Raw genomic sequence first — 66,392 nt, 5'->3', positions numbered from 1 at the left:
AGAAAGGAGAAAAGAAGACAAGAAAAAAGAAAAGAGAAAAGAAGAGAAAAGGAGAGAAAAGAAGAGAAAAGGAGAGAAAAGAGAAAAGAAGAGAAAACAGAAAAGGGAAAGAAGAGAAACGAGAAATGAGAATGAAGAGAAACGAAGAGAAAAGAGAAAAGAAGAGAAAAGAGAAAAGACAAGAGAAGAAGAGAAAGAGAAGAGAAAAGAAGAAAAAAGAGAAGAGACGAAAGAAGACAAATGAGAAAAGAGAAAAGAGAAAAGAAGGGAAAAGAGAAAAGAAGAGGAAAGAGAAAAGGGAAAAGAGAAAATAAGAGAAAAGAGAAAAGAAAAGAAAACAGAAAAGAGAAAAGAAGAGAAACGAGAAAAGAGAAAAGAAGAGAAAAAAGAGAAATGAAGAGAAATGAGAAAAGAAGAGAACCGAAGAGAAAAGAGAAAAGAAGGGAAAAGAGAAAAGAAGAGAAAAAAGAGAAAAGGGAAATGAGAAAAGAGAAAAGAGAAAAGTGAAAACAAGAGAAATGAAGAGAAAAGAGAAAAGAGAAAAGGAGAGAAAAGAAGAGAAACAGAAAAGAGAAAAGAAACGAAATGAAGAAAGAGGAAAGAAGAGAAAAGAAGAGAAAAGAGAAAAGAAGAGGAAAGAGAAAAGTGAAAAGGGAAAAGTGAAAAGAGAAATGAAGATGAAAAAGAAAAGAGAAAAAGAAAAGGGAAAAGAGAAAAGAAGAGAAAAGAAGAGAAAAGTGAAAAGAGAAAAGAAGAGAAAAGAAAAAGAGAAAAGAAGAGAAAGGGAAAAGAGAAAGGAAGAGAAAAAAGAGGAAAAAAAAGAAACACGAAGAGAAAACAGAAAAGACAAAAGAAGAGAAAGGAGAAATTAGAAACGAAGAGAAATGAAGAGAGAAGAGAAAAGAAGAGAAAAGGGAAAAGAGAAAAGACAAGAGAAGAAGAGAAAAGAGAAAAGAAGATAAAAGAGAAAAGAAGAGAAAAGATAAAGAGAAATGAAGGGAATGGAGAGAAAAGTTAAAAGAGAAAAGAAGAGAAAAGGGAAAAGAAAAATGCAGAGAAACGAAGATTAAAGAGAAAAGAGAAAAGAAGAGAAAATAAGAGAAAAGAGAAAAGAAGAGGAAAGAGAAAAGAAGAGAAAAGGGAAAAGAGAAAAGAAGAGAAAAGTGCAAAGAAGAGAAAAGAAGAGAAAAGAAAAAGAGAAAAGAAAGAGAAAAGGGAAAAGAAGAGAAATGAAGAGAAAAGAAGAGAACGGAGAAAGAAGAGCAAGGAAGAGAAAAGAGAAAAGAAGAGAAAAGAGAAAAGACAAGAGAAGAAGAGAAAAGAGCAAAGAACAGAAAAGAAGAGAAAATGGAGAAGAAAAGAAAAGAGAAAAGAACAGAAAAGAAGAGGAAATGTAGAAGAAGAGAAAAGAGAAAAGAGAAAGGAGAAAAGAAGACCAAGAAAAGAGAAAAGAGAAAAGGAGAGAAAAGACAAAAAAGAGAAAGAGAAGAGAGAAGAAGAGAAAAGAGAAGAGAGGAAAGAAGACAAAAGAGAAAAGAGAAAAGAAGAGGAAAGAGAAAATGAAAAGGGAAAAGAGAAAAGAAGAGAAAAGAGAAAAGAAGAGAAAAGGGAAAAGAGAAAAGAAGAGAAAACAGAAAAGGGAAAGAAGAGAAACGAGAAATGAGAATGAAGAGAAACGAAGAGAAAAGAGAAAAGAAGAGAAAAGAGAAAAGACAAGAGAAGAAGAGAAAGAGAAGAGTAAAGAAGAAAAAAGAGAAGAGACGAAAGAAGACAAATGAGAAAAGAGAAAAGAGAAAAGAAGGGAAAAGAGAAAAGAAGAGGAAAGAGAAAAGGGAAAAGAGAAAATAAGTGAAAAGAGAAAAGAAAAGAAAACAGAAAAGAGAAAAGAAGAGAAACGAGAAAAGAGAAAAGAAGAGAAAAAAAGAGAACCGAAGAGAAATGAGAAAAGAAGAGAACCGAAGAGAAAAGAGAAAAGAAGGGAAAAGAGAAAAGAAGAGAAAAAAGAGAAAAGGGAAATGAGAAAAGAGAAAAGAGAAAAGTGAAAACAAGAGAAATGAAGAGAAAAGAGAAAAGGAGAGAAAAGAAGAGAAACAGAAAAGAGAAAAGAAAAGAAACGAAGAAAGAGGAAAGAAGAGGAAAGAAGAGAAAAGAGAAAAGAAGAGGAAAGAGAAAAGTGAAAAGAGAAAAGAGAAAAGAGAAAAGAGAAATGAAGATGAAAAAGAAAAGAGAAAAAGAAAAGGGAAAAGAGAAAAGAAGAGAATAATTTGAAAAGAGAAAAGAAGACAAAAGAGAAAAGAAGAGAAAAGAAAAAGAGAAAAGAAGAGAAAGGGAAAGGAGAAAGGAAGAGAAAAAAGAGGGAAAAAAAAGAAACATGAAGAGAAAACAGAAAAGACAAAAGAAGAGAAAGGAGAAATTAGAAACGAAGAGAAATGAAGAGAGAAGAGAAAAGAAGAGAAAAGGGAAAAGAGAAAAGACAAGAGAAGAAGAGAAAAGAGAAAAGAAGATAAAAGAGAAAAGAAGAGAAAAGATAAAGAGAAATGAAGGGAATGGAGAGAAAAGTTAAAAGAGAAAAGACGAGAAAAGGGAAAAGAAAAATGTAGAGAAACGAAGATTAAAGAGAAAAGAGAAAAGAAGAGAAAATAAGAGAAAAGAGAAAAGAAGAGGAAAGAGAAAAGAAGAGAAAAGGGAAAAGAGAAAAGAAGAGAAAAGTGCAAAGAAGAGAAAAGAAGAGTAAAGAAAAAGAGAAAAGAAAGAGAAAAGGGAAAAGAAGAGAAATGAAGAGAAAAGAAGAGAACGGAGAAAGAAGAGCAAGGAAGAGAAAAGAGAAAAGAAGAGAAAAGAAGAGGAAATGGAGAAGAAGAGAAAAGAGAAAAGAGAAAGGAGAAAAGAAGACCAAGAAAAGAGAAAAGAGAAAAGGAGAGAAAAGGAGAGAAAAGAGAAAAGAAGAGAATAGAAGAGAAAAGGGAAATGAGAAAAGAGAAAAGAGAAAACAAGAGAAATGAAGAGAAAAGAGAAAAGGAGAGAAAAGAGAAAAGAAGAGAAAATAAGAGAAAAGAGAAAATAAGAGAAAAGAGAAAAGAAGAGGAAAGAGAAAAGGGAAAAGAGAAAATAAGAGAAAAGAGAAAAGAAGAGAAAAGAAGAGAAAGAGAAGAGAAAAGAAGAAAAAAGAGAAGAGACAAAAGAAGACAAATGAGAAAAGAGAAAAGAGAAAAGAAGAGAAAAGAGAAAAGAAGAGGAAAGAGAAAAGGGAAAAGAGAAAATAAGAGAAAAGAGAAAAGAAGAGAAAAGAGAAAAGAAGAGAAAAGAGAAAAGACAAGAGAAGAAGAGAAAAGAGAAAAGAAGAGAAAATAAGAGAAAAGAGAAAAGACCAGAGAAGAAGAGAAAAGGAGAGAAAAGAGAAAAGAAGAGAATAGAAGAGAAAAGGGAAATGTGAAAAGAGAAAAGAGAAAATAAGAGAAATGAAGAGAAAAGAGAAAAGGAGAGAAAAGAGAAAATAGAGAAAAGAGAAGAGAAAAGAAGAGAAAAGAGAAGAGAGAAAAGCAGACAAAAGAGAAAAGAGAAAAGAGAAAAGAGAGAAGAAGACAAAAAAAGAGAAAAGAGAAATGAGAAAGGAGAAAAGAAGACAAAAAAAAGAGAAAAGAGAAAAGAAGAGAAAGAGAAAGAAAAGAGAAAAGAAGAGATAAGAGAAAAGAAGAGAAAGGGAAAAGAGAAAGGAAGAGAAAAGAAAAAAGAGAAACAGAGAAACGAAGAGAAAACAGAAAAGAGAAAAGTAGAGAAACGAGAAATTAGAAACGAAGAGAAACGAAGAGAGAAGAGAAAAGAGAAAAGAAGAGAAAAGGGAAAAGAGAAAAGACAAGAGAAGAAGAGAAAAGAGAAAAGAGAGAAGTAGAGAAGTTGGGAAAGAGAAAAGAAGAGAAAAGAGGAAAGAAGAGAAAAGAAGAGAAAAGGGAAAAGAAAGGAAAAGAAGAGAAAAGAGAAAAGAGAAAGGAGAAAAGAAGACAAGAAAAAAGAAAAGAGAAAAGAAGAGAAAAGGAGAGAAAAGGGAAAAGAAAGGAAAAGAAGAGAAAAGAGAAAAGAGAAAGGAGAAAAGAAGACAAGAAAAAAGAAAAGAGAAAAGAAGAGAAAAGGAGAGAAAAGAAGAGAAAAGGAGAGAAAAGAGAAAAGAAGAAAAAACAGAAAAGGGAAAGAAGAGAAACGAGAAATGAGAATGAAGAGAAAAGAGAAAAGAAGAGAAAAGAGAAGAAGAGAAAGAGAAGAGAAAAGAAGAAAAAAGAGAAGAGACAAAAGAAGACAAATGAGAAAAGAGAAAAGAGAAAAGAAGAGAAAAGAGAAAAGCGAAAAGAGAAAATAAGAGAAAAGAGAAAAGAAGAGAAAACAGAAAAGAGAAAGGAAGAGAAACGAGAAAAGAGAAAAGAAGAGAAAAAAAGAGAACCGAAGAGAAATGAGAAAAGAAGAGAACCGAAGAGAAAAGAGAAAAGAAGGGAAAAGAGAAAAGAAGAGAAAAAAGAGAAAAGGGAAATGAGAAAAGAGAAAAGAGAAAAGTGAAAACAAGAGAAATGAAGAGAAAAGAGAAAAGGAGAGAAAAGAAGAGAAACAGAAAAGAGAAAAGAAAAGAAACGAAGAAAGAGGAAAGAAGAGAAAAGGAGAGAAAAGAGAAAAGAAGAGGAAAGAGAAAAGTGAAAAGAGAAATGAAGATGAAAAAGAAAAGAGAAAAAGAAAAGGGAAAAGAGAAAAGAAGAGAATAATTTGAAAAGAGAAAAGAAGACAAAAGAGAAACGAAGAGAAAAGAGAAAAGAAGAGAAAAGAGAAAAGACAAGAGAAGAAGAGAAAGAGAAGAGAAAAGAAGAAAAAAGAGAAGAGACGAGAGAAGACAAATGAGAAAAGAGAAAAGAGAAAAGAAGGGAAAAGAGAAAAGAAGAGGAAAGAGAAAAGGGAAAAGAGAAAATAAGAGAAAAGAGAAAAGAAAAGAAAACAGAAAAGAGAAAAGAAGAGAAACCAGAAAAGAGAAAAGAAGAGAAAAAAAGAGAAACGAAGAGAAATGAGAAAAGAAGAGAACCGAAGAGAAAAGAGAAAAGAAGGGAAAAGAGAAAAGAAGAGAAAAAAGAGAAAAGGGAAATGAGAAAAGAGAAAAGAGAAAAGTGAAAACAAGAGAAATGAAGAGAAAAGAGAAAAGGAGAGAAAAGAAGAGAAACAGAAAAGAGAAAAGAAAAGAAACGAAGAAAGAGGAAAGAAGAGGAAAGAAGAGAAAAGAGAAAAGAAGAGGAAAGAGAAAAGTGAAAAGAGAAAAGAGAAAAGAGAAAAGAGAAATGAAGATGAAAAAGAAAAGAGAAAAAGAAAAGGGAAAAGAGAAAAGAAGAGAATAATTTGAAAAGAGAAAAGAAGACAAAAGAGAAAAGAAGAGAAAAGAAAAAGAGAAAAGAAGAGAAAGGGAAAGGAGAAAGGAAGAGAAAAAAGAGGGAAAAAAAAGAAACATGAAGAGAAAACAGAAAAGACAAAAGAAGAGAAAGGAGAAATTAGAAACGAAGAGAAATGAAGAGAGAAGAGAAAAGAAGAGAAAAGGGAAAAGAGAAAAGACAAGAGAAGAAGAGAAAAGAGAAAAGAAGATAAAAGAGAAAAGAAGAGAAAAGATAAAGAGAAATGAAGGGAATGGAGAGAAAAGTTAAAAGAGAAAAGACGAGAAAAGGGAAAAGAAAAATGTAGAGAAACGAAGATTAAAGTGAAAAGAGAAAAGAAGAGAAAATAAGAGAAAAGAGAAAAGAAGAGGAAAGAGAAAAGAAGAGAAAAGAGAAAAGAGAAAAGAAGAGAAAAGTGCAAAGAAGAGAAAAGAAGAGTAAAGAAAAAGAGAAAAGAAAGAGAAAAGGGAAAAGAAGAGAAATGAAGAGAAAAGAAGAGAACGGAGAAAGAAGAGCAAGGAAGAGAAAAGAGAAAAGAAGAGAAAAGAGAAAAGACAAGAGAAGAAGAGAAAAGAGCAAAGAACAGAAAAGAAGAGAAAATGGAGAAGAAGAGAAAAGAGAAAAGAGAAAGGAGAAAAGAAGACCAAGAGAAGAGAAAAGAGAAAAGGAGAGAAAAGGAGAGAAAAGATAAAAGAAGAGAAAAAAGAGAAACGGGAAATGAGAAAAGTGAAAAGAAAAAAACAAGAGAAATGAAGAGAAAAGAGAAAAGGAGAGAAAAGACAAAAAAGAGAAAGAGAAGAGAAAAGAAGAGAAAAGAGAAGAGAGGAAAGAAGACAAAAGAGAAAAGAGAAAAGAAGAGGAAAGAGAAAATGAAAAGGGAAAAGAGAAAAGAAGAGAAAAGAGAAAAGAAGAGAAAAGGGAAAAGAGAAAAGAAGAGAAAACAGAAAAGGGAAAGAAGAGAAACGAGAAATGAGAATGAAGAGAAACGAAGAGAAAAGAGAAAAGAAGAGAAAAGAGAAAAGACAAGAGAAGAAGAGAAAGAGAAGAGAAAAGAAGAAAAAAGAGAAGAGACGAGAGAAGACAAATGAGAAAAGAGAAAAGAGAAAAGAAGGGAAAAGAGAAAAGAAGAGGAAAGAGAAAAGGGAAAAGAGAAAATAAGAGAAAAGAGAAAAGAAAAGAAAACAGAAAAGAGAAAAGAAGAGAAACCAGAAAAGAGAAAAGAAGAGAAAAAAAGAGAACCGAAGAGAAATGAGAAAAGAAGAGAACCGAAGAGAAAAGAGAAAAGAAGGGAAAAGAGAAAAGAAGAGAAAAAAGAGAAAAGAGAAATGAGAAAAGAGAAAAGAGAAAAGTGAAAACAAGAGAAATGAAGAGAAAAGAGAAAAGAGAAAAGGAGAGAAAAGAAGAGAAACAGAAAAGAGAAAAGAAACGAAATGAAGAAAGAGGAAAGAAGAGAAAAGAATAGAAAAGAGAAAAGAAGAGGAAAGAGAAAAGTGAAAAAAGAAAAGTGAAAAGAGAAATGAAGATGAAAAAGAAAAGAGAAAAAGAAAAGGGAAAAGAGAAAAGAAGAGAAAAGGAGAGAAAAGAGAAAAGAAGAGATAAGAGAAAAGAAGAGAAAGGGAAAAGAGAAAGGAAGAGATAAGAAAAAAGAGAAAAACAGAGAAACGAAGAGAAAACAGAAAAGAGAAAGGAAGAGAAACGAGAAATTAGAAATGAAGAGAAACGAAGAGAGAAGAGAAAAGAGAAAAGACAAGAGAAGAAGAGAAAAGAGAAAAGGGGAAAGAGAAAAGAAGAGAAAAGAGCAAAGAAGAGAAAAGAAGAGAAAAGGGAAAAGAAGGGAAAAGAAGAGAAAAGAGAAAAGAGAAAGGAGAAAAGAAGACAAGAAAAAAGAAAAGAGAAAAGAAGAGAAAAGGAGAGAAAAGAAGAGAAAAGGAGAGAAAAGAGAAAAGAAGAGAAAACAGAAAAGGGAAAGAAGAGAAACGAGAAATGAGAATGAAGAGAAACGAAGAGAAAAGAGAAAAGAAGAGAAAAGAGAAAAGACAAGAGAAGAAGAGAAAGAGAAGAGAAAAGAAGAAAAAAGAGAAGAGACGAAAGAAGACAAATGAGAAAAGAGAAAAGAGAAAAGAAGGGAAAAGAGAAAAGAAGAGGAAAGAGAAAAGGGAAAAGAGAAAATAAGAGAAAAGGGAAAAGAAAAGAAAACAGAAAAGAGAAAAGAAGAGAAACGAGAAAAGAGAAAAGAAGAGAAAAAAGAGAAACGAAGAGAAATGAGAAAAGAAGAGAACCGAAGAGAAAAGAGAAAAGAAGGGAAAAGAGAAAAGAAGAGAAAAAAGAGAAAAGGGAAATGAGAAAAGAGAAAAGAGAAAAGTGAAAACAAGAGAAATGAAGAGAAAAGAGAAAAGAGAAAAGGAGAGAAAAGAAGAGAAACAGAAAAGAGAAAAGAAACGAAATGAAGAAAGAGGAAAGAAGAGAAAAGAAGAGAAAAGAGAAAAGAAGAGGAAAGAGAAAAGTGAAAAGGGAAAAGTGAAAAGAGAAATGAAGATGAAAAAGAAAAGAGAAAAAGAAAAGGGAAAAGAGAAAAGAAGAGAAAAGAGAAAAGAAGAGAAAAGTGAAAAGAGAAAAGAAGAGAAAAGAAAAAGAGAAAAGAAGAGAAAGGGAAAAGAGAAAGGAAGAGAAAAAAGAGGAAAAAAAAGAAACACGAAGAGAAAACAGAAAAGACAAAAGAAGAGAAAGGAGAAATTAGAAACGAAGAGAAATGAAGAGAGAAGAGAAAAGAAGAGAAAAGGGAAAAGAGAAAAGACAAGAGAAGAAGAGAAAAGAGAAAAGAAGATAAAAGAGAAAAGAAGAGAAAAGATAAAGAGAAATGAAGGGAATGGAGAGAAAAGTTAAAAGAGAAAAGAAGAGAAAAGGGAAAAGAAAAATGCAGAGAAACGAAGATTAAAGAGAAAAGAGAAAAGAAGAGAAAATAAGAGAAAAGAGAAAAGAAGAGGAAAGAGAAAAGAAGAGAAAAGGGAAAAGAGAAAAGAAGAGAAAAGTGCAAAGAAGAGAAAAGAAGAGAAAAGAAAAAGAGAAAAGAAAGAGAAAAGGGAAAAGAAGAGAAATGAAGAGAAAAGAAGAGAACGGAGAAAGAAGAGCAAGGAAGAGAAAAGAGAAAAGAAGAGAAAAGAGAAAAGACAAGAGAAGAAGAGAAAAGAGCAAAGAACAGAAAAGAAGAGAAAATGGAGAAGAAAAGAAAAGAGAAAAGAACAGAAAAGAAGAGGAAATGGAGAAGAAGAGAAAAGAGAAAAGAGAAAGGAGAAAAGAAGACCAAGAAAAGAGAAAAGAGAAAAGGAGAGAAAAGACAAAAAAGAGAAAGAGAAGAGAGAAGAAGAGAAAAGAGAAGAGAGGAAAGAAGACAAAAGAGAAAAGAGAAAAGAAGAGGAAAGAGAAAATGAAAAGGGAAAAGAGAAAAGAAGAGAAAAGAGAAAAGAAGAGAAAAGGGAAAAGAGAAAAGAAGAGAAAACAGAAAAGGGAAAGAAGAGAAACGAGAAAAGAGAATGAAGAGAAACGAAGAGAAAAGAGAAAAGAAGAGAAAAGAGAAAAGACAAGAGAAGAAGAGAAAGAGAAGAGAAAAGAAGAAAAAAGAGAAGAGACGAAAGAAGACAAATGAGAAAAGAGAAAAGAGAAAAGAAGGGAAAAGAGAAAAGAAGAGGAAAGAGAAAAGGGAAAAGAGAAAATAAGAGAAAAGAGAAAAGAAAAGAAAACAGAAAAGAGAAAAGAAGAGAAACGAGAAAAGAGAAAAGAAGAGAAAAAAAGAGAACCGAAGAGAAATGAGAAAAGAAGAGAACCGAAGAGAAAAGAGAAAAGAAGGGAAAAGAGAAAAGAAGAGAAAAAAGAGAAAAGGGAAATGAGAAAAGAGAAAAGAGAAAAGTGAAAACAAGAGAAATGAAGAGAAAAGAGAAAAGGAGAGAAAAGAAGAGAAACAGAAAAGAGAAAAGAAAAGAAACGAAGAAAGAGGAAAGAAGAGGAAAGAAGAGAAAAGAGAAAAGAAGAGGAAAGAGAAAAGTGAAAAGAGAAAAGAGAAATGAAGATGAAAAAGAAAAGAGAAAAAGAAAAGGGAAAAGAGAAAAGAAGAGAATAATTTGAAAAGAGAAAAGAAGACAAAAGAGAAAAGAAGAGAAAAGAAAAAGAGAAAAGAAGAGAAAGGGAAAGGAGAAAGGAAGAGAAAAAAGAGGGAAAAAAAAGAAACATGAAGAGAAAACAGAAAAGACAAAAGAAGAGAAAGGAGAAATTAGAAACGAAGAGAAATGAAGAGAGAAGAGAAAAGAAGAGAAAAGGGAAAAGAGAAAAGACAAGAGAAGAAGAGAAAAGAGAAAAGAAGATAAAAGAGAAAAGAAGAGAAAAGATAAAGAGAAATGAAGGGAATGGAGAGAAAAGTTAAAAGAGAAAAGACGAGAAAAGGGAAAAGAAAAATGTAGAGAAACGAAGATTAAAGTGAAAAGAGAAAAGAAGAGAAAATAAGAGAAAAGAGAAAAGAAGAGGAAAGAGAAAAGAAGAGAAAAGAGAAAAGAGAAAAGAAGAGAAAAGTGCAAAGAAGAGAAAAGAAGAGTAAAGAAAAAGAGAAAAGAAAGAGAAAAGGGAAAAGAAGAGAAATGAAGAGAAAAGAAGAGAACGGAGAAAGAAGAGCAAGGAAGAGAAAAGAGAAAAGAAGAGAAAAGAAGAGGAAATGGAGAAGAAGAGAAAAGAGAAAGGAGAAAAGAAGACCAAGAAAAGAGAAAAGAGAAAAGGAGAGAAAAGGAGAGAAAAGAGAAAAGAAGAGAATAGAAGAGAAAAGGGAAATGAGAAAAGAGAAAAGAGAAAACAAGAGAAATGAAGAGAAAAGAGAAAAGGAGAGAAAAGAGAAAAGAAGAGAAAATAAGAGAAAAGAGAAAAGAAGAGGAAAGAGAAAAGGGAAAAGAGAAAATAAGAGAAAAGAGAAAAGAAGAGAAAAGAGAAAAGAAGAGAAAAGAAGAAAAAAGAGAAGAGACAAAAGAAGACAAATGAGAAAAGAGAAAAGAGAAAAGAAGAGAAAAGAGAAAAGACAAGAGAAGAAGAGAAAGAGAAGAGAAAAGAAGAAAAAAGAGAAGAGACAAAAGAAGACAAATGAGAAAAGAGAAAAGAGAAAAGAAGAGAAAAGAGAAAAGAAGAGGAAAGAGAAAAGGGAAAAGAGAAAATAAGAGAAAAGAGAAAAGAAGAGAAAAGAGAAAAGACAAGAGAAGAAGAGAAAAGAGAAAAGAATAGAAAAGAAGAGAAAAGAGAAAAGACCAGAGAAGAAGAGAAAAGGAGAGAAAAGAGAAAAGAAGAGAATAGAAGAGAAAAGGGAAATGTGAAAAGAGAAAAGAGAAAATAAGAGAAATGAAGAGAAAAGAGAAAAGGAGAGAAAAGAGAAAATAGAGAAAAGAGAAGAGAAAAGAAGAGAAAAGAGAAGAGAGAAAAGCAGACAAAAGAGAAAAGAGAAAAGAGAGAAGAAGACAAAAAAAGAGAAAAGAGAAATGAGAAAGGAGAAAAGAAGACAAAAAAAAGAGAAAAGAGAAAAGAAGAGAAAGAGAGAGAAAAGAGAAAAGAAGAGATAAGAGAAAAGAAGAGAAAGGGAAAAGAGAAAGGAAGAGAAAAGAAAAAAGAGAAAAACAGAGAAACGAAGAGAAAACAGAAAAGAGAAAAGTAGAGAAACGAGAAATTAGAAACGAAGAGAAACGAAGAGAGAAGAGAAAAGAGAAAAGAAGAGAAAAGGGAAAAGAGAAAAGACAAGAGAAGAAGAGAAAAGAGAAAAGAGAGAAGTAGAGAAATTGGGAAAGAGAAAAGAAGAGAAAAGAGGAAAGAAGAGAAAAGAAGAGAAAAGGGAAAAGAAAGGAAAAGAAGAGAAAAGAGAAAAGAGAAAGGAGAAAAGAAGACAAGAAAAAAGAAAAGAGAAAAGAAGAAAAAACAGAAAAGGGAAAGAAGAGAAACGAGAAATGAGAATGAAGAGAAAAGAGAAAAGAAGAGAAAAGAGAAAAGACAAGAGAAGAAGAGAAAGAGAAGAGAAAAGAAGAAAAAAGAGAAGAGACAAAAGAAGACAAATGAGAAAAGAGAAAAGAGAAAAGAAGAGAAAAGAGAAAAGGGAAAAGAGAAAATAAGAGAAAAGAGAAAAGAAGAGAAAACAGAAAAGAGAAAGGAAGAGAAACGAGAAAAGAGAAAAGAAGAGAAAAAAAGAGAACCGAAGAGAAATGAGAAAAGAAGAGAACCGAAGAGAAAAGAGAAAAGAAGGGAAAAGAGAAAAGAAGAGAAAAAAGAGAAAAGGGAAATGAGAAAAGAGAAAAGAGAAAAGTGAAAACAAGAGAAATGAAGAGAAAAGAGAAAAGGAGAGAAAAGAAGAGAAACAGAAAAGAGAAAAGAAAAGAAACGAAGAAAGAGGAAAGAAGAGAAAAGGAGAGAAAAGAGAAAAGAAGAGGAAAGAGAAAAGTGAAAAGAGAAAAGAGAAAAGAGAAATGAAGATGAAAAAGAAAAGAGAAAAAGAAAAGGGAAAAGAGAAAAGAAGAGAATAATTTGAAAAGAGAAAAGAAGACAAAAGAGAAAAGCAGAGAAAAGAAAAAGAGAAAAGAAGAGAAAGGGAAAGGAGAAAGGAAGAGAAAAAAGAGGGGAAAAAAAGAAACATGAAGAGAAAACAGAAAAGACAAAAGAAGAGAAAGGAGAAATTAGAAACGAAGAGAAATGAAGAGAGAAGAGAAAAGAAGAGAAAAGGGAAAAGAGAAAAGACAAGAGAAGAAGAGAAAAGAGAAAAGAAGATAAAAGAGAAAAGAAGAGAAAAGATAAAGAGAAATGAAGGGAATGGAGAGAAAAGTTAAAAGAGAAAAGACGAGAAAAGGGAAAAGAAAAATGTAGAGAAACGAAGATTAAAGAGAAAAGAGAAAAGAAGAGGAAAGAGAAAAGAAGAGAAAAGGGAAAAGAGAAAAGAAGAGAAAAGTGCAAAGAAGAGAAAAGAAGAGTAAAGAAAAAGAGAAAAGAAAGAGAAAAGGGAAAAGAAGAGAAATGAAGAGAAAAGAAGAGAACGGAGAAAGAAGAGCAAGGAAGAGAAAAGAGAAAAGAAGAGAAAAGAGAAAAGACAAGAGAAGAAGAGAAAAGAGAAAAGAAGAGAAAAGAGAAAAGACAAGAGAAGAAGAGAAAAGAGCAAAGAACAGAAAAGAAGAGGAAATGGAGAAGAAGAGAAAAGAGAAAAGAGAAAGGAGAAAAGAAGACCAAGAAAAGAGAAAAGAGAAAAGGAGAGAAAAGGAGAGAAAAGAGAAAAGAAGAGAAAAAAGAGAAACGGGAAATGAGAAAAGTGAAAAGAAAAAAACAAGAGAAATGAAGAGAAGAGAGAAAAGGAGAGAAAAGACAAAAAAGAGAAAGAGAAGAGAAAAGAAGAGAAAAGAGAAGAGAGGAAAGAAGACAAAAGAGAAAAGAGAAAAGAAGAGGAAAGAGAAAATGAAAAGGGAAAAGAGAAAAGAAGAGAAAAGAGAAAAGAAGAGAAAAGGGAAAAGAGAAAAGAAGAGAAAACAGAAAAGGGAAAGAAGAGAAACGAGAAATGAGAATGAAGAGAAACAAAGAGAAAAGAGAAAAGAAGAGAAAAGAGAAAAGACAAGAGAAGAAGAGAAAGAGAAGAGAAAAGAAGAAAAAAGAGAAGAGACGAAAGAAGACAAATGAGAAAAGAGAAAAGAGAAAAGAAGGGAAAAGAGAAAAGAAGAGGAAAGAGAAAAGGGAAAAGAGAAAATAAGAGAAAAGAGAAAAGAAAAGAAAACAGAAAAGAGAAAAGAAGAGAAATGAGAAAAGAGAAAAGAAGAGAAAAAAAGAGAACCGAAGAGAAATGAGAAAAGAAGAGAACCGAAGAGAAAAGAGAAAAGAAGGGAAAAGAGAAAAGAAGAGAAAAAAGAGAAAAGGGAAATGAGAAAAGAGAAAAGAGAAAAGTGAAAACAAGAGAAATGAAGAGAAAAGAGAAAAGAGAAAAGGAGAGAAAAGAAGAGAAACAGAAAAGAGAAAAGAAAAGAAACGAAGAAAGAAGAAAGAAGAGAAAAGAAGAGAAAAGAGAAAAGAAGAGGAAAGAGAAAAGTGAAAAGAGAAAAGAGAAAAGAGAAATGAAGATGAAAAAGAAAAGAGTAAAAGAAAAGGGAAAAGAGAAAAGAGGAGAAAAGAGAAAAGAAGAGAAAGGAAAAAGAGAAAAGAAGAGAAAGGGAAAAGAGAAAGGAAGAGAAAAAAGAGGGAAAAAAAGAAACACGAAGAGAAAACAGAAAAGACAAAAGAAGAGAAAGGAGAAATTAGAAACGAAGAGAAATGAAGAGAGAAGAGAAAAGAAGAGAAAAGGGAAAAGAGAAAAGACAAGAGAAGAAAAGAGAAAAGAAGATAAAAGAGAAAAGAAGAGAAAAGATGAAGAGAAATGAAGGGAATGGAGAGAAAAGTTAAAAGAGAAAAGAAGAGAAAAGGGAAAAGAAAAATGCAGAGAAACAAAGATTAAAGAGAAAAGAGAAAAGAAGAGAAAATAAGAGAAAAGAGAAAAAAAGAGGAAAGAGAAAAGAAGAGAAAAGGGAAAAGAGAAAAGAAGAGAAAAGTGCAAAGAAGAGAAATGAAGAGAAAAGAAAAAGAGAAAAGAAAGAGAAAAGGGAAAAGAAGAGAAATGAAGAGAAAAGAAGAGAACGGAGAAAGAAGAGCAAGGAAGAGAAAAGAGAAAAGAAGAGAAAAGAGAAAAGACAAGAGAAGAAGAGAAAAGAGCAAAGAACAGAAAAGAAGAGAAAATGGAGAAGAAGAGAAAAGAGCAAAGAACAGAAAAGAAGAGGAAATGGAGACGAAGAGAAAAGAGAAAAGAGAAAGGAGAAAAGAAGACCAAGAAAAGAGAAAAGAGAAAAGGAGAGAAAAGATAAAAGAAGAGAAAAAAGAGAAACGGGAAATGAGAAAAGTGAAAAGAAAAAAACAAGAGAAATGAAGAGAAAAGAGAAAAGGAGAGAAAAGACAAAAAAGAGAAAGAGAAGAGAAAAGAAGAGAAAAGAGAAGAGAGGAAAGAAGACAAAAGAGAAAAGAGAAAAGAAGAGGAAAGAGAAAATGAAAAGGGAAAAGAGAAAAGAAGAGAAAAGAGAAAAGAAGAGAAAAGGGAAAAGAGAAAAGAAGAGAAAACAGAAAAGGGAAAGAAGAGAAACGAGAAATGAGAATGAAGAGAAACGAAGAGAAAAGAGAAAAGAAGAGAAAAGAGAAAAGACAAGAGAAGAAGAGAAAGAGAAGAGAAAAGAAGAAAAAAGAGAAGAGACGAGAGAAGACAAATGAGAAAAGAGAAAAGAGAAAAGAAGGGAAAAGAGAAAAGAAGAGGAAAGAGAAAAGGGAAAAGAGAAAATAAGAGAAAAGAGAAAAGAAAAGAAAACAGAAAAGAGAAAAGAAGAGAAACCAGAAAAGAGAAAAGAAGAGAAAAAAAGAGAACCGAAGAGAAATGAGAAAAGAAGAGAACCGAAGAGAAAAGAGAAAAGAAGGGAAAAGAGAAAAGAAGAGAAAAAAGAGAAAAGGAAAATGAGAAAAGAGAAAAGAGAAAAGTGAAAACAAGAGAAATGAAGAGAAAAGAGAAAAGAGAAAAGGAGAGAAATGAAGAGAAACAGAAAATAGAAAAGAAAAGAAACGAAGAAAGAGGAAAGAAGAGAAAAGAATAGAAAAGAGAAAAGAAGAGGAAAGAGAAAAGTGAAAAAAGAAAAGAGAAAAGAGAAATGAAGATGAAAAAGAAAAGAGAAAAAGAAAAGGGAAAAGAGAAAAGAAGAGAAAAGAGAAAAGAAGAGAAAAGTGAAAAGAGAAAAGAAGAGAAAAGAAAAAGAGAAAAGAAGAGAAAGGGAAAAGAGAAAGGAAGAGAAAAAAGAGGAAAAAAAAGAAACACGAAGAGAAAACAGAAAAGAGAAAGGAGAAATTAGAAACGAAGAGAAATGAAGAGAGAAGAGAAAAGAAGAGAAAAGGGAAAAGAGAAAAGACAAGAGAAGAAGAGAAAAGAGAAAAGAAGATAAAAGAGAAAAGAAGAGAAAAGATAAAGAGAAATGAAGGGAATGGAGAGAAAAGTTAAAAGAGAAAAGAAGAGAAAAGGGAAAAGAAAAATGCAGAGAAACGAAGATTAAAGAGAAAAGAGAAAAGAAGAGAAAATGAGAGAAAAGAGAAAAGAAGAGGAAAGAGAAAAGGGAAAAGAGAAAAGAAGAGAAAAGGGAAAAGAAGAGAAAAGAGAAAAGAGAAAGGAGAAAAGAAGACAAGAAAAAAGAAAAGAGAAAAGAAGAGAAAAGGAGAGAAAAGAAGAGAAAAGGAGAGAAAAGAGAAAAGAAGAGAAACCAGAAAAGGGAAAGAAGAGAAACGAGAAATGAGAATGAAAAGAAACGAAAAGAAAAGAGAAAAGAAGAGAAAAGAGAAAAGACAAGAGAAGAAGAGAAAGAGAAGAGAAAAGAAGAAAAAAGAGAAGAGACAAAAGAAGACAAATGAGAAAAGAGAAAAGAGAAAAGAAGAGAAAAGAGAAAAGATGAGGAAAGAGAAAAGGGAAAAGAGAAAATAAGAGAAAAGAGAAAAGAAGAGAAAAGAGAAAAGACAAGAGAAGAAGAGAAAAGAGAAAAGAAGAGAAAAGAAGAGAAAAGAGAAAAGACCAGAGAAGAAGAGAAAAGGAGAGAAAAGAGAAAAGAAGAGAAAAGGGAAATGAGAAAAGAGAAAAGAGAAAATAAGAGAAATGAAGAGAAAAGAGAAAAGGAGAGAAAAGAGAAAATAGCGAAAAGAGAAGAGAAAAGAAGAGAAAAGAGAAGAGAGAAAAGCAGACAAAAGAGAAAAGAGAAAAGAGAAAGGAGAAAAGAGGACAAAAAAAAGAGAAAAGAGAAAAGAGAAAGGAGAAAAGAAGACAAAAAAAAGAGAAAAGAGAAAAGAAGAGAAAGAGAGAGAAAATAGAAAAGAAGAGATAAGAGAAAAGAAGAGAAAGGGAAAAGAGAAAGGAAGAGAAAAGAAAAAAGAGAAAAACAGAGAAACGAAGAGAAAACAGAAAAGAGAAAAGAAGAGAAACGAGAAATTAGAAACGAAGAGAGAAGAGAAAAGAGAAAAGAAGAGAAAAGGGAAAAGAGAAAAGACAAGAGAAGAAGAGAAAAGAGAAAAGGGGAAAGAGAAAAGAAGAGAAAAGAAGAGAAAAGGGAAAAGAAAGGAAGAAAAGAGAAAAGAGAAAGGAGAAAAGAAGACAAGAAAAAAGAAAAGAGAAAAGAAGAGAAAAGGAGAGAAAAGAAGAGGAAAGGAGAGAAAAGAGAAAAGAAGAAAAAACAGAAAAGGGAAAGAAGAGAAACGAGAAATGAGAATGAAGAGAAAAGAGAAAAGAAGAGAAAAGAGAAAAGACAAGAGAAGAAGAGAAAGAGAAGAGAAAAGAAGAAAAAAGAGAAGAGACAAAAGAAGACAAATGAGAAAAGAGAAAAGAGAAAAGAAGAGAAAAGAGAAAAGATGAGGAAAGAGAAAAGGGAAAAGAGAAAATAAGAGAAAAGAGAAAAGAAGAGAAAAGAGAAAAGACAAGAGAAGAAGAGAAAAGAGAAAAGAAGAGAAAAGAAGAGAAAAGAGAAAAGACCAGAGAAGAAGAGAAAAGGAGAGAAAAGAGAAAAGAAGAGAAAAGGGAAATGAGAAAAGAGAAAAGAGAAAATAAGAGAAATGAAGAGAAAAGAGAAAAGGAGAGAAATAAGAGAACCGAAGAGAAATGAGAAAAGAAGAGAACCGAAGAGAAAAGAGAAAAGAAGGGAAAAGAGAAAAGAAGAGAAAAAAGAGAAAAGGGAAATGAGAAAAGAGAAAAGAGAAAAGTGAAAACAAGAGAAATGAAGAGAAAAGAGAAAAGAGAAAAGGAGAGAAAAAAAGAGAAACAGAAAAGAGAAAAGAAAAGAAACGAAGAAAGAGGAAAGAAGAGGAAAGAAGAGAAAAGAGAAAAGAAGAGGAAAGAGAAAAGTGAAAAGAGAAAAGAGAAAAGAGAAATGAAGATGAAAAAGAAAAGAGAAAAAGAAAAGGGAAAAGAGAAAAGAAGAGAATAATTTGAAAAGAGAAAAGAAGACAAAAGAGAAAAGAAGAGAAAAGAAAAAGAGAAAAGAAGAGAAAGGGAAAGGAGAAAGGAAGAGAAAAAAGAGGGAAAAAAAAGAAACATGAAGAGAAAACAGAAAAGACAAAAGAAGAGAAAGGAGAAATTAGAAACGAAGAGAAATGAAGAGAGAAGAGAAAAGAAGAGAAAAGGGAAAAGAGAAAAGACAAGAGAAGAAGAGAAAAGAGAAAAGAAGATAAAAGAGAAAAGAAGAGAAAAGATAAAGAGAAATGAAGGGAATGGAGAGAAAAGTTAAAAGAGAAAAGAAGAGAAAGAGAAGAGAAAAGAAGAAAAAAGAGAAGAGACAAAAGAAGACAAATGAGAAAAGAGAAAAGAGAAAAGAAGAGAAAAGAGAAAAGAAGAGGAAAGAGAAAAGGGAAAAGAGAAAATAAGAGAAAAGAGAAAAGAAGAGAAAAGAGAAAAGACAAGAGAAGAAGAGAAAAGAGAAAAGAAGAGAAAAGAAGAAAAAAGAGAAAAGACCAGAGAAGAAGAGAAAAGGAGAGAAAAGAGAAAAGAAGAGAATAGAAGAGAAAAGGGACATGTGAAAAGAGAAAAGAGAAAATAAGAGAAATGAAGAGAAAAGAGAAAAGGAGAGAAAAGAGAAAATAGAGAAAAGAGAAGAGAAAAGAAGAGAAAAGAGAAGAGAGAAAAGCAGACAAAAGAGAAAAGAGAAAAGAGAGAAGAAGACAAAAAAAGAGAAAAGAGAAATGAGAAAGGAGAAAAGAAGACAAAAAAAAGAGAAAAGAGAAAAGAAGAGAAAGAGAGAGAAAAGAGAAAAGAAGAGATAAGAGAAAAGAAGAGAAAGGGAAAAGAGAAAGGAAGAGAAAAGAAAAAAGAGAAAAACAGAGAAACGAAGAGAAAACAGAAAAGAGAAAAGTAGAGAAACGAGAAATTAGAAACGAAGAGAAACGAAGAGAGAAGAGAAAAGAGAAAAGAAGAGAAAAGGGAAAAGAGAAAAGACAAGAGAAGAAGAGAAAAGAGAAAAGAGAGAAGTAGAGAAATTGGGAAAGAGAAAAGAAGAGAAAAGAGGAAAGAAGAGAAAAGAAGAGAAAAGGGAAAAGAAAGGAAAAGAAGAGAAAAGAGAAAAGAGAAAGGAGAAAAGAAGACAAGAAAAAAGAAAAGAGAAAAGAAGAGAAAAGGAGAGAAAAGAAGAGAAAAGGAGAGAAAAGAGAAAAGATGAAAAAACAGAAAAGGGAAAGAAGAGAAACGAGAAATGAGAATGAAGAGAAAAGAGAAAAGAAGAGAAAAGAGAAAAGACAAGAGAAGAAGAGAAAGAGAAGAGAAAAGAAGAAAAAAGAGAAGAGACAAAAGAAGACAAATGAGAAAAGAGAAAAGAGAAAAGAAGAGAAAAGAGAAAAGAAGAGAAAACAGAAAAGAGAAAGGAAGAGAAACGAGAAAAGAGAAAAGAAGAGAAAAAAAGAGAACCGAAGAGAAATGAGAAAAGAAGAGAACCGAAGAGAAAAGAGAAAAGAAGGGAAAAGAGAAAAGAAGAGAAAAAAGAGAAAAGGGAAATGAGAAAAGAGAAAAGAGAAAAGTGAAAACAAGAGAAATGAAGAGAAAAGAGAAAAGGAGAGAAAAGAAGAGAAACAGAAAAGAGAAAAGAAAAGAAACGAAGAAAGAGGAAAGAAGAGAAAAGGAGAGAAAAGAGAAAAGAAGAGGAAAGAGAAAAGTGAAAAGAGAAAAGAGAAAAGTGAAATGAAGATGAAAAAGAAAAGAGAAAAAGAAAAGAGAAAAGAAGAGAATAATTTGAAAAGAGAAAAGAAGACAAAAGAGAAAAGAAGAGAAAAGAAAAAGAGAAAAGAAGAGAAAGGGAAAGGAGAAAGGAAGAGAAAAAAGAGGGGAAAAAAAGAAACATGAAGAGAAAACAGAAAAGACAAAAGAAGAGAAAGGAGAAATTAGAAACGAAGAGAAATGAAGAGAGAAGAGAAAAGAAGAGAAAAGGGAAAAGAGAAAAGACAAGAGAAGAAGAGAAAAGAGCAAAGAACAGAAAAGAAGAGGAAATGGAGAAGAAGAGAAAAGAGAAAAGAGAAAGGAGAAAAGAAGACCAAGAAAAGAGAAAAGAGAAAAGGAGAGAAAAGGAGAGAAAAGAGAAAAGAAGAGAAAAAAGAGAAACGGGAAATGAGAAAAGTGAAAAGAAAAAAACAAGAGAAATGAAGAGAAGAGAGAAAAGGAGAGAAAAGACAAAAAAGAGAAAGAGAAGAGAAAAGAAGAGAAAAGAGAAGAGAGGAAAGAAGACAAAAGAGAAAAGAGAAAAGAAGAGGAAAGAGGAAATGAAAAGGGAAAAGAGAAAAGAAGAGAAAAGAGAAAAGAAGAGAAAAGGGAAAAGAGAAAAGAAGAGAAAACAGAAAAGGGAAAGAAGAGAAACGAGAAATGAGAATGAAGAGAAACAAAGAGAAAAGAGAAAAGAAGAGAAAAGAGAAAAGACAAGAGAAGAAGAGAAAGAGAAGAGAAAAGAAGAAAAAAGAGAAGAGACGAAAGAAGACAAATGAGAAAAGAGAAAAGAGAAAAGAAGGGAAAAGAGAAAAGAAGAGGAAAGAGAAAAGGGAAAAGAGAAAATAAGAGAAAAGAGAAAAGAAAAGAAAACAGAAAAGAGAAAAGAAGAGAAACGAGAAAAGAGAAAAGAAGAGAAAAAAAGAGAACCGAAGAGAAATGAGAAAAGAAGAGAACCGAAGAGAAAAGAGAAAAGAAGGGAAAAGAGAAAAGAAGAGAAAAAAGAGAAAAGGGAAATGAGAAAAGAGAAAAGAGAAAAGTGAAAACAAGAGAAATGAAGAGAAAAGAGAAAAGGAGAGAAAAGAAGAGAAACAGAAAAGAGAAAAGAAAAGAAACGAAGAAAGAGGAAAGAAGAGGAAAGAAGAGAAAAGAGAAAAGAAGAGGAAAGAGAAAAGTGAAAAGAGAAAAGAGAAAAGAGAAATGAAGATGAAAAAGAAAAGAGAAAAAGAAAAGGGAAAAGAGAAAAGAGGAGAAAAGAGAAAAGAAGAGAAAGGAAAAAGAGAAAAGAAGAGAAAGGGAAAAGAGAAAGGAAGAGAAAAAAGAGGGAAAAAAAGAAACACGAAGAGAAAACAGAAAAGACAAAAGAAGAGAAAGGAGAAATTAGAAACGAAGAGAAATGAAGAGAGAAGAGAAAAGAAGAGAAAAGGGAAAAGAGAAAAGACAAGAGAAGAAGAGAAAAGAGAAAAGAAGATAAAAGAGAAAAGAAGAGAAAAGATGAAGAGAAATGAAGGGAATGGAGAGAAAAGTTAAAAGAGAAAAGAAGAGAAAAGGGAAAAGAAAAATGCAGAGAAACGAAGATTAAAGAGAAAAGAGAAAAGAAGAGAAAATAAGAGAAAAGAGAAAAGAAGAGGAAAGAGAAAAGAAGAGAAAAGGGAAAAGAGAAAAGAAGAGAAAAGTGCAAAGAAGAGAAAAGAAGAGAAAAGAAAAAGAGAAAAGAAAGAGAAAAGGGAAAAGAAGAGAAATGAAGAGAAAAGAAGAGAACGGAGAAAGAAGAGCAAGGAAGAGAAAAGAGAAAAGAAGAGAAAAGAGAAAAGACAAGAGAAGAAGAGAAAAGAGCAAAGAACAGAAAAGAAGAGAAAATGGAGAAGAAGAGAAAAGAGCAAAGAACAGAAAAGAAGAGGAAATGGAGACGAAGAGAAAAGAGAAAAGAGAAAGGAGAAAAGAAGACCAAGAAAAGAGAAAAGAGAAAAGGAGAGAAAAGGAGAGAAAAGAGAAAAGAAGAGAAAAAAGAGAAACGGGAAATGAGAAAAGTGAAAAGAAAAAAACAAGAGAAATGAAGAGAAAAGAGAAAAGGAGAGAAAAGACAAAAAAGAGAAAGAGAAGAGAAAAGAAGAGAAAAGAGAAGAGAGGAAAGAAGACAAAAGAGAAAAGAGAAAAGAAGAGGAAAGAGAAAATGAAAAGGGAAAAGAGAAAAGAAGAGAAAAGAGAAAAGAAGAGAAAAGGGAAAAGAGAAAAGAAGAGAAAACAGAAAAGGGAAAGAAGAGAAACGAGAAATGAGAATGAAGAGAAACGAAGAGAAAAGAGAAAAGAAGAGAAAAGAGAAAAGACAAGAGAAGAAGAGAAAGAGAAGAGAAAAGAAGAAAAAAGAGAAGAGACGAGAGAAGACAAATGAGAAAAGAGAAAAGAGAAAAGAAGGGAAAAGAGAAAAGAAGAGGAAAGAGAAAAGGGAAAAGAGAAAATAAGAGAAAAGAGAAAAGAAAAGAAAACAGAAAAGAGAAAAGAAGAGAAACCAGAAAAGAGAAAAGAAGAGAAAAAAAGAGAACCGAAGAGAAATGAGAAAAGAAGAGAACCGAAGAGAAAAGAGAAAAGAAGGGAAAAGAGAAAAGAAGAGAAAAAAGAGAAAAGGAAAATGAGAAAAGAGAAAAGTGAAAACAAGAGAAATGAAGAGAAAAGAGAAAAGAGAAAAGGAGAGAAAAGAAGAGAAACAGAAAATAGAAAAGAAAAGAAACGAAGAAAGAGGAAAGAAGAGAAAAGAATAGAAAAGAGAAAAGAAGAGGAAAGAGAAAAGTGAAAAAAGAAAAGAGAAAAGAGAAATGAAGATGAAAAAGAAAAGAGAAAAAGAAAAGGGAAAAGAGAAAAGAAGAGAAAAGAGAAAAGAAGAGAAAAGTGAAAAGAGAAAAGAAGAGAAAAGAAAAAGAGAAAAGAAGAGAAAGGGAAAAGAGAAAGGAAGAGAAAAAAGAGGAAAAAAAAGAAACACGAAGAGAAAACAGAAAAGAGAAAGGAGAAATTAGAAACGAAGAGAAATGAAGAGAGAAGAGAAAAGAAGAGAAAAGGGAAAAGAGAAAAGACAAGAGAAGAAGAGAAAAGAGAAAAGAAGATAAAAGAGAAAAGAAGAGAAAAGATAAAGAGAAATGAAGGGAATGGAGAGAAAAGTTAAAAGAGAAAAGAAGAGAAAAGGGAAAAGAAAAATGCAGAGAAACGAAGATTAAAGAGAAAAGAGAAAAGAAGAGAAAATGAGAGAAAAGAGAAAAGAAGAGGAAAGAGAAAAGGGAAAAGAGAAAAGAAGAGAAAAGGGAAAAGAAGAGAAAAGAGAAAAGAGAAAGGAGAAAAGAAGACAAGAAAAAAGAAAAGAGAAAAGAAGAGAAAAGGAGAGAAAAGAAGAGAAAAGGAGAGAAAAGAGAAAAGAAGAGAAACCAGAAAAGGGAAAGAAGAGAAACGAGAAATGAGAATGAAAAGAAACGAAAAGAAAAGAGAAAAGAAGAGAAAAGAGAAAAGACAAGAGAAGAAGAGAAAGAGAAGAGAAAAGAAGAAAAAAGAGAAGAGACAAAAGAAGACAAATGAGAAAAGAGAAAAGAGAAAAGAAGAGAAAAGAGAAAAGATGAGGAAAGAGAAAAGGGAAAAGAGAAAATAAGAGAAAAGAGAAAAGAAGAGAAAAGAAGAGAAAAGAGAAAAGACCAGAGAAGAAGAGAAAAGGAGAGAAAAGAGAAAAGAAGAGAAAAGGGAAATGAGAAAAGAGAAAAGAGAAAATAAGAGAAATGAAGAGAAAAGAGAAAAGGAGAGAAAAGAGAAAATAGCGAAAAGAGAAGAGAAAAGAAGAGAAAAGAGAAGAGAGAAAAGCAGACAAAAGAGAAAAGAGAAAAGAGAAAGGAGAAAAGAGGACAAAAAAAAGAGAAAAGAGAAAAGAGAAAGGAGAAAAGAAGACAAAAAAAAGAGAAAAGAGAAAAGAAGAGAAAGAGAGAGAAAATAGAAAAGAAGAGATAAGAGAAAAGAAGAGAAAGGGAAAAGAGAAAGGAAGAGAAAAGAAAAAAGAGAAAAACAGAGAAACGAAGAGAAAACAGAAAAGAGAAAAGAAGAGAAACGAGAAATTAGAAACGAAGAGAGAAGAGAAAAGAGAAAAGAAGAGAAAAGGGAAAAGAGAAAAGACAAGAGAAGAAGAGAAAAGAGAAAAGGGGAAAGAGAAAAGAAGAGAAAAGAAGAGAAAAGGGAAAAGAAAGGAAGAAAAGAGAAAAGAGAAAGGAGAAAAGAAGACAAGAAAAAAGAAAAGAGAAAAGAAGAGAAAAGGAGAGAAAAGAAGAGGAAAGGAGAGAAAAGAGAAAAGAAGAAAAAACAGAAAAGGGAAAGAAGAGAAACGAGAAATGAGAATGAAGAGAAAAGAGAAAAGAAGAGAAAAGAGAAAAGACAAGAGAAGAAGAGAAAGAGAAGAGAAAAGAAGAAAAAAGAGAAGAGACAAAAGAAGACAAATGAGAAAAGAGAAAAGAGAAAAGAAGAGAAAAGAGAAAAGATGAGGAAAGAGAAAAGGGAAAAGAGAAAATAAGAGAAAAGAGAAAAGAAGAGAAAAGAGAAAAGACAAGAGAAGAAGAGAAAAGAGAAAAGAAGAGAAAAGAAGAGAAAAGAGAAAAGACCAGAGAAGAAGAGAAAAGGAGAGAAAAGAGAAAAGAAGAGAAAAGGGAAATGAGAAAAGAGAAAAGAGAAAATAAGAGAAATGAAGAGAAAAGAGAAAAGGAGAGAAATAAGAGAACCGAAGAGAAATGAGAAAAGAAGAGAACCGAAGAGAAAAGAGAAAAGAAGGGAAAAGAGAAAAGAAGAGAAAAAAGAGAAAAGGGAAATGAGAAAAGAGAAAAGAGAAAAGTGAAAACAAGAGAAATGAAGAGAAAAGAGAAAAGAGAAAAGGAGAGAAAAAAAGAGAAACAGAAAAGAGAAAAGAAAAGAAACGAAGAAAGAGGAAAGAAGAGGAAAGAAGAGAAAAGAGAAAAGAAGAGGAAAGAGAAAAGTGAAAAGAGAAAAGAGAAAAGAGAAATGAAGATGAAAAAGAAAAGAGAAAAAGAAAAGGGAAAAGAGAAAAGAAGAGAATAATTTGAAAAGAGAAAAGAAGACAAAAGAGAAAAGAAGAGAAAAGAAAAAGAGAAAAGAAGAGAAAGGGAAAGGAGAAAGGAAGAGAAAAAAGAGGGAAAAAAAAGAAACATGAAGAGAAAACAGAAAAGACAAAAGAAGAGAAAGGAGAAATTAGAAACGAAGAGAAATGAAGAGAGAAGAGAAAAGAAGAGAAAAGGGAAAAGAGAAAAGACAAGAGAAGAAGAGAAAAGAGAAAAGAAGATAAAAGAGAAAAGAAGAGAAAAGATAAAGAGAAATGAAGGGAATGGAGAGAAAAGTTAAAAGAGAAAAGAAGAGAAAGAGAAGAGAAAAGAAGAAAAAAGAGAAGAGACAAAAGAAGACAAATGAGAAAAGAGAAAAGAGAAAAGAAGAGAAAAGAGAAAAGAAGAGGAAAGAGAAAAGGGAAAAGAGAAAATAAGAGAAAAGAGAAAAGAAGAGAAAAGAGAAAAGACAAGAGAAGAAGAGAAAAGAGAAAAGAAGAGAAAAGAAGAAAAAAGAGAAAAGACCAGAGAAGAAGAGAAAAGGAGAGAAAAGAGAAAAGAAGAGAATAGAAGAGAAAAGGGACATGTGAAAAGAGAAAAGAGAAAATAAGAGAAATGAAGAGAAAAGAGAAAAGGAGAGAAAAGAGAAAATAGAGAAAAGAGAAGAGAAAAGAAGAGAAAAGAGAAGAGAGAAAAGCAGACAAAAGAGAAAAGAGAAAAGAGAGAAGAAGACAAAAAAAGAGAAAAGAGAAATGAGAAAGGAGAAAAGAAGACAAAAAAAAGAGAAAAGAGAAAAGAAGAGAAAGAGAGAGAAAAGAGAAAAGAAGAGATAAGAGAAAAGAAGAGAAAGGGAAAAGAGAAAGGAAGAGAAAAGAAAAAAGAGAAAAACAGAGAAACGAAGAGAAAACAGAAAAGAGAAAAGTAGAGAAACGAGAAATTAGAAACGAAGAGAAACGAAGAGAGAAGAGAAAAGAGAAAAGAAGAGAAAAGGGAAAAGAGAAAAGACAAGAGAAGAAGAGAAAAGAGAAAAGAGAGAAGTAGAGAAATTGGGAAAGAGAAAAGAAGAGAAAAGAGGAAAGAAGAGAAAAGAAGAGAAAAGGGAAAAGAAAGGAAAAGAAGAGAAAAGAGAAAAGAGAAAGGAGAAAAGAAGACAAGAAAAAAGAAAAGAGAAAAGAAGAGAAAAGGAGAGAAAAGAAGAGAAAAGGAGAGAAAAGAGAAAAGATGAAAAAACAGAAAAGGGAAAGAAGAGAAACGAGAAATGAGAATGAAGAGAAAAGAGAAAAGAAGAGAAAAGAGAAAAGACAAGAGAAGAAGAGAAAGAGAAGAGAAAAGAAGAAAAAAGAGAAGAGACAAAAGAAGACAAATGAGAAAAGAGAAAAGAGAAAAGAAGAGAAAAGAGAAAAGAAGAGAAAACAGAAAAGAGAAAGGAAGAGAAACGAGAAAAGAGAAAAGAAGAGAAAAAAAGAGAACCGAAGAGAAATGAGAAAAGAAGAGAACCGAAGAGAAAAGAGAAAAGAAGGGAAAAGAGAAAAGAAGAGAAAAAAGAGAAAAGGGAAATGAGAAAAGAGAAAAGAGAAAAGTGAAAACAAGAGAAATGAAGAGAAAAGAGAAAAGGAGAGAAAAGAAGAGAAACAGAAAAGAGAAAAGAAAAGAAACGAAGAAAGAGGAAAGAAGAGAAAAGGAGAGAAAAGAGAAAAGAAGAGGAAAGAGAAAAGTGAAAAGAGAAAAGAGAAAAGTGAAATGAAGATGAAAAAGAAAAGAGAAAAAGAAAAGAGAAAAGAAGAGAATAATTTGAAAAGAGAAAAGAAGACAAAAGAGAAAAGAAGAGAAAAGAAAAAGAGAAAAGAAGAGAAAGGGAAAGGAGAAAGGAAGAGAAAAAAGAGGGGAAAAAAAGAAACATGAAGAGAAAACAGAAAAGACAAAAGAAGAGAAAGGAGAAATTAGAAACGAAGAGAAATGAAGAGAGAAGAGAAAAGAAGAGAAAAGGGAAAAGAGAAAAGACAAGAGAAGAAGAGAAAAGAGCAAAGAACAGAAAAGAAGAGGAAATGGAGAAGAAGAGAAAAGAGAAAAGAGAAAGGAGAAAAGAAGACCAAGAAAAGAGAAAAGAGAAAAGGAGAGAAAAGGAGAGAAAAGAGAAAAGAAGAGAAAAAAGAGAAACGGGAAATGAGAAAAGTGAAAAGAAAAAAACAAGAGAAATGAAGAGAAGAGAGAAAAGGAGAGAAAAGACAAAAAAGAGAAAGAGAAGAGAAAAGAAGAGAAAAGAGAAGAGAGGAAAGAAGACAAAAGAGAAAAGAGAAAAGAAGAGGAAAGAGGAAATGAAAAGGGAAAAGAGAAAAGAAGAGAAAAGAGAAAAGAAGAGAAAAGGGAAAAGAGAAAAGAAGAGAAAACAGAAAAGGGAAAGAAGAGAAACGAGAAATGAGAATGAAGAGAAACAAAGAGAAAAGAGAAAAGAAGAGAAAAGAGAAAAGACAAGAGAAGAAGAGAAAGAGAAGAGAAAAGAAGAAAAAAGAGAAGAGACGAAAGAAGACAAATGAGAAAAGAGAAAAGAGAAAAGAAGGGAAAAGAGAAAAGAAGAGGAAAGAGAAAAGGGAAAAGAGAAAATAAGAGAAAAGAGAAAAGAAAAGAAAACAGAAAAGAGAAAAGAAGAGAAACGAGAAAAGAGAAAAGAAGAGAAAAAAAGAGAACCGAAGAGAAATGAGAAAAGAAGAGAACCGAAGAGAAAAGAGAAAAGAAGGGAAAAGAGAAAAGAAGAGAAAAAAGAGAAAAGGGAAATGAGAAAAGAGAAAAGAGAAAAGTGAAAACAAGAGAAATGAAGAGAAAAGAGAAAAGGAGAGAAAAGAAGAGAAACAGAAAAGAGAAAAGAAAAGAAACGAAGAAAGAGGAAAGAAGAGGAAAGAAGAGAAAAGAGAAAAGAAGAGGAAAGAGAAAAGTGAAAAGAGAAAAGAGAAAAGAGAAATGAAGATGAAAAAGAAAAGAGAAAAAGAAAAGGGAAAAGAGAAAAGAGGAGAAAAGAGAAAAGAAGAGAAAGGAAAAAGAGAAAAGAAGAGAAAGGGAAAAGAGAAAGGAAGAGAAAAAAGAGGGAAAAAAAGAAACACGAAGAGAAAACAGAAAAGACAAAAGAAGAGAAAGGAGAAATTAGAAACGAAGAGAAATGAAGAGAGAAGAGAAAAGAAGAGAAAAGGGAAAAGAGAAAAGACAAGAGAAGAAGAGAAAAGAGAAAAGAAGATAAAAGAGAAAAGAAGAGAAAAGATGAAGAGAAATGAAGGGAATGGAGAGAAAAGTTAAAAGAGAAAAGAAGAGAAAAGGGAAAAGAAAAATGCAGAGAAACGAAGATTAAAGAGAAAAGAGAAAAGAAGAGAAAATAAGAGAAAAGAGAAAAGAAGAGGAAAGAGAAAAGAAGAGAAAAGGGAAAAGAGAAAAGAAGAGAAAAGTGCAAAGAAGAGAAAAGAAGAGAAAAGAAAAAGAGAAAAGAAAGAGAAAAGGGAAAAGAAGAGAAATGAAGAGAAAAGAAGAGAACGGAGAAAGAAGAGCAAGGAAGAGAAAAGAGAAAAGAAGAGAAAAGAGAAAAGACAAGAGAAGAAGAGAAAAGAGCAAAGAACAGAAAAGAAGAGAAAATGGAGAAGAAGAGAAAAGAGCAAAGAACAGAAAAGAAGAGGAAATGGAGACGAAGAGAAAAGAGAAAAGAGAAAGGAGAAAAGAAGACCAAGAAAAGAGAAAAGAGAAAAGGAGAGAAAAGGAGAGAAAAGAGAAAAGAAGAGAAAAAAGAGAAACGGGAAATGAGAAAAGTGAAAAGAAAAAAACAAGAGAAATGAAGAGAAAAGAGAAAAGGAGAGAAAAGACAAAAAAGAGAAAGAGAAGAGAAAAGAAGAGAAAAGAGAAGAGAGGAAAGAAGACAAAAGAGAAAAGAGAAAAGAAGAGGAAAGAGAAAATGAAAAGGGAAAAGAGAAAAGAAGAGAAAAGAGAAAAGAAGAGAAAAGGGAAAAGAGAAAAGAAGAGAAAACAGAAAAGGGAAAGAAGAGAAACGAGAAATGAGAATGAAGAGAAACGAAGAGAAAAGAGAAAAGAAGAGAAAAGAGAAAAGACAAGAGAAGAAGAGAAAGAGAAGAGAAAAGAAGAAAAAAGAGAAGAGACGAGAGAAGACAAATGAGAAAAGAGAAAAGAGAAAAGAAGGGAAAAGAGAAAAGAAGAGGAAAGAGAAAAGGGAAAAGAGAAAATAAGAGAAAAGAGAAAAGAAAAGAAAACAGAAAAGAGAAAAGAAGAGAAACCAGAAAAGAGAAAAGAAGAGAAAAAAAGAGAACCGAAGAGAAATGAGAAAAGAAGAGAACCGAAGAGAAAAGAGAAAAGAAGGGAAAAGAGAAAAGAAGAGAAAAAAGAGAAAAGGAAAATGAGAAAAGAGAAAAGTGAAAACAAGAGAAATGAAGAGAAAAGAGAAAAGAGAAAAGGAGAGAAAAGAAGAGAAACAGAAAATAGAAAAGAAAAGAAACGAAGAAAGAGGAAAGAAGAGAAAAGAATAGAAAAGAGAAAAGAAGAGGAAAGAGAAAAGTGAAAAAAGAAAAGAGAAAAGAGAAATGAAGATGAAAAAGAAAAGAGAAAAAGAAAAGGGAAAAGAGAAAAGAAGAGAAAAGAGAAAAGAAGAGAAAAGTGAAAAGAGAAAAGAAGAGAAAAGAAAAAGAGAAAAGAAGAGAAAGGGAAAAGAGAAAGGAAGAGAAAAAAGAGGAAAAAAAAGAAACACGAAGAGAAAACAGAAAAGACAAAAGAAGAGAAAGGAGAAATTAGAAACGAAGAGAAATGAAGAGAGAAGAGAAAAGAAGAGAAAAGGGAAAAGAGAAAAGACAAGAGAAGAAGAGAAAAGAGAAAAGAAGATAAAAGAGAAAAGAAGAGAAAAGATAAAGAGAAATGAAGGGAATGGAGAGAAAAGTTAAAAGAGAAAAGAAGAGAAAAGGGAAAAGAAAAATGCAGAGAAACGAAGATTAAAGAGAAAAGAGAAAAGAAGAGAAAATGAGAGAAAAGAGAAAAGAAGAGGAAAGAGAAAAGGGAAAAGAGAAAAGAAGAGAAAAGGGAAAAGAAGAGAAAAGAGAAAAGAGAAAGGAGAAAAGAAGACAAGAAAAAAGAAAAGAGAAAAGAAGAGAAAAGGAGAGAAAAGAAGAGAAAAGGAGAGAAAAGAGAAAAGAAGAGAAACCAGAAAAGGGAAAGAAGAGAAACGAGAAATGAGAATGAAAAGAAACGAAAAGAAAAGAGAAAAGAAGAGAAAAGAGAAAAGACAAGAGAAGAAGAGAAAGAGAAGAGAAAAGAAGAAAAAAGAGAAGAGACAAAAGAAGACAAATGAGAAAAGAGAAAAGAGAAAAGAAGAGAAAAGAGAAAAGATGAGGAAAGAGAAAAGGGAAAAGAGAAAATAAGAGAAAAGAGAAAAGAAGAGAAAAGAGAAAAGACAAGAGAAGAAGAGAAAAGAGAAAAGAAGAGAAAAGAAGAGAAAAGAGAAAAGACCAGAGAAGAAGAGAAAAGGAGAGAAAAGAGAAAAGAAGAGAAAAGGGAAATGAGAAAAGAGAAAAGAGAAAATAAGAGAAATGAAGAGAAAAGAGAAAAGGAGAGAAAAGAGAAAATAGCGAAAAGAGAAGAGAAAAGAAGAGAAAAGAGAAGAGAGAAAAGCAGACAAAAGAGAAAAGAGAAAAGAGAAAGGAGAAAAGAGGACAAAAAAAAGAGAAAAGAGAAAAGAGAAAGGAGAAAAGAAGACAAAAAAAAGAGAAAAGAGAAAAGAAGAGAAAGAGAGAGAAAATAGAAAAGAAGAGATAAGAGAAAAGAAGAGAAAGGGAAAAGAGAAAGGAAGAGAAAAGAAAAAAGAGAAAAACAGAGAAACGAAGAGAAAACAGAAAAGAGAAAAGAAGAGAAACGAGAAATTAGAAATGAAGAGAAACGAAGAGAGAAGAGAAAAGAGAAAAGAAGAGAAAAGGGAAAAGAGAAAAGACAAGAGAAGAAGAGAAAAGAGAAAAGAGAGAAGTAGAGAAAAGGGGAAAGAGAAAAGAAGAGAAAAGAAGAGAAAAGGGAAAAGAAAGGAAAAGAAGAGAAAAGAGAAAAGAGAAAGGAGAAAAGAAGACAAGAAAAAAGAAAAGAGAAAAGAAGAGAAAAGGAGAGAAAAGAAGAGGAAAGGAGAGAAAAGAGAAAAGAAGAAAAAACAGAAAAGGGAAAGAAGAGAAACGAGAAATGAGAATGAAGAGAAAAGAGAAAAGAAGAGAAAAGAGAAAAGACAAGAGAAGAAGAGAAAGAAGAGAAAAGAAGAAAAAAGAGAAGAGACAAAAGAAGACAAATGAGAAAAGAGAAAAGAGAAAAGAAGAGAAAAGAGAAAAGGGAAAAGAGAAAATAAGAGAAAAGAGAAAAGAAGAGAAAACAGAAAAGAGAAAACAAGAGAAACGAGAAAAGAGAAAAGAAGAGAAATAAGAGAACCGAAGAGAAATGAGAAAAGAAGAGAACCGAAGAGAAAAGAGAAAAGAAGGGAAAAGAGAAAAGAAGAGAAAAAAGAGAAAAGGGAAATGAGAAAAGAGAAAAGAGAAAAGTGAAAACAAGAGAAATGAAGAGAAAAGAGAAAAGAGAAAAGGAGAGAAAAAAAGAGAAACAGAAAAGAGAAAAGAAAAGAAACGAAGAAAGAGGAAAGAAGAGGAAAGAAGAGAAAAGAGAAAAGAAGAGGAAAGAGAAAAGTGAAAAGAGAAAAGAGAAAAGAGAAATGAAGATGAAAAAGAAAAGAGAAAAAGAAAAGGGAAAAGAGAAAAGAAGAGAATAATTTGAAAAGAGAAAAGAAGACAAAAGAGAAAAGAAGAGAAAAGAAAAAGAGAAAAGAAGAGAAAGGGAAAGGAGAAAGGAAGAGAAAAAAGAGGGAAAAAAAAGAAACATGAAGAGAAAACAGAAAAGACAAAAGAAGAGAAAGGAGAAATTAGAAACGAAGAGAAATGAAGAGAGAAGAGAAAAGAAGAGAAAAGGGAAAAGAGAAAAGACAAGAGAAGAAGAGAAAAGAGAAAAGAAGATAAAAGAGAAAAGAAGAGAAAAGATAAAGAGAAATGAAGGGAATGGAGAGAAAAGTTAAAAGAGAAAAGACGAGAAAAGGGAAAAGAAAAATGTAGAGAAACGAAGATTAAAGAGAAAAGAAAAAAGAAGAGAAAATAAGAGAAAAGAGAAAAGAAGAGGAAAGAGAAAAGAAGAGAAAAGGGAAAAGAGAAAAGAAGAGAAAAGTGCAAAGAAGAGAAAAGAAGAGGAAAGAAAAAGAGAAAAGAAAGAGAAAAGGGAAAAGAAGAGAAATGAAGAGAAAAGAAGAGAACGGAGAAAGAAGAGCAAGGAAGAGAAAAGAGAAAAGAAGAGAAAAGAAGAGGAAATGGAGAAGAAGAGAAAAGAGAAAAGAGAAAGGAGAAAAGAAGACCAAGAAAAGAGAAAAGAGAAAAGGAGAGAAAAGGAGAGAAAAGAGAAAAGAAGAGAATAGAAGAGAAAAGGGAAATGAGAAAAGAGAAAAGAGAAAACAAGAGAAATGAAGAGAAAAGAGAAAAGGAGAGAAAAGAGCAAAGAAGAGGAAAGAGAAAAGTGAAAAGAGAAAAGAGAAAAGAAGATGAAAAAGAAAAGAGAAAATGAAAAGGGAAAAGAGAAAAGAAGAGAAAAGGGAAAAGAGAAAAGAAGAGAAAGGAGAAAAGAGGATAAAAGAAAAAGAGAAAAGAAGAGAAAGTGAAAAGAGAAAGGGAGAGAAAAGAAAAAAGAGAAAAACAGAGAAACGAAGAGAAAACAGAAAAGGGAAAGAAGAGAAATGAGAATGAAGAGAAACGAAGAGAAAAGAGAAAAGAAGAGAAAAGAGAAAAGACAAGAGAAGAAGAGAAAAGGGGAAAGAGAAAAGAAGAGAAAGGAGCAAAGAACAGAAAAGAAGAGAAAATGGAGACGAAGAGAAAAGAGAAAAGAGAAAGGAGAAAAGAAGACAAGAACAAAGAAAAGAGAAAAGAAGAGAAAAGGAGAGAAAAGAGAAAAGAAGAGAAAAGGAGAGAAAAGAGAACAGAAGAGAATAGAAGAGAAAAGGGAAATGAGAAAAGAGAAAAGAGAAAACAAGAGAAATGAAGAGAAAAGAGAAACAAGAGAAAAGAGAAAAGAAGAGAAAAGAGAAAGGGAGAGAAAAGAGTAAAAAAGAGAAAAGAGAAGAGAAAAGAAGAGAAATGACAAGAGAGAAAAGAAGACAAAAGAGAAAAGATAAAAGAGAAAAGAGAAAAGAAGACAAAAGAGAAAAGATAAAAGAGAAAAGAGAAAAGAACAGAAAAGAGAAAAGAAGAGGAAAGAGAAAAGTGAAAAGAGAAAAGGGAAAGCAGAAAAGAAGAGAAAAGAGAAAAGAATAGAAAAGGGAAAAGAGAAAAGAAAGAGAAAACGGAAAAGAAGAGAAATGAAGAGAAAAGAAGAGGACGGAGAATGAAGAGCAAGGAAGAGAAAAGAGAAAAGAAGAGAAAAGAGAAAAGACAAGAGAAGAAGAGAAAAGAGCAAAGAACAGAAAAGAAGAGAAAATGGTGAAGAAGAGAAAAGAGAAAAGAGAAAGGAGAAAAGAAGACCAAAAAAAGAGAAAAGAGAAAAGAGAAAAGGAGAGAAAAGGAGAGAAAAGAGAAAAGAAGAGAAAAAAGAGAAATGGGAAATGAGAAAAGTGAAAAGAAAAGACAAGAGAAATGAAGAGAAAAGAGAAAAGAAGAGAAAAGAGAAAAGTAGAGAAAAGACAAAAAAGAGAAAGAGAAGAGAAAAGAAGAGAAAAGAGAAGAGAGGAAAGAAGACAAAAGAGAAAAGAGAAAAGAAGAGGAAAGAGAAAAGTGAAAAGAGAAAAGAGAAAAGAAGATGAAAAAGAAAAGAGAAAATGAAAAGGGAAAAGAGAAAAGAAGAGAAAAGGGAAAAAAGAAAAGAAGAGAAAGGAGAAAAGAGGATAAAAGAAAAAGAGAAAAGAAGAGAATGTGAAAAGAGAAAGGAAAATGAGAGAAAAGAGAAAAACAGAGAAACGAAGAGAAACCAGAAAAGGGAAAGAAGAGAAACGAGAAATGAGAATGAAGAGAAACGAAGAGAAAAGAGAAAAGAAGAGAAAAGAGAAAAGACAAGAGAAGAAGAGAAAAAAGAAAAGAAGAGAAAAGAAGAGAAAAGAGAAAAGACCAGAGAGGAAGAGAAAAGGAGAGAAAAGAGAAAAGAAGAGAATAGAAGAGAAAAGGGAAATGAGAAAAGAGAAAACAAGAGAAATGAAGAGAAAAGAGAAAAGGAGAGAAAAGAGAAAATAGAGAAAAGAGAAGTGAAAAGAAGAGAAAAGAGAAGAGAGAAAAGAGAAAGGAGAAAAGAAGACAAAAAAAGAGAAAAGAGAAAAGAAGAGAAAAGGAGAGAAAAGAGAAAAGAAGAGATAAGAGAAAAGAAGAGAAAGGGAAAAGAGAAAGGAAGAGATAAGAAAAAAGAGAAAAACAGAGAAACGAAGAGAAAACAGAAAAGAGAAAGGAAGAGAAACGAGAAATTAGAAATGAAGAGAAACGAAGAGAGAAGAGAAAAGAGAAAAGACAAGAGAAGAAGAGAAAAGAGAAAAGAGAGAAGTAGAGAAAAGTGAAAAGAGAAAAGAAGAGAAAAGAAAAAGAGAAAAGAAGAGAAAGGGAAAAGAGAAAGGAAGAGAAAAAAGAGGAAAAAAAGAAACACGAAGAGAAAACAGAAAAGACAAAAGAAGAGAAAGGAGAAATTAGAAACGAAGAGAAATGAAGAGAGAAGAGAAAAGAAGAGAAAAGGGAAAAGAGAAAAGACAAGAGAAGAAGAGAAAAGAGAGAAGAAGATAAAAGAGAAAAGAAGAGAAAAGATAAAGAGAAATGAAGGGAATGGAGAGAAAAGTTAAAAGAGAAAAGAAGAGAAAAGGGAAAAGAAAAATGCAGAGAAACGAAGATTAAAGAGAAAAGAGAAAAGAAGAGAAAATAAGAGAAAAGAGAAAAGAAGAGGAAAGAGAAAAGAAGAGAAAAGGGAAAAGAGAAAAGAAGAGAAAAGTGCAAAGAAGAGAAAAGAAGAGAAAAGAAAAAGAGAAAAGAAAGAGAAAAGGGAAAAGAAGAGAAATGAAGAGAAAAGAAGAGAACGGAGAAAGAAGAGCAAGGAAGAGAAAAGAGAAAAGAAGAGAAAAGAGAAAAGACAAGAGAAGAAGAGAAAAGAGCAAAGAACAGAAAAGAAGAGAAAATGGAGAAGAAAAGAAAAGAGAAAAGAACAGAAAAGAAGAGGAAATGTAGAAGAAGAGAAAAGAGAAAAGAGAAAGGAGAAAAGAAGACCAAGAAAAGAGAAAAGAGAAAAGGAGAGAAAAGACAAAAAAGAGAAAGAGAAGAGAGAAGAAGAGAAAAGAGAAGAGAGGAAAGAAGACAAAAGAGAAAAGAGAAAAGAAGAGGAAAGAGAAAATGAAAAGGGAAAAGAGAAAAGAAGAGAAAAGAGAAAAGAAGAGAAAAGGGAAAAGAGAAAAGAAGAGAAAACAGAAAAGGGAAAGAAGAGAAACGAGAAATGAGAATGAAGAGAAACGAAGAGAAAAGAGAAAAGAAGAGAAAAGAGAAAAGACAAGAGAAGAAGAGAAAGAGAAGAGAAAAGAAGAAAAAAGAGAAGAGACGAAAGAAGACAAATGAGAAAAGAGAAAAGAGAAAAGAAGGGAAAAGAGAAAAGAAGAGGAAAGAGAAAAGGGAAAAGAGAAAATAAGTGAAAAGAGAAAAGAAAAGAAAACAGAAAAGAGAAAAGAAGAGAAACGAGAAAAGAGAAAAGAAGAGAAAAAAAGAGAACCGAAGAGAAATGAGAAAAGAAGAGAACCGAAGAGAAAAGAGAAAAGAAGGGAAAAGAGAAAAGAAGAGAAAAAAGAGAAAAGGGAAATGAGAAAAGAGAAAAGAGAAAAGTGAAAACAAGAGAAATGAAGAGAAAAGAGAAAAGGAGAGAAAAGAAGAGAAACAGAAAAGAGAAAAGAAAAGAAACGAAGAAAGAGGAAAGAAGAGGAAAGAAGAGAAAAGAGAAAAGAAGAGGAAAGAGAAAAGTGAAAAGAGAAAAGAGAAAAGAGAAAAGAGAAAAGAGAAATGAAGATGAAAAAGAAAAGAGAAAAAGAAAAGGGAAAAGAGAAAAGAAGAGAATAATTTGAAAAGAGAAAAGAAGACAAAAGAGAAAAGAAGAGAAAAGAAAAAGAGAAAAGAAGAGAAAGGGAAAGGAGAAAGGAAGAGAAAAAAGAGGGAAAAAAAAGAAACATGAAGAGAAAACAGAAAAGACAAAAGAAGAGAAAGGAGAAATTAGAAACGAAGAGAAATGAAGAGAGAAGAGAAAAGAAGAGAAAAGGGAAAAGAGAAAAGACAAGAGAAGAAGAGAAAAGAGAAAAGAAGATAAAAGAGAAAAGAAGAGAAAAGATAAAGAGAAATGAAGGGAATGGAGAGAAAAGTTAAAAGAGAAAAGACGAGAAAAGGGAAAAGAAAAATGTAGAGAAACGAAGATTAAAGTGAAAAGAGAAAAGAAGAGAAAATAAGAGAAAAGAGAAAAGAAGAGGAAAGAGAAAAGAAGAGAAAAGAGAAAAGAGAAAAGAAGAGAAAAGTGCAAAGAAGAGAAAAGAAGAGTAAAGAAAAAGAGAAAAGAAAGAGAAAAGGGAAAAGAAGAGAAATGAAGAGAAAAGAAGAGAACGGAGAAAGAAGAGCAAGGAAGAGAAAAGAGAAAAGAAGAGAAAAGAAGAGGAAATGGAGAAGAAGAGAAAAGAGAAAAGAGAAAGGAGAAAAGAAGACCAAGAAAAGAGAAACGAGAAAAGGAGAGAAAAGGAGAGAAAAGAGAAAAGAAGAGAATAGAAGAGAAAAGGGAAATGAGAAAAGAGAAAAGAGAAAACAAGAGAAATGAAGAGAAAAGAGAAAAGGAGAGAAAAGAGAAAAGAAGAGAAAATAAGAGAAAAGAGAAAAGAAGAGGAAAGAGAAAAGGGAAAAGAGAAAATAAGAGAAAAGAGAAAAGAAGAGAAAAGAAGAGAAAGAGAAGAGAAAAGAAGAAAAAAGAGAAGAGACAAAAGAAGACAAATGAGAAAAGAGAAAAGAGAAAAGAAGAGAAAAGAGAAAAGAAGAGGAAAGAGAAAAGGGAAAAGAGAAAATAAGAGAAAAGAGAAAAGAAGAGAAAAGAGAAAAGACAAGAGAAGAAGAGAAAAGAGAAAAGAATAGAAAAGAAGAGAAAAGAGAAAAGACCAGAGAAGAAGAGAAAAGGAGAGAAAAGAGAAAGTAAGAGAATAGAAGAGAAAAGGGAAATGTGAAAAGAGAAAAGAGAAAATAAGAGAAATGAAGAGAAAAGAGAAAAGGAGAGAAAAGAGAAAATAGAGAAAAGAGAAGAGAAAAGAAGAGAAAAGAGAAGAGAGAAAAGCAGACAAAAGAGAAAAGAGAAAAGAGAAAAGAGAGAAGAAGACAAAAAAAGAGAAAAGAGAAATGAGAAAGGAGAAAAGAAGACAAAAAAAAGAGAAAAGAGAAAAGAAGAGAAAGAGAAAGAAAAGAGAAAAGAAGAGAAAGGGAAAAGAGAAAGGAAGAGAAAAGAAAAAAGAGAAAAACAGAGAAACGAAGAGAAAACAGAAAAGAGAAAAGTAGAGAAACGAGAAATTAGAAACGAAGAGAAACGAAGAGAGAAGAGAAAAGAGAAAAGAAGAGAAAAGGGAAAAGAGAAAAGACAAGAGAAGAAGAGAAAAGAGAAAAGAGAGAAGTAGAGAAGTTGGGAAAGAGAAAAGAAGAGAAAAGAGGAAAGAAGAGAAAAGAAGAGAAAAGGGAAAAGAAAGGAAAAGAAGAGAAAAGAGAAAAGAGAAAGGAGAAAAGAAGACAAGAAAAAAGAAAAGAGAAAAGAAGAGAAAAGGAGAGAAAAGAAGAGAAAAGGAGAGAAAAGAGAAAAGAAGAAAAAACAGAAAAGGGAAAGAAGAGAAACGAGAAATGAGAATGAAGAGAAAAGAGAAAAGAAGAGAAAAGAGAAGAAGAGAAAGAGAAGAGAAAAGAAGAAAAAAGAGAAGAGACAAAAGAAGACAAATGAGAAAAGAGGAAAGAGAAAAGAAGAGGAAAGAGAAAAGTGAAAAGAGAAAAGAGAAAAGAGAAATGAAGATGAAAAAGAAAAGAGAAAAAGAAAAGGGAAAAGAGAAAAGAAGAGAATAATTTGAAAAGAGAAAAGAAGACAAAAGAGAAAAGAAGAGAAAAGAAAAAGAGAAAAGAAGAGAAAGGGAAAGGAGAAAGGAAGAGAAAAAAGAGGGGAATAAAAGAAACATGAAGAGAAAACAGAAAAGACAAAAGAAGAGAAAGGAGAAATTAGAAACGAAGAGAAATGAAGAGAGAAGAGAAAAGAAGAGAAAAGGGAAAAGAGAAAAGACAAGAGAAGAAGAGAAAAGAGAAAAGAAGATAAAAGAGAAAAGAAGAGAAAAGATAAAGAGAAATGAAGGGAATGGAGAGAAAAGTTAAAAGAGAAAAGACGAGAAAAGGGAAAAGAAAAATGTAGAGAAACGAAGATTAAAGAGAAAAGAGAAAAGAAGAGAAAATAAGAGAAAAGAGAAAAGAAGAGGAAAGAGAAAAGAAGAGAAAAGGGAAAAGAGAAAAGAAGAGAAAAGTGCAAAGAAGAGAAAAGAAGAGTAAAGAAAAAGAGAAAAGAAAGAGAAAAGGGAAAAGAAGAGAAATGAAGAAAAAGAAGAGAACGGAGAAAGAAGAGCAAGGAAGAGAAAAGAGAAAAGAAGAGAAAAGAGAAAAGACAAGAGAAGAAGAGAAAAGAGAAAAGAAGAGAAAAGAGAAAAGACAAGAGAAGAAGAGAAAAGAGCAAAGAACAGAAAAGAAGAGGAAATGGAGAAGAAGAGAAAAGAGAAAAGAGAAAGGAGAAAAGAAGACCAAGAAAAGAGAAAAGAGAAAAGGAGAGAAAAGGAGAGAAAAGAGAAAAGAAGAGAAAAAAAAGAAACGGGAAATGAGAAAAGTGAAAAGAAAAAAACAAGAGAAATGAAGAGAAGAGAGAAAAGGAGAGAAAAGACAAAAAAGAGAAAGAGAAGAGAAAAGAAGAGAAAAGAGAAGAGAGGAAAGAAGACAAAAGAGAAAAGAGAAAAGAAGAGAAAAGGGAAAAGAGAAAAGAAGAGATAACAGAAAAGGGAAAGAAGAGAAACGAGAAATGAGAATGAAGAGAAACAAAGAGAAAAGAGAAAAGAAGAGAAAAGAGAAAAGACAAGAGAAGAAGAGAAAGAGAAGAGAAAAGAAGAAAAAAGAGAAGAGACGAAAGAAGACAAATGAGAAAAGAGAAAAGAGAAAAGAAGGGAAAAGAGAAAAGAAGAGGAAAGAGAAAAGACAAGAGAAGAAGAGCAAGAGAAGAGAAAAGAAGAAAAAAGAGAAGAGACGAGAGAAGACAAATGAGAAAAGAGAAAAGAGAAAAGAAGGGAAAAGAGAAAAGAAGAGGAAAGAGAAAAGGGAAAAGAGAAAATAAGAGAAAAGAGAAAAGAAAAGAAAACAGAAAAGAGAAAAGAAGAGAAACCAGAAAAGAGAAAAGAAGAGAAAAAAAGAGAACCGAAGAGAAATGAGAAAAGAAGAGAACCGAAGAGAAAAGAGAAAAGAAGGGAAAAGAGAAAAGAAGAGAAAAAAGAGAAAAGGGAAATGAGAAAAGAGAAAAGAGAAAAGTGAAAACAAGAGAAATGAAGAGAAAAGAGAAAAGAGAAAAGGAGAGAAAAGAAGAGAAACAGAAAAGAGAAAAGAAACGAAATGAAGAAAGAGGAAAGAAGAGAAAAGAATAGAAAAGAGAAAAGAAGAGGAAAGAGAAAAGTGAAAAAAGAAAAGTGAAAAGAGAAATGAAGATGAAAAAGAAAAGAGAAAAAGAAAAGGGAAAAGAGAAAAGAAGAGAAAAGGAGAGAAAAGAGAAAAGAAGAGATAAGAGAAAAGAAGAGAAAGGGAAAAGAGAAAGGAAGAGATAAGAAAAAAGAGAAAAACAGAGAAACGAAGAGAAAACAGAAAAGAGAAAGGAAGAGAAACGAGAAATTAGAAATGAAGAGAAACGAAGTGAGAAGAGAAAAGAGAAAAGACAAGAGAAGAAGAGAAAAGAGAAAAGAGAGAAGTAGAGAAAAGGGGAAAGAGAAAAGAAGAGAAAAGAGCAAAGAAGAGAAAAGAAGAGAAAAGGGAAAAGAAGGGAAAAGAAGAGAAAAGAGAAAAGAGAAAGGAGAAAAGAAGACAAGAAAAAAGAAAAGAGAAAAGAAGAGAAAAGGAGAGAAAAGAAGAGAAAAGGAGAGAAAAGAGAAAAGAAGAGAAAACAGAAAAGGGAAAGAAGAGAAACGAGAAATGAGAATGAAGAGAAACGAAGAGAAAAGAGAAAAGAAGAGAAAAGAGAAAAGACAAGAGAAGAAGAGAAAGAGAAGAGAAAAGAAGAAAAAAGAGAAGAGACGAAAGAAGACAAATGAGAAAAGAGAAAAGAGAAAAGAAGGGAAAAGAGAAAAGAAGAGGAAAGAGAAAAGGGAAAAGAGAAAATAAGAGAAAAGAGAAAAGAAAAGAAAACAGAAAAGAGAAAAGAAGAGAAACGAGAAAAGAGAAAAGAAGAGAAAAAAGAGAAACGAAGAGAAATGAGAAAAGAAGAGAACCGAAAAGAAAAGAGAAAAGAAGGGAAAAGAGAAAAGAAGAGAAAAAAGAGAAAAGGGAAATGAGAAAAGAGAAAAGAGAAAAGTGAAAACAAGAGAAATGAAGAGAAAAGAGAAAAGAGAAAAGGAGAGAAAAGAAGAGAAACAGAAAAGAGAAAAGAAACGAAATGAAGAAAGAGGAAAGAAGAGAAAAGAAGAGAAAAGAGAAAAGAAGAGGAAAGAGAAAAGTGAAAAGGGAAAAGTGAAAAGAGAAATGAAGATGAAAAAGAAAAGAGAAAAAGAAAAGGGAAAAGAGAAAAGAAGAGAAAAGAGAAAAGAAGAGAAAAGTGAAAAGAGAAAAGAAGAGAAAAGAAAAAGAGAAAAGAAGAGAAAGGGAAAAGAGAAAGGAAGAGAAAAAAGAGGAAAAAAAAGAAACACGAAGAGAAAACAGAAAAGACAAAAGAAGAGAAAGGAGAAATTAGAAACGAAGAGAAATGAAGAGAGAAGAGAAAAGAAGAAAAAAGGGAAAAGAGAAAAGACAAGAGAAGAAGAGAAAAAGAAAAGAAGAGAAAAGGGAAAAGAAGAGAAAAGATAAAGAGAAATGAAGGGAATGGAGAGAAAAGTTAAAAGAGAAAAGAAGAGAAAAGGGAAAAGAAAAATGCAGAGAAACGAAGATTAAAGAGAAAAGAGAAAATAAGAGAAAAGAGAAAAGAAGAGGAAAGAGAAAAGAAGAGAAAAGGGAAAAGAGAAAAGAAGAGAAAAGTGCAAAGAAGAGAAAAGAAGAGAAAAGAAAAAGAGAAAAGAAAGAGAAAAGGGAAAAGAAGAGAAATGAAGAGAAAAGAAGAGAACGGAGAAAGAAGAGCAAGGAAGAGAAAAGAGAAAAGAAGAGAAAAGAGAAAAGACAAGAGAAGAAGAGAAAAGAGCAAAGAACAGAAAAGAAGAGAAAATGGAGAAGAAAAGAAAAGAGAAAAGAACAGAAAAGAAGAAGAAATGGAGAAGAAGAGAAAAGAGAAAGGAGAAAAGAAGACCAAGAAAAGAGAAAAGAGAAAAGGAGAGAAAAGACAAAAAAGAGAAAGAGAAGAGAGAAGAAGAGAAAAGAGAAGAGAGGAAAGAAGACAAAAGAGAAAAGAGAAAAGAAGAGGAAAGAGAAAATGAAAAGGGAAAAGAGAAAAGAAGAGAAAAGAGAAAAGAAGAGAAAAGGGAAAAGAGAAAAGAAGAGAAAACAGAAAAGGGAAAGAAGAGAAACGAGAAAAGAGAATGAAGAGAAACGAAGAGAAAAGAGAAAAGAAGAGAAAAGAGAAAAGACAAGAGAAGAAGAGAAAGAGAAGAGAAAAGAAGAAAAAAGAGAAGAGACGAAAGAAGACAAATGAGAAAAGAGAAAAGAGAAAAGAAGGGAAAAGAGAAAAGAAGAGGAAAGAGAAAAGGGAAAAGAGAAAATAAGAGAAAAGAGAAAAGAAAAGAAAACAGAAAAGAGAAAAGAAGAGAAACGAGAAAAGAGAAAAGAAGAGAAAAAAAGAGAACCGAAGAGAAATGAGAAAAGAAGAGAACCGAAGAGAAAAGAGAAAAGAAGGGAAAAGAGAAAAGAAGAGAAAAAAGAGAAAAGGGAAATGAGAAAAGAGAAAAGAGAAAAGTGAAAACAAGAGAAATGAAGAGAAAAGAGAAAAGGAGAGAAAAGAAGAGAAACAGAAAAGAGAAAAGAAAAGAAACGAAGAAAGAGGAAAGAAGAGGAAAGAAGAGAAAAGAGAAAAGAAGAGGAAAGAGAAAAGTGAAAAGAGAAAAGAGAAAAGAGAAATGAAGATGAAAAAGAAAAGAGAAAAAGAAAAGGGAAAAGAGAAAAGAGGAGAAAAGAGAAAAGAAGAGAAAGGAAAAAGAGAAAAGAAGAGAAAGGGAAAAGAGAAAGGAAGAGAAAAAAGAGGGAAAAAAAGAAACACGAAGAGAAAACAGAAAAGACAAAAGAAGAGAAAGGAGAAATTAGAAACGAAGAGAAATGAAGAGAGAAGAGAAAAGAAGAGAAAAGGGAAAAGAGAAAAGACAAGAGAAGAAGAGAAAAGAGAAAAGAAGATAAAAGAGAAAAGAAGAGAAAAGATAAAGAGAAATGAAGGGAATGGAGAGAAAAGTTAAAAGAGAAAAGAAGAGAAAAGGGAAAAGAAAAATGCAGAGAAACGAAGATTAAAGAGAAAAGAGAAAAGAAGAGAAAATAAGAGAAAAGAGAAAAGAAGAGGAAAGAGAAAAGAAGAGAAAAGGGAAAAGAGAAAAGAAGAGAAAAGTGCAAAGAAGAGAAAAGAAGAGAAAAGAAAAAGAGAAAAGAAAGAGAAAAGGGAAAAGAAGAGAAATGAAGAGAAAAGAAGAGAACGGAGAAAGAAGAGCAAGGAAGAGAAAAGAGAAAAGAAGAGAAAAGAGAAAAGACAAGAGAAGAAGAGAAAAGAGCAAAGAACAGAAAAGAAGAGAAAATGGAGAAGAAGAGAAAAGAGCAAAGAACAGAAAAGAAGAGGAAATGGAGACGAAGAGAAAAGAGAAAAGAGAAAGGAGAAAAGAAGACCAAGAAAAGAGAAAAGAGAAAAGGAGAGAAAAGGAGAGAAAAGAGAAAAGAAGAGAAAAAAGAGAAACGGGAAATGAGAAAAGTGAAAAGAAAAAAACAAGAGAAATGAAGAGAAAAGAGAAAAGGAGAGAAAAGACAAAAAAGAGAAAGAGAAGAGAAAAGAAGAGAAAAGAGAAGAGAGGAAAGAAGACAAAAGAGAAAAGAGAAAAGAAGAGGAAAGAGAAAATGAAAAGGGAAAAGAGAAAAGAAGAGAAAAGAGAAAAGAAGAGAAAAGGGAAAAGAGAAAAGAAGAGAAAACAGAAAAGGGAAAGAAGAGAAACGAGAAATGAGAATGAAGAGAAACGAAGAGAAAAGAGAAAAGAAGAGAAAAGAGAAAAGACAAGAGAAGAAGAGAAAGAGAAGAGAAAAGAAGAAAAAAGAGAAGAGACGAGAGAAGACAAATGAGAAAAGAGAAAAGAGAAAAGAAGGGAAAAGAGAAAAGAAGAGGAAAGAGAAAAGGGAAAAGAGAAAATAAGAGAAAAGAGAAAAGAAAAGAAAACAGAAAAGAGAAAAGAAGAGAAACCAGAAAAGAGAAAAGAAGAGAAAAAAAGAGAACCGAAGAGAAATGAGAAAAGAAGAGAACCGAAGAGAAAAGAGAAAAGAAGGGAAAAGAGAAAAGAAGAGAAAAAAGAGAAAAGGGAAATGAGAAAAGAGAAAAGAGAAAAGTGAAAACAAGAGAAATGAAGAGAAAAGAGAAAAGAGAAAAGGAGAGAAAAGAAGAGAAACAGAAAATAGAAAAGAAAAGAAACGAAGAAAGAGGAAAGAAGAGAAAAGAATAGAAAAGAGAAAAGAAGAGGAAAGAGAAAAGTGAAAAAAGAAAAGAGAAAAGAGAAATGAAGATGAAAAAGAAAAGAGAAAAAGAAAAGGGAAAAGAGAAAAGAAGAGAAAAGAGAAAAGAAGAGAAAAGTGAAAAGAGAAAAGAAGAGAAAAGAAAAAGAGAAAAGAAGAGAAAGGGAAAAGAGAAAGGAAGAGAAAAAAGAGGAAAAAAAAGAAACACGAAGAGAAAACAGAAAAGACAAAAGAAGAGAAAGGAGAAATTAGAAACGAAGAGAAATGAAGAGAGAAGAGAAAAGAAGAGAAAAGGGAAAAGAGAAAAGACAAGAGAAGAAGAGAAAAGAGAAAAGAAGATAAAAGAGAAAAGAAGAGAAAAGATAAAGAGAAATGAAGGGAATGGAGAGAAAAGTTAAAAGAGAAAAGAAGAGAAAAGGGAAAAGAAAAATGCAGAGAAACGAAGATTAAAGAGAAAAGAGAAAAGAAGAGAAAATGAGAGAAAAGAGAAAAGAAGAGGAAAGAGAAAAGGGAAAAGAGAAAAGAAGAGAAAAGGGAAAAGAAGAGAAAAGAGAAAAGAGAAAGGAGAAAAGAAGACAAGAAAAAAGAAAAGAGAAAAGAAGAGAAAAGGAGAGAAAAGAAGAGAAAAGGAGAGAAAAGAGAAAAGAAGAGAAACCAGAAAAGGGAAAGAAGAGAAACGAGAAATGAGAATGAAAAGAAACGAAAAGAAAAGAGAAAAGAAGAGAAAAGAGAAAAGACAAGAGAAGAGAAAAGAAGAAAAAAGAGAAGAGACAAAAGAAGACAAATGAGAAAAGAGAAAAGAGAAAAGAAGAGAAAAGAGAAAAGATGAGGAAAGAGAAAAGGGAAAAGAGAAAATAAGAGAAAAGAGAAAAGAAGAGAAAAGAGAAAAGACAAGAGAAGAAGAGAAAAGAGAAAAGAAGAGAAAAGAAGAGAAAAGAGAAAAGACCAGAGAAGAAGAGAAAAGGAGAGAAAAGAGAAAAGAAGAGAAAAGGGAAATGAGAAAAGAGAAAAGAGAAAATAAGAGAAATGAAGAGAAAAGAGAAAAGGAGAGAAAAGAGAAAATAGCGAAAAGAGAAGAGAAAAGAAGAGAAAAGAGAAGAGAGAAAAGCAGACAAAAGAGAAAAGAGAAAAGAGAAAGGAGAAAAGAGGACAAAAAAAAGAGAAAAGAGAAAAGAGAAAGGAGAAAAGTAGACAAAAAAAAGAGAAAAGAGAAAAGAAGAGAAAGAGAGAGAAAATAGAAAAGAAGAGATAAGAGAAAAGAAGAGAAAGGGAAAAGAGAAAGGAAGAGAAAAGAAAAAAGAGAAAAACAGAGAAACGAAGAGAAAACAGAAAAGAGAAAAGAAGAGAAACGAGAAATTAGAAATGAAGAGAAACGAAGAGAGAAGAGAAAAGAGAAAAGAAGAGAAAAGGGAAAAGAGAAAAGACAAGAGAAGAAGAGAAAAGAGAAAAGAGAGAAGTAGAGAAAAGGGGAAAGAGAAAAGAAGAGAAAAGAAGAGAAAAGGGAAAAGAAAGGAAAAGAAGAGAAAAGAGAAAAGAGAAAGGAGAAAAGAAGACAAGAAAAAAGAAAAGAGAAAAGAAGAGAAAAGGAGAGAAAAGAAGAGGAAAGGAGAGAAAAGAGAAAAGAAGAAAAAACAGAAAAGGGAAAGAAGAGAAACGAGAAATGAGAATGAAGAGAAAAGAGAAAAGAAGAGAAAAGAGAAAAGACAAGAGAAGAAGAGAAAGAAGAGAAAAGAAGAAAAAAGAGAAGAGACAAAAGAAGACAAATGAGAAAAGAGAAAAGAGAAAAGAAGAGAAAAGAGAAAAGGGAAAAGAGAAAATAAGAGAAAAGAGAAAAGAAGAGAAAACAGAAAAGAGAAAACAAGAGAAACGAGAAAAGAGAAAAGAAGAGAAATAAGAGAACCGAAGAGAAATGAGAAAAGAAGAGAACCGAAGAGAAAAGAGAAAAGAAGGGAAAAGAGAAAAGAAGAGAAAAAAGAGAAAAGGGAAATGAGAAAAGAGAAAAGAGAAAAGTGAAAACAAGAGAAATGAAGAGAAAAGAGAAAAGAGAAAAGGAGAGAAAAAAAGAGAAACAGAAAAGAGAAAAGAAAAGAAACGAAGAAAGAGGAAAGAAGAGGAAAGAAGAGAAAAGAGAAAAGAAGAGGAAAGAGAAAAGTGAAAAGAGAAAAGAGAAAAGAGAAATGAAGATGAAAAAGAAAAGAGAAAAAGAAAAGGGAAAAGAGAAAAGAAGAGAATAATTTGAAAAGAGAAAAGAAGACAAAAGAGAAAAGAAGAGAAAAGAAAAAGAGAAAAGAAGAGAAAGGGAAAGGAGAAAGGAAGAGAAAAAAGAGGGAAAAAAAAGAAACATGAAGAGAAAACAGAAAAGACAAAAGAAGAGAAAGGAGAAATTAGAAACGAAGAGAAATGAAGAGAGAAGAGAAAAGAAGAGAAAAGGGAAAAGAGAAAAGACAAGAGAAGAAGAGAAAAGAGAAAAGAAGATAAAAGAGAAAAGAAGAGAAAAGATAAAGAGAAATGAAGGGAATGGAGAGAAAAGTTAAAAGAGAAAAGACGAGAAAAGGGAAAAGAAAAATGTAGAGAAACGAAGATTAAAGAGAAAAGAAAAAAGAAGAGAAAATAAGAGAAAAGAGAAAAGAAGAGGAAAGAGAAAAGAAGAGAAAAGGGAAAAGAGAAAAGAAGAGAAAAGTGCAAAGAAGAGAAAAGAAGAGGAAAGAAAAAGAGAAAAGAAAGAGAAAAGGGAAAAGAAGAGAAATGAAGAGAAAAGAAGAGAACGGAGAAAGAAGAGCAAGGAAGAGAAAAGAGAAAAGAAGAGAAAAGAAGAGGAAATGGAGAAGAAGAGAAAAGAGAAAAGAGAAAGGAGAAAAGAAGACCAAGAAAAGAGAAAAGAGAAAAGGAGAGAAAAGGAGAGAAAAGAGAAAAGAAGAGAATAGAAGAGAAAAGGGAAATGAGAAAAGAGAAAAGAGAAAACAAGAGAAATGAAGAGAAAAGAGAAAAGGAGAGAAAAGAGCAAAGAAGAGGAAAGAGAAAAGTGAAAAGAGAAAAGAGAAAAGAAGATGAAAAAGAAAAGAGAAAATGAAAAGGGAAAAGAGAAAAGAAGAGAAAAGGGAAAAGAGAAAAGAAGCGAAAGGAGAAAAGAGGATAAAAGAAAAAGAGAAAAGAAGAGAAAGTGAAAAGAGAAAGGGAGAGAAAAGAAAAAAGAGAAAAACAGAGAAACGAAGAGAAAACAGAAAAGGGAAAGAAGAGAAATGAGAATGAAGAGAAATGAAGAGAAAAGAGAAAAGAAGAGAAAAGAGAAAAGACAAGAGAAGAAGAGAAAAGGGGAAAGAGAAAAGAAGAGAAAGGAGCAAAGAACAGAAAAGAAGAGAAAATGGAGACGAAGAGAAAAGAGAAAAGAGAAAGGAGAAAAGAAGACAAGAACAAAGAAAAGAGAAAAGAAGAGAAAAGGAGAGAAAAGAGAAAAGAAGAGAAAAGGAGAGAAAAGAGAACAGAAGAGAATAGAAGAGAAAAGGGAAATGAGAAAAGAGAAAAGAGAAAACAAGAGAAATGAAGAGAAAAGAGAAACAAGAGAAAAGAGAAAAGAAGAGAAAAGAGAAAGGGAGAGAAAAGAGTAAAAAAGAGAAAAGAGAAGAGAAAAGAAGAGAAATGACAAGAGAGAAAAGAAGACAAAAGAGAAAAGATAAAAGAGAAAAGAGAAAAGAACAGAAAAGAGAAAAGAAGAGGAAAGAGAAAAGTGAAAAGAGAAAAGGGAAAGCAGAAAAGAAGAGAAAAGAGAAAAGAATAGAAAAGGGAAAAGAGAAAAGAAGAGAAAACAGAAAAGAGAAAAGAAGAGACATGATAAAAGAGAAAAGAAGAGAAGAGAAGAGAACCGCAGAGAAATGCGAAAAGAAGAGAACAGAAGAGAAAAGAGAAAAGAGAAAAGAATGGAAAAGAGGAAAGAGGAGAAAAAAGAGAAAAGGGAAATCAGAAAAGAGGAAAGAGAAAAGGGAAAACAAGAGAAATGAAGAGAAAAGAAAAAAGAAGAGAAAAGAAGAGAAAAGAAAAAGAGAAAAGAAAGAGAAAACGGAAAAGAAGAGAAATGAAGAGAAAAGAAGAGGACGGAGAAAGAAGAGCAAGGAAGAGAAAAGAGAAAAGAAGAGAAAAGAGAAAAGACAAGAGAAGAAGAGAAAAGAGCAAAGAACAGAAAAGAAGAGAAAATGGTGAAGAAGAGAAAAGAGAAAAGAGAAAGGAGAAAAGAAGACCAAAAAAAGAGAAAAGAGAAAAGAGAAAAGGAGAGAAAAGGAGAGAAAAGAGAAAAGAAGAGAAAAAAGAGAAATGGGAAATGAGAAAAGTGAAAAGAAAAGACAAGAGAAATGAAGAGAAAAGAGAAAAGAAGAGAAAAGAGAAAAGTAGAGAAAAGACAAAAAAGAGAAAGAGAAGAGAAAAGAAGAGAAAAGAGAAGAGAGGAAAGAAGACAAAAGAGAAAAGAGAAAAGAAGAGGAAAGAGAAAAGTGAAAAGAGAAAAGAGAAAAGAAGATGAAAAAGAAAAGAGAAAATGAAAAGGGAAAAGAGAAAAGAAGAGAAAAGGGAAAAAAGAAAAGAAGAGAAAGGAGAAAAGAGGATAAAAGAAAAAGAGAAAAGAAGAGAATGTGAAAAGAGAAAGGAAAATGAGAGAAAAGAGAAAAACAGAGAAACGAAGAGAAACCAGAAAAGGGAAAGAAGAGAAACGAGAAATGAGAATGAAGAGAAACGAAGAGAAAAGAGAAAAGAAGAGAAAAGAGAAAAGACAAGAGAAGAAGAGAAAAAAGAAAAGAAGAGAAAAGAAGAGAAAAGAGAAAAGACCAGAGAGGAAGAGAAAAGGAGAGAAAAGAGAAAAGAAGAGAATAGAAGAGAAAAGGGAAATGAGAAAAGAGAAAACAAGAGAAATGAAGAGAAAAGAGAAAAGGAGAGAAAAGAGAAAATAGAGAAAAGAGAAGTGAAAAGAAGAGAAAAGAGAAGAGAGAAAAGAGAAAGGAGAAAAGAAGACAAAAAAAGAGAAAAGAGAAAAGAAGAGAAAAGGAGAGAAAAGAGAAAAGAAGAGATAAGAGAAAAGAAGAGAAAGGGAAAAGAGAAAGGAAGAGATAAGAAAAAAGAGAAAAACAGAGAAACGAAGAGAAAACAGAAAAGAGAAAGGAAGAGAAACGAGAAATTAGAAATGAAGAGAAACGAAGAGAGAAGAGAAAAGAGAAAAGACAAGAGAAGAAGAGAAAAGAGAAAAGAGAGAAGTAGAGAAAAGTGAAAAGAGAAAAGAAGAGAAAAGAAAAAGAGAAAAGAAGAGAAAGGGAAAAGAGAAAGGAAGAGAAAAAAGAGGAAAAAAAGAAACACGAAGAGAAAACAGAAAAGACAAAAGAAGAGAAAGGAGAAATGAGAAACGAAGAGAAATGAAGAGAGAAGAGAAAAGAAGAGAAAAGGGAAAAGAGAAAAGACAAGAGAAGAAGAGAAAAGAGAGAAGAAGATAAAAGAGAAAAGAAGAGAAAAGATAAAGAGAAATGAAGGGAATGGAGAGAAAAGTTAAAAGAGAAAAGAAGAGAAAAGGGAAAAGAAAAATGCAGAGAAACGAAGATTAAAGAGAAAAGAGAAAAGAAGAGAAAATAAGAGAAAAGAGAAAAGAAGAGGAAAGAGAAAAGAAGAGAAAAGGGAAAAGAGAAAAGAAGAGAAAAGTGCAAAGAAGAGAAAAGAAGAGAAAAGAAAAAGAGAAAAGAAAGAGAAAAGGGAAAAGAAGAGAAATGAAGAGAAAAGAAGAGAACGGAGAAAGAAGAGCAAGGAAGAGAAAAGAGAAAAGAAGAGAAAAGAGAAAAGACAAGAGAAGAAGAGAAAAGAGCAAAGAACAGAAAAGAAGAGAAAATGGAGAAGAAAAGAAAAGAGAAAAGAACAGAAAAGAAGAGGAAATGTAGAAGAAGAGAAAAGAGAAAAGAGAAAGGAGAAAAGAAGACCAAGAAAAGAGAAAAGAGAAAAGGAGAGAAAAGACAAAAAAGAGAAAGAGAAGAGAGAAGAAGAGAAAAGAGAAGAGAGGAAAGAAGACAAAAGAGAAAAGAGAAAATGAAAAGGGAAAAGAGAAAAGAAGAGAAAAGAGAAAAGAAGAGAAAAGGGAAAAGAGAAAAGAAGAGAAAACAGAAAAGGGAAAGAAGAGAAACGAGAAATGAGAATGAAGAGAAACGAAGAGAAAAGAGAAAAGAAGAGAAAAGAGAAAAGACAAGAGAAGAAGAGAAAGAGAAGAGAAAAGAAGAAAAAAGAGAAGAGACGAAAGAAGACAAATGAGAAAAGAGAAAAGAGAAAAGAAGGGAAAAGAGAAAAGAAGAGGAAAGAGAAAAGGGAAAAGAGAAAATAAGTGAAAAGAGAAAAGAAAAGAAAACAGAAAAGAGAAAAGAAGAGAAACGAGAAAAGAGAAAAGAAGAGAAAAAAAGAGAACCGAAGAGAAATGAGAAAAGAAGAGAACCGAAGAGAAAAGAGAAAAGAAGGGAAAAGAGAAAAGAAGAGAAAAAAGAGAAAAGGGAAATGAGAAAAGAGAAAAGAGAAAAGTGAAAACAAGAGAAATGAAGAGAAAAGAAAAAGAGAAAAGAAGAGAAAGGGAAAGGAGAAAGGAAGAGAAAAAAGAGGGAAAAAAAAGAAACATGAAGAGAAAACAGAAAAGACAAAAGAAGAGAAAGGAGAAATTAGAAACGAAGAGAAATGAAGAGAGAAGAGAAAAGAAGAGAAAAGGGAAAAGAGAAAAGACAAGAGAAGAAGAGAAAAGAGAAAAGAAGATAAAAGAGAAAAGAAGAGAAAAGATAAAGAGAAATGAAGGGAATGGAGAGAAAAGTTAAAAGAGAAAAGACGAGAAAAGGGAAAAGAAAAATGTAGAGAAACGAAGATTAAAGTGAAAAGAGAAAAGAAGAGAAAATAAGAGAAAAGAGAAAAGAAGAGGAAAGAGAAAAGAAGAGAAAAGAGAAAAGAGAAAAGAAGAGAAAAGTGCAAAGAAGAGAAAAGAAGAGTAAAGAAAAAGAGAAAAGAAAGAGAAAAGGGAAAAGAAGAGAAATGAAGAGAAAAGAAGAGAACGGAGAAAGAAGAGCAAGGAAGAGAAAAGAGAAAAGAAGAGAAAAGAAGAGGAAATGGAGAAGAAGAGAAAAGAGAAAAGAGAAAGGAGAAAAGAAGACCAAGAAAAGAGAAAAGAGAAAAGGAGAGAAAAGGAGAGAAAAGAGAAAAGAAGAGAATAGAAGAGAAAAGGGAAATGAGAAAAGAGAAAAGAGAAAACAAGAGAAATGAAGAGAAAAGAGAAAAGGAGAGAAAAGAGAAAACAAGAGAAAATAAGAGAAAAGAGAAAAGAAGAGGAAAGAGAAAAGGGAAAAGAGAAAATAAGAGAAAAGAGAAAAGAAGAGAAAAGAAGAGAAAGAGAAGAGAAAAGAAGAAAAAAGAGAAGAGACAAAAGAAGACAAATGAGAAAAGAGAAAAGAGAAAAGAAGAGAAAAGAGAAAAGAAGAGGAAAGAGAAAAGGGAAAAGAGAAAATAAGAGAAAAGAGAAAAGAAGAGAAAAGAGAAAAGACAAGAGAAGAAGAGAAAAGAGAAAAGAATAGAAAAGAAGAGAAAAGAGAAAAGGAGAGAAAAGAGAAAAGGGAAAAGAGAAAATAAGAGAAAAGAGAAAAGAAGAGAAAAGAGAAAAGACAAGAGAAGAAGAGAAAAGAGAAAAGAATAGAAAAGAAGAGAAAAGAGAAAAGACCAGAGAAGAAGAGAAAAGGAGAGAAAAGAGAAAGTAAGAGAATAGAAGAGAAAAGGGAAATGTGAAAAGAGAAAAGAGAAAATAAGAGAAATGAAGAGAAAAGAGAAAAGGAGAGAAAAGAGAAAATAGAGAAAAGAGAAGAGAAAAGAAGAGAAAAGAGAAGAGAGAAAAGCAGACAAAAGAGAAAAGAGAAAAGAGAAAAGAGAGAAGAAGACAAAAAAAGAGAAAAGAGAAATGAGAAAGGAGAAAAGAAGACAAAAAAAAGAGAAAAGAGAAAAGAAGAGAAAGAGAAAGAAAAGAGAAAAGAAGAGATAAGAGAAAAGAAGAGAAAGGGAAAAGAGAAAGGAAGAGAAAAGAAAAAAGAGAAAAACAGAGAAACGAAGAGAAAACAGAAAAGAGAAAAGTAGAGAAACGAGAAATTAGAAACGAAGAGAAACGAAGAGAGAAGAGAAAAGAGAAAAGAAGAGAAAAGGGAAAAGAAAAATGTAGAGAAACGAAGATTAAAGAGAAAAGAGAAAAGAAGAGAAAATAAGAGAAAAGAGAAAAGAAGAGGAAAGAGAAAAGAAGAGAAAAGGGAAAAGAGAAAAGAAGAGAAAAGTGCAAAGAAGAGAAAAGAAGAGTAAAGAAAAAGAGAAAAGAAAGAGAAAAGGGAAAAGAAGAGAAATGAAGAAAAAGAAGAGAACGGAGAAAGAAGAGCAAGGAAGAGAAAAGAGAAAAGAAGAGAAAAGAGAAAAGACAAGAGAAGAAGAGAAAAGAGAAAAGAAGAGAAAAGAGAAAAGACAAGAGAAGAAGAGAAAAGAGCAAAGAACAGAAAAGAAGAGGAAATGGAGAAGAAGAGAAAAGAGAAAAGAGAAAGGAGAAAAGAAGACCAAGAAAAGAGAAAAGAGAAAAGGAGAGAAAAGGAGAGAAAAGAGAAAAGAAGAGAAAAAAAAGAAACGGGAAATGAGAAAAGTGAAAAGAAAAAAACAAGAGAAATGAAGAGAAGAGAGAAAAGGAGAGAAAAGACAAAAAAGAGAAAGAGAAGAGAAAAGAAGAGAAAAGAGAAGAGAGGAAAGAAGACAAAAGAGAAAAGAGAAAAGAAGAGAAAAGGGAAAAGAGAAAAGAAGAGAAAACAGAAAAGGGAAAGAAGAGAAACGAGAAATGAGAATGAAGAGAAACAAAGAGAAAAGAGAAAAGAAGAGAAAAGAGAAAAGACAAGAGAAGAAGAGAAAGAGAAGAGAAAAGAAGAAAAAAGAGAAGAGACGAAAGAAGACAAATGAGAAAAGAGAAAAGAGAAAAGAAGGGAAAAGAGAAAAGAAGAGGAAAGAGAAAAGACAAGAGAAGAAGAGAAAGAGAAGAGAAAAGAAGAAAAAAGAGAAGAGACGAGAGAAGACAAATGAGAAAAGAGAAAAGAGAAAAGAAGGGAAAAGAGAAAAGAAGAGGAAAGAGAAAAGGGAAAAGAGAAAATAAGAGAAAAGAGAAAAGAAAAGAAAACAGAAAAGAGAAAAGAAGAGAAACCAGAAAAGAGAAAAGAAGAGAAAAAAAGAGAACCGAAGAGAAATGAGAAAAGAAGAGAACCGAAGAGAAAAGAGAAAAGAAGGGAAAAGAGAAAAGAAGAGAAAAAAGAGAAAAGGGAAATGAGAAAAGAGAAAAGAGAAAAGTGAAAACAAGAGAAATGAAGAGAAAAGAGAAAAGAGAAAAGGAGAGAAAAGAAGAGAAACAGAAAAGAGAAAAGAAACGAAATGAAGAAAGAGGAAAGAAGAGAAAAGAATAGAAAAGAGAAAAGAAGAGGAAAGAGAAAAGTGAAAAAAGAAAAGTGAAAAGAGAAATGAAGATGAAAAAGAAAAGAGAAAAAGAAAAGGGAAAAGAGAAAAGAAGAGAAAAGGAGAGAAAAGAGAAAAGAAGAGATAAGAGAAAAGAAGAGAAAGGGAAAAGAGAAAGGAAGAGATAAGAAAAAAGAGAAAAACAGAGAAACGAAGAGAAAACAGAAAAGAGAAAGGAAGAGAAACGAGAAATTAGAAATGAAGAGAAACGAAGTGAGAAGAGAAAAGAGAAAAGACAAGAGAAGAAGAGAAAAGAGAAAAGAGAGAAGTAGAGAAAAGGGGAAAGAGAAAAGAAGAGAAAAGAGCAAAGAAGAGAAAAGAAGAGAAAAGGGAAAAGAAGGGAAAAGAAGAGAAAAGAGAAAAGAGAAAGGAGAAAAGAAGACAAGAAAAAAGAAAAGAGAAAAGAAGAGAAAAGGAGAGAAAAGAAGAGAAAAGGAGAGAAAAGAGAAAAGAAGAGAAAACAGAAAAGGGAAAGAAGAGAAACGAGAAATGAGAATGAAGAGAAACGAAGAGAAAAGAGAAAAGAAGAGAAAAGAGAAAAGACAAGAGAAGAAGAGAAAGAGAAGAGAAAAGAAGAAAAAAGAGAAGAGACGAAAGAAGACAAATGAGAAAAGAGAAAAGAGAAAAGAAGGGAAAAGAGAAAAGAAGAGGAAAGAGAAAAGGGAAAAGAGAAAATAAGAGAAAAGAGAAAAGAAAAGAAAACAGAAAAGAGAAAAGAAGAGAAACGAGAAAAGAGAAAAGAAGAGAAAAAAGAGAAACGAAGAGAAATGAGAAAAGAAGAGAACCGAAAAGAAAAGAGAAAAGAAGGGAAAAGAGAAAAGAAGAGAAAAAAGAGAAAAGGGAAATGAGAAAAGAGAAAAGAGAAAAGTGAAAACAAGAGAAATGAAGAGAAAAGAGAAAAGAGAAAAGGAGAGAAAAGAAGAGAAACAGAAAAGAGAAAAGAAACGAAATGAAGAAAGAGGAAAGAAGAGAAAAGAAGAGAAAAGAGAAAAGAAGAGGAAAGAGAAAAGTGAAAAGGGAAAAGTGAAAAGAGAAATGAAGATGAAAAAGAAAAGAGAAAAAGAAAAGGGAAAAGAGAAAAGAAGAGAAAAGAGAAAAGAAGAGAAAAGTGAAAAGAGAAAAGAAGAGAAAAGAAAAAGAGAAAAGAAGAGAAAGGGAAAAGAGAAAGGAAGAGAAAAAAGAGGAAAAAAAAGAAACACGAAGAGAAAACAGAAAAGACAAAAGAAGAGAAAGGAGAAATTAGAAACGAAGAGAAATGAAGAGAGAAGAGAAAAGAAGAGAAAAGGGAAAAGAGAAAAGACAAGAGAAGAAGAGAAAAAGAAAAGAAGAGAAAAGGGAAAAGAAGAGAAAAGATAAAGAGAAATGAAGGGAATGGAGAGAAAAGTTAAAAGAGAAAAGAAGAGAAAAGGGAAAAGAGAAAAGAAGAGAAAAGTGCAAAGAAGAGAAAAGAAGAGAAAAGAAAAAGAGAAAAGAAAGAGAAAAGGGAAAAGAAGAGAAATGAAGAGAAAAGAAGAGAACGGAGAAAGAAGAGCAAGGAAGAGAAAAGAGAAAAGAAGAGAAAAGAGAAAAGACAAGAGAAGAAGAGAAAAGAGCAAAGAACAGAAAAGAAGAGAAAATGGAGAAGAAAAGAAAAGAGAAAAGAACAGAAAAGAAGAGGAAATGGAGAAGAAGAGAAAAGAGAAAGGAGAAAAGAAGACCAAGAAAAGAGAAAAGAGAAAAGGAGAGAAAAGACAAAAAAGAGAAAGAGAAGAGAGAAGAAGAGAAAAGAGAAGAGAGGAAAGAAGACAAAAGAGAAAAGAGAAAAGAAGAGGAAAGAGAAAATGAAAAGGGAAAAGAGAAAAGAAGAGAAAAGAAGAGAAAAGGGAAAAGAGAAAAGAAGAGAAAACAGAAAAGGGAAAGAAGAGAAACGAGAAAAGAGAATGAAGAGAAACGAAGAGAAAAGAGAAAAGAAGAGAAAAGAGAAAAGACAAGAGAAGAAGAGAAAGAGAAGAGAAAAGAAGAAAAAAGAGAAGAGACGAAAGAAGACAAATGAGAAAAGAGAAAAGAGAAAAGAAGGGAAAAGAGAAAAGAAGAGGAAAGAGAAAAGGGAAAAGAGAAAATAAGAGAAAAGAGAAAAGAAAAGAAAACAGAAAAGAGAAAAGAAGAGAAACGAGAAAAGAGAAAAGAAGAGAAAAAAAGAGAACCGAAGAGAAATGAGAAAAGAAGAGAACCGAAGAGAAAAGAGAAAAGAAGGGAAAAGAGAAAATAAGAGAAAAAAGAGAAAAGGGAAATGAGAAAAGAGAAAAGAGAAAAGTGAAAACAAGAGAAATGAAGAGAAAAGAGAAAAGGAGAGAAAAGAAGAGAAACAGAAAAGAGAAAAGAAAAGAAACGAAGAAAGAGGAAAGAAGAGGAAAGAAGAGAAAAGAGAAAAGAAGAGGAAAGAGAAAAGTGAAAAGAGAAAAGAGAAATGAAGATGAAAAAGAAAAGAGAAAAAGAAAAGGGAAAAGAGAAAAGAAGAGAATAATTTGAAAAGAGAAAAGAAGACAAAAGAGAAAAGAAGAGAAAAGAAAAAGAGAAAAGAAGAGAAAGGGAAAGGAGAAAGGAAGAGAAAAAAGAGGGAAAAAAAAGAAACATGAAGAGAAAACAGAAAAGACAAAAGAAGAGAAAGGAGAAATTAGAAACGAAGAGAAATGAAGAGAGAAGAGAAAAGAAGAGAAAAGGGAAAAGAGAAAAGACAAGAGAAGAAGAGAAAAGAGAAAAGAAGATAAAAGAGAAAAGAAGAGAAAAGATAAAGAGAAATGAAGGGAATGGAGAGAAAAGTTAAAAGAGAAAAGACGAGAAAAGGGAAAAGAAAAATGTAGAGAAACGAAGATTAAAGTGAAAAGAGAAAAGAAGAGAAAATAAGAGAAAAGAGAAAAGAAGAGGAAAGAGAAAAGAAGAGAAAAGAGAAAAGAGAAAAGAAGAGAAAAGTGCAAAGAAGAGAAAAGAAGAGTAAAGAAAAAGAGAAAAGAAAGAGAAAAGGGAAAAGAAGAGAAATGAAGAGAAAAGAAGAGAACGGAGAAAGAAGAGCAAGGAAGAGAAAAGAGAAAAGAAGAGAAAAGAAGAGGAAATGGAGAAGAAGAGAAAAGAGAAAAGAGAAAGGAGAAAAGAAGACCAAGAAAAGAGAAAAGAGAAAAGGAGAGAAAAGGAGAGAAAAGAGAAAAGACGAGAATAGAAGAGAAAAGGGAAATGAGAAAAGAGAAAAGAGAAAACAAGAGAAATGAAGAGAAAAGAGAAAAGGAGAGAAAAGAGAAAAGAAGAGAAAATAAGAGAAAAGAGAAAAGAAGAGGAAAGAGAAAAGGGAAAAGAGAAACTAAGAGAAAAGAGAAAAGAAGAGAAAAGAAGAGAAAGAGAAGAGAAAAGAAGAAAAAAGAGAAGAGACAAAAGAAGACAAATGAGAAAAGAGAAAAGAGAAAAGAAGGGAAAAGAGAAAAGAAGAGGAAAGAGAAAAGGGAAAAGAGAAAATAAGAGAAAAGAGAAAAGAAAAGAAAACAGAAAAGAGAAAAGAAGAGAAACGAGAAAAGAGAAAAGAAGAGAAAAAAAGAGAACCGAAGAGAAATGAGAAAAGAAGAGAACCGAAGAGAAAAGAGAAAAGAAGGGAAAAGAGAAAAGAAGAGAAAAAAGAGAAAAGGGAAATGAGAAAAGAGAAAAGAGAAAAGTGAAAACAAGAGAAATGAAGAGAAAAGAGAAAAGGAGAGAAAAGAAGAGAAACAGAAAAGAGAAAAGAAAAGAAACGAAGAAAGAGGAAAGAAGAGGAAAGAAGAGAAAAGAGAAAAGAAGAGGAAAGAGAAAAGTGAAAAGAGAAAAGAGAAATGAAGATGAAAAAGAAAAGAGAAAAAGAAAAGGGAAAAGAGAAAAGAAGAGAATAATTTGAAAAGAGAAAAGAAGACAAAAGAGAAAAGAAGAGAAAAGAAAAAGAGAAAAGAAGAGAAAGGGAAAGGAGAAAGGAAGAGAAAAAAGAGGGAAAAAAAAGAAACATGAAGAGAAAACAGAAAAGACAAAAGAAGAGAAAGGAGAAATTAGAAACGAAGAGAAATGAAGAGAGAAGAGAAAAGAAGAGAAAAGGGAAAAGAGAAAAGACAAGAGAAGAAGAGAAAAGAGAAAAGAAGATAAAAGAGAAAAGAAGAGAAAAGATAAAGAGAAATGAAGGGAATGGAGAGAAAAGTTAAAAGAGAAAAGACGAGAAAAGGGAAAAGAAAAATGTAGAGAAACGAAGATTAAAGTGAAAAGAGAAAAGAAGAGAAAATAAGAGAAAAGAGAAAAGAAGAGGAAAGAGAAAAGAAGAGAAAAGAGAAAAGAGAAAAGAAGAGAAAAGTGCAAAGAAGAGAAAAGAAGAGTAAAGAAAAAGAGAAAAGAAAGAGAAAAGGGAAAAGAAGAGAAATGAAGAGAAAAGAAGAGAACGGAGAAAGAAGAGCAAGGAAGAGAAAAGAGAAAAGAAGAGAAAAGAAGAGGAAATGGAGAAGAAGAGAAAAGAGAAAAGAGAAAGGAGAAAAGAAGACCAAGAAAAGAGAAAAGAGAAAAGGAGAGAAAAGGAGAGAAAAGAGAAAAGAAGAGAATAGAAGAGAAAAGGGAAATGAGAAAAGAGAAAAGAGAAAACAAGAGAAATGAAGAGAAAAGAGAAAAGGAGAGAAAAGAGAAAAGAAGAGAAAATAAGAGAAAAGAGAAAAGAAGAGGAAAGAGAAAAGGGAAAAGAGAAAATAAGAGAAAAGAGAAAAGAAGAGAAAAGAGAAAAGAAGAGAAAAGAAGAAAAAAGAGAAGAGACAAAAGAAGACAAATGAGAAAAGAGAAAAGAGAAAAGAAGAGAAAAGAGAAAAGAAGAGGAAAGAGAAAAGGGAAAAGAGAAAATAAGAGAAAAGAGAAAAGAAGAGAAAAGAGAAAAGACAAGAGAAGAAGAGAAAAGAGAAAAGAATAGAAAAGAAGAGAAAAGAGAAAAGACCAGAGAAGAAGAGAAAAGGAGAGAAAAGAGAAAGTAAGAGAATAGAAGAGAAAAGGGAAATGTGAAAAGAGAAAAGAGAAAATAAGAGAAATGAAGAGAAAAGAGAAAAGGAGAGAAAAGAGAAAATAGAGAAAAGAGAAGAGAAAAGAAGAGAAAAGAGAAGAGAGAAAAGCAGACAAAAGAGAAAAGAGAAAAGAGAGAAGAAGACAAAAAAAGAGAAAAGAGAAATGAGAAAGGAGAAAAGAAGACAAAAAAAAGAGAAAAGAAGAGAAAGAGAGAGAAAAGAGAAAAGAAGAGATAAGAGAAAAGAAGAGAAAGGGAAAAGAGAAAGGAAGAGAAAAGAAAAAAGAGAAAAACAGAGAAACGAAGAGAAAACAGAAAAGAGAAAAGTAGAGAAACGAGAAATTAGAAACGAAGAGAAACGAAGAGAGAAGAGAAAAGAGAAAAGAAGAGAAAAGGGAAAAGAGAAAAGACAAGAGAAGAAGAGAAAAGAGAAAAGAGAGAAGTAGAGAAATTGGGAAAGAGAAAAGAAGAGAAAAGAGGAAAGAAGAGAAAAGAAGAGAAAAGGGAAAAGAAAGGAAAAGAAGAGAAAAGAGAAAAGAGAAAGGAGAAAAGAAGACAAGAAAAAAGAAAAGAGAAAAGAAGAGAAAAGGAGAGAAAAGAAGAGAAAAGGAGAGAAAAGAGAAAAGAAGAAAAAACAGAAAAGGGAAAGAAGAGAAACGAGAAATGAGAATGAAGAGAAAAGAGAAAAGAAGAGAAAAGAGAAAAGACAAGAGAAGAAGAGAAAGAGAAGAGAAAAGAAGAAAAAAGAGAAGAGACAAAAGAAGACAAATGAGAAAAGAGAAAAGAGAAAAGAAGAGAAAAGAGAAAAGGGAAAAGAGAAAATAAGAGAAAAGAGAAAAGAAGAGAAAACAGAAAAGAGAAAGGAAGAGAAACGAGAAAAGAGAAAAGAAGAGAAAAAAAGAGAACCGAAGAGAAATGAGAAAAGAAGAGAACCGAAGAGAAAAGAGAAAAGAAGGGAAAAGAGAAAAGAAGAGAAAAAAGAGAAAAGGGAAATGAGAAAAGAGAAAAGAGAAAAGTGAAAACAAGAGAAATGAAGAGAAAAGAGAAAAGGCGAGAAAAGAAGAGAAACAGAAAAGAGAAAAGAAAAGAAACGAAGAAAGAGGAAAGAAGAGAAAAGGAGAGAAAAGAGAAAAGAAGAGGAAAGAGAAAAGTGAAAAGTGAAAAGAGAAAAGAGAAATGAAGATGAAAAAGAAAAGAGAAAAAGAAAAGGGAAAAGAGAAAAGAAGAGAATAATTTGAAAAGAGAAAAGAAGACAAAAGAGAAAAGCAGAGAAAAGAAAAAGAGAAAAGAAGAGAAAGGGAAAGGAGAAAGGAAGAGAAAAAAGAGGGGAAAAAAAGAAACATGAAGAGAAAACAGAAAAGACAAAAGAAGAGAAAGGAGAAATTAGAAACGAAGAGAAATGAAGAGAGAAGAGAAAAGAAGAGAAAAGGGAAAAGAGAAAAGACAAGAGAAGAAGAGAAAAGAGAAAAGAAGATAAAAGAGAAAAGAAGAGAAAAGATAAAGAGAAATGAAGGGAATGGAGAGAAAAGTTAAAAGAGAAAAGACGAGAAAAGGGAAAAGAAAAATGTAGAGAAACGAAGATTAAAGAGAAAAGAGAAAAGAAGAGAAAATAAGAGAAAAGAGAAAAGAAGAGGAAAGAGAAAAGAAGAGAAAAGGGAAAAGAGAAAAGAAGAGAAAAGTGCAAAGAAGAGAAAAGAAGAGTAAAGAAAAAGAGAAAAGAAAGAGAAAAGGGAAAAGAAGAGAAATGAAGAGAACAGAAGAGAACGGAGAAAGAAGAGCAAGGAAGAGAAAAGAGAAAAGAAGAGAAAAGAGAAAAGACAAGAGAAGAAGAGAAAAGAGAAAAGAAGAGAAAAGAGAAAAGACAAGAGAAGAAGAGAAAAGAGCAAAGAACAGAAAAGAAGAGGAAATGGAGAAGAAGAGAAAAGAGAAAAGAGAAAGGAGAAAAGAAGACCAAGAAAAGAGAAAAGAGAAAAGGAGAGAAAAGGAGAGAAAAGAGAAAAGAAGAGAAAAAAGAGAAACGGGAAATGAGAAAAGTGAAAAGAAAAAAACAAGAGAAATGAAGAGAAGAGAGAAAAGGAGAGAAAAGACAAAAAAGAGAAAGAGAAGAGAAAAGAAGAGAAAAGAGAAGAGAGGAAAGAAGACAAAAGAGAAAAGAGAAAAGAAGAGGAAAGAGAAAATGAAAAGGGAAAAGAGAAAAGAAGAGAAAAGAGAAAAGAAGAGAAAAGGGAAAAGAGAAAAGAAGAGAAAACAGAAAAGGGAAAGAAGAGAAACGAGAAATGAGAATGAAGAGAAACAAAGAGAAAAGAGAAAAGAAGAGAAAAGAGAAAAGACAAGAGAAGAAGAGAAAGAGAAGAGAAAAGAAGAAAAAAGAGAAGAGACGAAAGAAGACAAATGAGAAAAGAGAAAAGAGAAAAGAAGGGAAAAGAGAAAAGAAGAGGAAAGAGAAAAGGGAAAAGAGAAAATAAGAGAAAAGAGAAAAGAAAAGAAAACAGAAAAGAGAAAAGAAGAGAAATGAGAAAAGAGAAAAGAGAAAAGTGAAAACAAGAGAAATGAAGAGAAAAGAGAAAAGGAGAGAAAAGAAGAGAAACAGAAAAGAGAAAAGAAAAGAAACGAAGAAAGAGGAAAGAAGAGGAAAGAAGAGAAAAGAGAAAAGAAGAGGAAAGAGAAAAGTGAAAAGAGAAAAGAGAAAAGAGAAAAGAGAAATGAAGATGAAAAAGAAAAGAGAAAAAGAAAAGGGAAAAGAGAAAAGAAGAGAATAATTTGAAAAGAGAAAAGAAGACAAAAGAGAAAAGAAGAGAAAAGAAAAAGAGAAAAGAAGAGAAAGGGAAAGGGGAAAGGAAGAGAAAAAAGAGGGAAAAAAAAGAAACATGAAGAGAAAACAGAAAAGACAAAAGAAGAGAAAGGAGAAATTAGAAACGAAGAGAAATGAAGAGAGAAGAGAAAAGAAGAGAAAAGGGAAAAGAGAAAAGACAAGAGAAGAAGAGAAAAGAGAAAAGAAGATAAAAGAGAAAAGAAGAGAAAAGATAAAGAGAAATGAAGGGAATGGAGAGAAAAGTTAAAAGAGAAAAGACGAGAAAAGGGAAAAGAAAAATGTAGAGAAACGAAGATTAAAGTGAAAAGAGAAAAGAAGAGAAAATAAGAGAAAAGAGAAAAGAAGAGGAAAGAGAAAAGAAGAGAAAAGAGAAAAGAGAAAAGAAGAGAAAAGTGCAAAGAAGAGAAAAGAAGAGTAAAGAAAAAGAGAAAAGAAAGAGAAAAGGGAAAAGAAGAGAAATGAAGAGAAAAGAAGAGAATGGAGAAAGAAGAGCAAGGAAGAGAAAAGAGAAAAGAAGAGAAAAGAAGAGGAAATGGAGAAGAAGAGAAAAGAGAAAAGAGAAAGGAGAAAAGAAGACCAAGAAAAGAGAAAAGAGAAAAGGAGAGAAAAGGAGAGAAAAGAGAAAAGACGAGAATAGAAGAGAAAAGGGAAATGAGAAAAGAGAAAAGAGAAAACAAGAGAAATGAAGAGAAAAGATAAAAGGAGAGAAAAGAGAAAAGAAGAGAAAATAAGAGAAAAGAGAAAAGAAGAGGAAAGAGAAAAGGGAAAAGAGAAACTAAGAGAAAAGAGAAAAGAAGAGAAAAGAAGAGAAAGAGAAGAGAAAAGAAGAAAAAAGAGAAGAGACAAAAGAAGACAAATGAGAAAAGAGAAAAGAGAAAAGAAGGGAAAAGAGAAAAGAAGAGGAAAGAGAAAAGGGAAAAGAGAAAATAAGAGAAAAGAGAAAAGAAAAGAAAACAGAAAAGAGAAAAGAAGAGAAACGAGAAAAGAGAAAAGAAGAGAAAAAAAGAGAACCGAAGAGAAATGAGAAAAGAAGAGAACCGAAGAGAAAAGAGAAAAGAAGGGAAAAGAGAAAAGAAGAGAAAAAAGAGAAAAGGGAAATGAGAAAAGAGAAAAGAGAAAAGTGAAAACAAGAGAAATGAAGAGAAAAGAGAAAAGAGAAAAGGAGAGAAAAGAAGAGAAACAGAAAAGAGAAAAGAAAAGAAACGAAGAAAGAAGAAAGAAGAGAAAAGAAGAGAAAAGAGAAAAGAAGAGGAAAGAGAAAAGTGAAAAGAGAAAAGAGAAAAGAGAAATGAAGATGAAAAAGAAAAGAGTAAAAGAAAAGGGAAAAGAGAAAAGAGGAGAAAAGAGAAAAGAAGAGAAAGGAAAAAGTGAAAAGAAGAGAAAGGGAAAAGAGAAAGGAAGAGAAAAAAGAGGGAAAAAAAGAAACACGAAGAGAAAACAGAAAAGACAAAAGAAGAGAAAGGAGAAATTAGAAACGAAGAGAAATGAAGAGAGAAGAGAAAAGAAGAGAAAAGGGAAAAGAGAAAAGACAAGAGAAGAAGAGAAAAGAGAAAAGAAGATAAAAGAGAAAAGAAGAGAAAAGATAAAGAGAAATGAAGGGAATGGAGAGAAAAGTTAAAAGAGAAAAGAAGAGAAAAGGGAAAAGAAAAATGCAGAGAAACGAAGATTAAAGAGAAAAGAGAAAAGAAGAGAAAATAAGAGAAAAGAGAAAAGAAGAGGAAAGAGGAAAGAAGAGAAAAGGGAAAAGAGAAAAGAAGAGAAAAGTGCAAAGAAGAGAAAAGAAGAGAAAAGAAAAAGAGAAAAGAAAGAGAAAAGGGAAAAGAAGAGAAATGAAGTGAAAAGAAGAGAACGGAGAAAGAAGAGCAAGGAAGAGAAAAGAGAAAAGAAGAGAAAAGAGAAAAGACAAGAGAAGAAGAGAAAAGAGAGAAGTAGAGAAAAGGGGAAAGAGAAAAGAAGAGAAAAGAGCAAAGAAGAGAAAAGAAGAGAAAAGGGAAAAGAAGGGAAAAGAAGAAAAGAAAACAGAAAAGAGAAAAGGAGAGAAAAGGAGAGAAAAGAGAAAAGAAGAGAAAAAAGAGAAACGGGAAATGAGAAAAGTGAAAAGAAAAAAACAAGAGAAATGAAGAGAAAAGAGAAAAGAAGAGAAAAGAGAAAAGACAAGAGAAGAAGAGAAAAGAGGAAAGAATAGAAAAGAAGAGAAAATGGAGAAGAAGAAAAAAGAGAAAAGAGAAAGGAGAAAAGAAGACCAAAAAAAGAGAAAAGAGAAAAGAGAAAAGGAGAGAAAAGAAGAGAAAAGAGAAAAGAAGAGAAAAAAGAGAAATGGGAAATGAGAAAAATGAAAAGAAAAGACAAGAGAAATGAAGAGAAAAGAGAAAAGGAGAGAAAAGACAAAAAAGAGAAAGAGAAGAGAAAAGAGAAGAGAGGAAAGAAGACAAAAGAGAAAAGAGAAAAGAAGAGGAAAGAGAAAAGTGAAAAGAGAAAAGAGAAAAGAAGATGAAAAACAAAAGAGAAAATGAAAAGTGAAAAGAGAAAAGAAGAGAAAAGGGAAAAGAGAAAAGAAGACAAAGGAGAAAAGAGGATAAAAGAAAAAGAGAAAAGAAGAGAAAGTGAAAAGAGAAAGGAAGAGAAAAGGAGAGAAAAGAGAAAAACAGAGAAACGAAGAGAAAACAGAAAAGGGAAAGAAGAGAAACGAGAAATGAGAATGAAGAGAAACGAAGAGAAAAGAGAAAAGAAGAGAAAAGAGAAAAGACAAGAGAAGAAGAGAAAAGGAGAGAAAAGAGAAAAGAAGAGAATAGAAGAGGAAAGGGAAATGAGAAAAGAGAAAAGAGAAATCAAGAGAAATGAAGAGAAAAGAGAAAAGGAGAGAAAAGAGAAAAGAAGAGAGAAAAGAGAAACGGGAAATGAGAAAAGTGAAAAGAGAAAACAAGAGAAATGAAGAGAAAAGAGAAAAGAAGAGAAAAGAGAAGAGAGGAAAGAAGACAAAAGAGAAAAGAGAAATGAAGAGAAAAGAGAAAAGACGAGGAAAGAGAAAAGAAGAGAAAAGGGAAAAGAGAAAAGAAGAGAAATGAAGAGAAAAGAGAAAAGAGAAAAGGAGAGAAAAGAGAAGAGAAAAGAAGAGAAAAGAGAAGAGAGGAAAGAAGACAAAAGAGAAAAGAGAAATGAAGAGAAAAGAGAAAAGACGAGGAAAGAGAAAAGAGAAAAGAGGAAAGAGAAAAGAAGATGAAAAAGGAAAGAGAAAAAGAAAAGGGAAAAGAGAAAAGAAGAGAAAAGAGAAAAGAAGAGAAAAGGGAAAAGAGAAAAGAAGAGAAAAGAGAAAAGAGGATAAAAGAAAAAGAGAAAAGAAGAGAAAGTGAAAAGAGAAAGGAAGAGAAAAGAAAAAAGAGAAAAACAGAGAAACGAAGAGAAAACAGAAAAAGGAAGAGAAGAGAAACGAGAAATGAGAATGAAGAGAAACGAAGAGAAAAGAAGAAAAAGAAGAGAAAGGGAAAAGAGAAAGGAAGAGAAAAGAAAAAAGAGAAAAACAGAGAAACGAAGAGAAAACATAAAAGGGAAGAGAAGAGAAACGAGAAATGAGAATGAAGAGAAACGAAGAGAAAAGAAGAGAAAAGAAGAGAAAAGAGAAAAGGCAAGAGAAGAAGAGAAAAATGGGAAAGAGAAAAGAAGGAAAAAGAGCAAAGAACAGAAAAGAAGAGAAAATGGAGAAGAAGAGAAAAGAGAAAGGAGAAAGGAGAAAAGAAGACAAGAAAAAAGAAAAGAGAAAAGAAGAGAAAAGGAGAGAAAAGAGAAAACAAGAGAAATGAAGAGAAAAGAGAAACGAAGAGAAAAGAGAAAAGGAGAGAAAAGAGAAAAAGAGAAAAGAGAAGAGAAAAGAAGAGAAACAAGAAGAGAGAAAAGAAGACAAAAGAGAAAAGATAAAAGAGAAAAGAGAAAAGAAGAGAAAAGAAGAGAAAAGAGAAAAGAAGAGGAAAGAGAAAAGAAGAGGAAAGAGAAAAGTGAAAGGAAGAGTAAAGAAAAAAGATAAAAGAAGAGAAAAGACGAGAAAACAGAAAAGTGAAAAAAAGAGAAACGAGACAAGAGAAAAGAAGAGAAACGAGACAAGAGAAAAGAAGAGAAAAGAGAAAGAGAAATGAAGGGAATGGAGTGGAAAGAGAAAAGAGAACTGAAGAGAAAAGATAAAAGAGAAAGGAAGAGAAAAGGGAAAAGAAAAAAGCAGAGAAACGAAGATTAAAGAGAAAAGAGAAAAGAAGAGAAAAGACGAGAAAACAGAAAAGTGAAAAAAAGAGAAACGAGACAAGAGAAAAGAAGAGAAATGAGACAAGAGAAAAGAAGAGAAAAGAGAAAAGAAGAGAAAAAAGAGAAACGGGAAATGAGAAAAGTGAAAAGAGAAAAGAAGAGAAATGAGGAAAGGAGAGAAAAGAGAAAAAAGAGAAAGAGAAGAGAAAAGAAGAGAAAAGAAGAAGAGAAAAGGGAAAAGAGAAAAGAAGAGAAAAGAAAAAAGAAGAGAAAAGAAAAAGAGAAAAGAGAAAAGAAGAGAAAGGGAGAAGTGAAAGGAAGAGAAAAGAAAAAAGAGAAAAGAAGAGAAAAGAAGAGAAAACAGAAAAGAGAAAAGAAGAGAAATGAGAAAAAAGACAAGAAGAGAAAAGAAGAGAAAAGAAGATAAAAGAGAAAAGAAGAGAAAAGTGAAAAGATAAAAGAAGATAAAAGAAGAGAAAAGAAGAGAAAAGAGTAAAGAGAAAAGAAGAGAAAAGTGAAAAGAGAAAAGAAGATAAAAGAAGAGAAAAGAAGATAAAAGAGAAAAGAAGAGAAAAGTGAAAAGATAAAAGAAGATAAAAGAAGAGAAAAGAAGAGAAAAGAGTAAAGAGAAAAGAAGAGAAAAGGGAAAAGAGAAAAGAAGAGAAAAGTGCAAAGAAGAGAAAATAAGAAAAATGAAAAAGAGAAAAGAAAGAGAAAAGGGAAAAGCAGAGAAATGAAGAGAAAAGAAGAGGACGGAGAAAGAAGAGCAAGGAAGAGAAAAGAGAAAAGAAGAGAAAAGAGAAAAGACAAGAGAAGAAGAGAAAAGAGCAAAGAACAGAAAAGAAGAGAAAATGGAGACGAAGAGAAAAGAGAAGAGAAAGGAGAAAAGAAGACCAAAAAAAGAGATAAGAGAAAAGAGAAAAGGAGAGAAAAGGAGAGAAAAGAGAAAAGAAGAGAAAAAAGAGAATTGGGAAATGAGAAGAGTGAAAAGAAAAGACAAGAGAAGAAGAGAAAAGAGAAAAGGAGAGAAAAGAAGAGAAAAGAGAAAAGGAGAGAAAAGAGAGAGAAAAGAGAAAAGAAGAGATAAGAGAAAAGAAGAGAAAGGGAAAAGAGAAAGGAAGAGAAAAGAAAAAAGAGAAAAACAGAGAAACGAAGAGAAAACAGAAAAGAGAAAAGAAGAGAAAAGAAGAGAAAAGAGAAAAGGAGAGAAAAGAGAGAGAAAAGAGAAAATAAGAGATAAGAGAAAAGAAGAGAAAGGGAAATGAGAAAAGAGAAAAAAGAAAAGAAGAGAAATGAAGAGAAAAGAGAAAAGGAGAGAAAAGAGAAAATAGAGAAAAGAGAAGAGAAAAGAAGAGAAAAGAGAAGAGAGAAAAGAAGACAAAAGAGAAAAGAGAAAAGAGAAAGGAGAAAAGAAGACAAAAAAAAGAGAAAAGAGAAAAGAAGAGAAAGAGAGAGAAAAGAGAAAAGAAGAGATAAGAGAAAAGAAGAGAAAGGGAAAAGAGAAAGGAAGAGAAAAGAAAAAAGAGAAAAACAGAGAAACGAAGAGAAAACAGAAAAGAGAAAAGAAGAGAAACGAGAAAAGACAAGAGAAGAAGAGAAAAGAGAAAAGAAGAGAAAAGAAGAGAAAAGAGAAAAGACCAGAGAAGAAGAGAAAAGGAGAGAAAAGAGAAAAGGGAAATGAGAAAAGAGAAAAGAGAAAACAAGAGAAATGAAGA

The sequence above is a fragment of the Chiloscyllium punctatum genome, chromosome 48 (assembly GCF_047496795.1).
Source record: "Chiloscyllium punctatum isolate Juve2018m chromosome 48, sChiPun1.3, whole genome shotgun sequence".
Taxonomy (NCBI): Eukaryota; Metazoa; Chordata; class Chondrichthyes; order Orectolobiformes; family Hemiscylliidae; genus Chiloscyllium; species Chiloscyllium punctatum.
This window is presented reverse-complemented; position numbering follows the sequence as displayed.